Source organism: Berghia stephanieae, chromosome 1 (genome assembly GCF_034508935.2).
Source record: "Berghia stephanieae isolate SIO BIC M18660-M18661 chromosome 1, UCSD_Bste_1.3, whole genome shotgun sequence".
Lineage (NCBI taxonomy): Eukaryota > Metazoa > Mollusca > Gastropoda > Nudibranchia > Aeolidiidae > Berghia > Berghia stephanieae.
Window position 1 is genome coordinate 111,943,708 of NC_088360.1, and position 72,089 is coordinate 112,015,796.

The 72,089-nt window shown below is 33.9% G+C and overlaps 3 protein-coding genes across 4 annotated transcripts; 1 reads left to right on the forward strand and 2 right to left on the reverse strand.

Annotated features, from left to right (window-relative positions):
- Nucleotides 1-631: 631 nt before the first annotated feature.
- Nucleotides 632-7,870, reverse strand: LOC144965214 (U6 snRNA (guanine-N(2))-methyltransferase THUMPD2-like). Its single transcript, XM_078900315.1, has 10 exons — nt 7,616-7,870; nt 6,855-6,987; nt 6,032-6,366; nt 5,639-5,716; nt 4,857-4,909; nt 3,936-4,023; nt 3,480-3,551; nt 2,950-3,064; nt 1,536-1,656; nt 632-936 (listed from the first exon to the last, which is right to left on the reverse strand). Exons 1-10 carry the CDS (start codon nt 7,733-7,735, stop codon nt 672-674), a joined length of 1,380 nt encoding a protein of 459 aa, XP_078756441.1. The 5' UTR covers nt 7,736-7,870; the 3' UTR covers nt 632-671.
- A 286-nt stretch (nt 7,871-8,156) lies between these two features.
- Nucleotides 8,157-18,645, forward strand: LOC144962738 (large ribosomal subunit protein uL4m-like). The gene is made up of 10 exons (XM_078895946.1): nt 8,157-8,323; nt 10,679-10,775; nt 11,597-11,756; nt 12,146-12,197; nt 12,524-12,641; nt 13,947-14,053; nt 14,601-14,651; nt 16,907-16,965; nt 17,752-17,825; nt 18,342-18,645. Exons 1-10 carry the CDS (start codon nt 8,243-8,245, stop codon nt 18,551-18,553), a joined length of 1,011 nt encoding a protein of 336 aa, XP_078752072.1. The 5' UTR covers nt 8,157-8,242; the 3' UTR covers nt 18,554-18,645.
- A 2,574-nt stretch (nt 18,646-21,219) lies between these two features.
- On the reverse strand, nt 21,220-53,624 carry LOC144962737 (fatty-acid amide hydrolase 1-like). 2 transcript variants are annotated; one of them, XM_078895944.1, is made up of 18 exons: nt 53,512-53,624; nt 48,873-49,111; nt 46,059-46,160; nt 45,396-45,452; nt 44,425-44,514; nt 44,165-44,236; nt 43,575-43,636; nt 42,392-42,598; nt 41,196-41,236; nt 38,580-38,704; nt 37,760-37,885; nt 37,341-37,447; nt 35,348-35,447; nt 33,966-34,009; nt 33,069-33,108; nt 29,198-29,309; nt 27,708-27,856; nt 21,220-25,642 (listed from the first exon to the last, which is right to left on the reverse strand). In XM_078895944.1, exons 2-18 carry the CDS (start codon nt 49,092-49,094, stop codon nt 25,529-25,531), a joined length of 1,770 nt encoding a protein of 589 aa, XP_078752070.1. In that variant the 5' UTR covers nt 49,095-49,111; nt 53,512-53,624; the 3' UTR covers nt 21,220-25,528. The 2 variants fall into 2 exon arrangements, with proteins under 2 accessions (XP_078752070.1, XP_078752071.1); XM_078895945.1 differs by lacking the exons at nt 21,220-25,642; nt 27,708-27,856; nt 29,198-29,309 and adding an exon at nt 31,008-31,103.
- Between the last annotated feature and the right edge of the window lie 18,465 nt (nt 53,625-72,089).

Consider the following 72,089-nt stretch of genomic DNA (forward strand, 5'->3'; position numbering starts at 1 on the left):
TCTACTCAGGTGTAAAATGAGTACCAGGTCGTTAACAGCGCTGCCTGTTAAAAAAAAAAAGGTAATCTCACCTAAAAGGCGTCATGTCTCGTCTTACATGTTAATGTTGCTGTTGGGTAGAGACCTTTTAAAGCGCTTTGAGGATATTTAGCGGATAATGCGCTATATTAAAGCTCAAGTTACAATTGTTATTGAGCAGCCCCCAAAAAAAAAATCTAGTAGAGGTGATGAACATGAGATTTTTTTTGTATTCCATCAAAGTCTCAGCACTTTTAGCTCATAGGCGTCAAACCGAAAATTAGATCAAGAAGATTAGTTTTTAAGGAACGAATGGAAGTAGAACATTTAGTCAATCTACCTGTATGTCTGGCAGTTGGTTAATCCATATTTTACTTGTCACTTTTAGGAAGGGTCCATGCCGATGATAATTTACCTCAAGGGGTCGGCTTTTGACCAATAAGAGCATATTTAGCTTAAGACAGTTATTTCCTCCGAGAATAAATGAAGTCTTTTAAAATGGAAAACAACTGCAACAAATGCTCATAATGCACAGAGGCAAAGCTTCCCCTCAAAGGCAATTTAGAGATGCTTTACAACGAGTTTAGTACAATACTAAAGTAAAATCAACACAAACTAGGAAAACGGTTTATTTACCAAAATGCATACTCTTGTCATAATTTGACCATGACAATAATTTCACCATGAGACTCTCCGAGTTTCATGTAATGTTTTGAAACAAACTGAAATGTAAACTTATGACGAGCGTTGCAACCTACATCCAAATTTGATTTTTTGTCTGAAGCTATTTTTTCTGATGGTAAATCTTGCCCATTATCACATGTTGAATTGTCTTTGGACAGCAGGAGTAATGGAGTTATCATGCTACTGAATTCTTGACTGGTAAGAAGAACCAAACTCCCACCTTCACAGAGAATCCTGTTTGATACACAAACAAAAAATGAAAAGAACATAAATTCAACAAAACCGAATTAAAGTTCACAAAACCTTAAAAGTGCACTTCAGTCCAATTAGTTGATTACCAACCTCATAATAATAACATGAACCAAGTTCTACCCTACATTATTCAGTGGGTTTTTAAAAAAATATCCTCTATATCTACCCAGCAATGATGAGATTGCTGGAATTAAGATATGATATTGAAAAAAAAAAACGAAAAAAACCTCTGGGGCTGACTAGTATCCTATTCGGGATAAAGCAAACAAATATTACAGAATCAGAGACAAACTTAAACTCTGTTTGTGTGATGACGCAAAAAAAAAAACTACCTATAACAACCTTTTGGTCTATGAGGTAATAGTTTTTTATCTATTTTCTTTCGCATGGGGCAAGTTTGTTGCATTTTAAACAATGTTACTGATAAAATGCGCATGAAACTGGCAAGTTTTAGGATATGATACAAGTCTAAAACAACTTTCCTTCAATACTGATGCCGAAGCCATTTGATTCATTTTCATAAAATTGGAAGTTTTAAAGAGGGCAAGTACATGAGGGTGGCCCAGACATAGACAACTCACCTGTACATTTCTTCTAAGAAAGTAACATAGAAATCATCTGCTTTTGTTGATGTGAAATGTTTTTGATTGAATGGAGCATCGCATATAACCCTGTTGACACTCAATGGCTTAAAAGGTAAACCTGAAAACAAGAGACAAAAGCACATTCTTTTTGTGTTTTCACTTGAATGTCAGATAAAGAGGATAAGAGTAAAAGCTATATCGAATTGCCTTTGAATATAATAACAATTTTCTGAAATACGGCTCTAACCAACAATTTAACAAAATAATGATGACAATAATGGTAATGATAATAATGATAATAATAATTAATAATCATATTAGTAGTATTAATAATAATAATAATATATTATTATTATTATTATTATTATAATAATAATAATAATAATAATAAAAATAATAATAATAATAATAATAATAATTAATAATTATATTAATAATAGTAATAATAATCATAATAATAATAAATAATAATAATATTAATAATAATAATAATAATAATAATAATAATAATAATAATAATAATAATAATAATAATAATAATAATAACAGTAATTATAACAATAATCGTTATTAAGAGTTATTATGATGCCAGAGTTTCAAAACTATTTAACATTCAAGACTAAAGCCAAATTGTTATGGCTTTACATTTCAGTAACAATTTGTAATAAATGGAACATTGGGAAAATGTCAGTCATAAATAGCTAGTGTTTTGGTTGATTAGTTTTAGATGATATTTTTATTTACTTTTGTTTGAAACTCTCTTTCAATTTCTTAAAGAAAATGCATTAGTGAAGCTACCTTTAAGACAAACATTAAAACCTAATTTATTATAAAATATTTGATAGACTGAATAGGTTCTGAGAATCCTTTATTTATCTAAGTATGAGCGTCTCCGGTAACTTCTATTATTTGTATACACCTGCATTTATGACACTGTGATTGTTATGAAAAGGCGCCTAGAGCTGTTAATTTGAAGCAGGTGCAGTATAAATGATTTGCATTGTTATTGTTATTGTTACTTCTGTTATTGTCACTTCCATACTTGTTTTGCATTGGTCAGGACATTATTTTTTTCACATAAAAATATTTCAATTATAATAATCATCAAGCTAAATGAGTGATGGAGGGACATCACTCCAAACAATGGGGAAGAATCACAATAAGGGTGAGTATTTATACCGCAACTTGCACTCATAATCAAAGTGCTTAATATGCATTAAAAGAAATCTTTATTTAGAGTTGCTAGGGTTCCAATTTAGACATGCTCCCAATTTTAGAGTGGTATATCATTTGGATCTATACATTTGATAAATCTAAAAGGCAAACAAAAAAAACAACAACAAAAAAACGTCAAAGATGAGGCATGGCTGTGTCATACTAACTAAATAAACTCCAACATAAAATATATTACATAAGCCATCAGCATGGAACAAGTTGATATGTTTCTGGGAGCTCATTCCAAAAACATTCTGTTGGGCTACTTGTATTTGAGATAAGTCTTTGTCCACTCCTATGTAACAAGCATCCTATGTGGATAAAGAAAAGGGTGTAAAGAAAACCATTAAAGATAATAGGTATGCTCTGTGTATGCCTACGTGAATGAGTCAACTTTCAGTTTAGTCAAACTTTCTTTTGTCATTATCTTCCTTTCTAGTTCGCCTGTCCACTTGACAATGTCTATGTTCCGCCGATGGGAAGTAATGATGAGTTGAACCATTTCAATTATCACGTGCACCATGTACTTGATATTCATTAACATTCAAACAAGAAACGAAAATAAATTTAAAATTCTAAACTTTTGGACAAAATTTTCAATTTTTTAAAGTGGTTGTCTTCATTTCAGAGTTTGATCATGTAAACCATGAAAACAATTAATTAATTATATGTTCCATTACTTCTGATAAAGCAACAAAAAGCCCTGAAGCCTCAAATATCATCTACCTTCAGGTGAGAATATGCTTCTAAAAGCAGAGTCCCTTTGCCACACATTGGGTCGAGTATGACATCACCTGGCTAAAAAAAAAAAAAAAAAAAAAAGAAGAAATTGTATGCAAATGCTGGTAAAAGTATCAAGATTTTTTTTAAAAAACCGATTTAGGCATTTTTCTTTAAAGCTCTATTTCACACAAAAGTTTGTACTTCTGGCTGTTCAATTGACTAAAGACTTCATTACATAAGAGGGAAGGATAGTTAAGATCATCTCAATGTTTTAAAACTAGAAACATGAGTTCAATAGGCATTGCCATATATGATAACAATAATCAGGTCATACTGAGGGAGGAAAGGGTAGATTTTGATTGTCTGTTTTGAAAGAAAGACACAAAATTCCGTAACACTACAAAGAGGATATCAATGTAACACTGAGAGCTATATGATTGCCACAAGACACATATTTACTTTTATATCTGCAAGTTGAACCATAATCCAAGCAACAGGAGCTCTCAGACCCGGATCCATGATGAATGGTCGCCTTGATAAAGGTATACTGGTATAATAGATATAGGGAAGCGCAAACAAAAGAACTGCCATTCATACATCACAATAATGATAATGATGATAATGATGGTGATGATGATGATGATTATGATAATGGTGATGATGATGATGATGATGATGACGACGACGATGATGATGAGGATGATGTTGATGACAATGATGATGATGATCACGATAATAATGATAATGATAATACTAAAAAAAAAATATTTTAAAAAATAATAATAATAATATTAATAAAATAATAATAATAATAATAATAATAATAATAATAATAATAATAATAATAATAATAATAATAATAATAATAATAATAATAATAATAATATTAATAATGCATTGCCAAACTTTGTCATTCTAACCTGCTTGGGATTGTTTCACACAAGCACAACCTCGTGAATAATAAATATTTATCTGACATAAAATATTGTGACATTTGAGGTTATCAAGTATTTTATGGATTTATGACAGGACAAGTCATCATCCATATCATCTTATACACACTAGAGACAACAGCAAATCAACTAAACCGATCACATAGTTCCACAAGTAAAGTATTTTTTTTGCTAATGAATGCTAGATGGAATAAGACCATACATTATTTTTGCTAGGAAATTTGTAAGTGCGAGAAGGGATATCCTATAATAATTAGCAACTACTCGAATTATTCGTGAGCACAATAGTGCATGTTAAATATGAGAAAATTTGGTGTTTGACAGAAGCCATATAAAAGGAGAGAAAAAAATCAAAGAAATAAAAAAACTCATTTCCTGGGTTGACATTTTCTTATATTATTTTTTCTCTGCTTTATCCGTAATTTACCTTGTTAAAGGAATGCCAGCTGTAACATGGCAATCACTGATGTGAAGACAAATCTGAAAAAAAAAAATAAATTAAAAAGTTGTTAAATTCTTTTCATTATTAAATTGTTCTTCCATTCATGCAATTTACGATGAAAGAGATACTGAGGAGAATAAAATAACTGATCAATGAAATTTGATATAAAGAGCAATAAGATTAAATTCTAAAATCATACCTGCCATATAAAAAAGACATGAATTTTTAATTTAAAATTACATCAAAGGTGTTTGTATTTCTTATAAATACCCTACACCTAAAAAGATAGATGCAATTGAATCCTATTTAGCACTGTATAAGAAAAGAGGTCAAATGACAGCGAATATTTATTTTCTTCAGAGCCAACACCACCATGATGATGACAAATGCTATGCTCTGTTGACAATGCTCGCTAATCATATAATGAATTAATTATCGTTTGTTATTGATATATTATCATCTGACAGTTGCAAAATCTAGTGGTCTTTGGGGAAAAAAACAACATGTATATGAATGGTCAAGATCAAAGTTATATGTAAATGAATGTATGGTTGTTGTATCAAAATGTGCGGTTCTGTGCGATTGCTAATTCATTGTGTAAGATGAAATATATAAAATGGTGATAATAAACTTCAATACATCTGTAATCTTTATCCATAAAATGTCAACAAGTTATTTCAAAATAGTCAGTGTGTTACAAAGCTTGCTGAAAATGCAGTGTTATACGTTGCTTAATCAATTGACAGTTTATAAAAAGAAACAATTACTTCAAAGTCTGGACTTCTTAGATCCACAAGCCAATCGCACGTCCTTGAGACTCTCCTTGATAAATCTTTACTTAACTTCTGTTTGAAAAATATGAACAATATACAGCATTACTATAACACAGTATGGTATTCACTCTTCATTCGACAAGGTTTATCAAAGCAAAAAACGTAATGACAATTCAATGAAATTCATCACTTCTTGATTTCGACACTAGTTTTCTTTCAGTTTGGTTATTTTTTTCTCTTCATATTTGCAATGTTGACTAATGAAAAAAAAAAGCATTGTTAAGTATATGTCACTAAACAAAATAAATTGGTGAAAAAAATGGAAAATGCAGTCAAAACTGTGAACTAATCAGATATTGATTGTATTACAAATAAAAAATATCTTACTTTTATATCTATCCATCTTCTACTTTTACCAGTGCATTTCACAGACATTCTGAAAGTTTTAAAGACTTGTTTTTCATCGTCCAAAAGTTTGTCAGATTCTGGAGAGTTTTTTACTTCATCACAAGAGCTGTCTTCAGACAGTCTTATTTTTTTACTACAGGGCTCATCAGAACTGGCTGCTTTGTGTGACATAGTGCTGGAACTTGTGTTTATCTTCACTTTTTTGTTAATATTACTCAATACGAGACGCAACTGGTCCATGACTTTTTGTGCTGTATCAAAAGTCTGAGCAGCGGACATAGTTTGCATGAGGCGATCCAAAAATTCTCTCTTCCCTGAAAATAAATTAAAACATTTCAACAAACTTTGCATAATTTTTAAACCATTGAATATATATTCCAATATTCATCTCAAATATTCAATTTGAATGAAAATACTTCATTTATTTACAGGTGTCAGATACAGCGACGGTTACAGACTTATTAATCACAAAATGCACTCACACACACATATGTACACATGCACACACACACACACACACACACACACACACACAGACACACACTCAACAGAAGAAACGAACTAACATCCTCATGCAGACATAGAAACAAACACCTTTTATGTAATTACGAACCTCCATAAACACAAATCAAGAAAAATAAGAAAAACACAACAATCTACTTTCACTTCCACTTCCTGATTAGAGCTAACGCTTGAAACAATGTTGTAGAAGTTAAATAATCATAATTATACTTGAAATGAATATAGTATATATATATATATATATATATATATATATATATATTATAGGTATAATTTATACCTTTGGTATTGTTTTCATAATCTGTTATCTTAACAAAAGCTCTCTCTACACATTTCAAGCCCAACAATTTTTCAATATAATGCTCTGTATTTCCTGCAATTTCAAAGATAATTTTGCCGTCTCGGATCTGGCTCTGGGGAAGAGTAAAAGAAAAATAAAGACTTTAACCTTTTTATTGGGAGAATTGATTTCTCCTTCTTCTTCTTCTTCTTCTTCTTCTTCTTCTTCTTCTTCTTCTTCTTCTTCTTCTTCTTCTTCTTCTTCTTTCTTCTTCTATACTTTCTCATGGAAATGTCTTCACTGTCAAATATATTGCACATTGAAATAGTGGAGTATATAAATATATACGACTCCCGATTATTTCAATTTTGAATCAATTGAATACTTATGTATATCATATATCAATGTATATTTTATATTATAAAGTATATTATTCTTTAATAAATATCTATGTATTATAAATAGTCCATAACATTTGATGTATGATCATGGGTTTTCCCTGAGTGCCGCCTTTATTGAAGTTCTTCCCCTCCCAACATTGCTTGTCTGACCTGTAATCATCAGGAGATCCGAGTTTCAATCCTCGCTCGGGACAGGCTGACTTTTTTTTCTTGTATTTTCCCCCCTTGCTTCGTCTGGCTGTTTCATACACTCCTTTACTTCAATTTTTATCGTACATAGTGCATGGTCCCCCCCTCCTTTCATTATTAGGAGAAACAAGCAATACATTATACGAATAAATAAACAAAAGGCATTCTCACAACAAAATTTACAGGTGACATTGCAACTGCTGCTTTTTGAGAAAATTTTCTTCGGATTTCACAATTAGCAAAACTCTCTGTGCCCCTTCCAACAGTAACATAAAAGCTAAGAGACGTCATGACTTAATTATCGTGTTTCATTTCCTAAAACCGTCCCTATCAAATGCCGAAGGAAAAATGTAAGCAACTTAATTATATGTTATTATATCATTTGGACAAAACACGTATCTAAGTTTTGTTTATATTTGGTGAAGTAACTGAAATTTTGTCGAATTGTATTGTAGTACCAACGGTTTTAAGTGTATTCGTTAAATAATACTATCATAATCAATTATTTTCGACTTAATCTGTTTCCAAACCTTTTGACAAATTTGTGCTACTTTTGAACATCATAAAACTTTTAAATAATAGATAGATTAACGTTCTTTACGTCAATTCATTTGGATTGATCAAAGTTCATTCGTGGATTTTTAATGTAATGAGATTACCAAATACGAAACTGAAACATTTTTTCTACGACTTTTAACCCCTGACCTTTTTGACTTTCCTCCGCCTACCTTCATGGCTGCTGTGGATTTTCATGTGAATTGACCGTGATAATATTTTTTGGAGGAACGAAAATAACTCATGAAAACTGTAATGTCTGTATCAATCATTGTCAAGCATGCCATAAGAAGGCAATTTAACTCAACTTTTTGCAGAGTGCAGGTATACTGGTCTTTAATAATTCTTTCCCATTTTTCGCCACTTGGATTTGGCGTTGGCCTGCTTTCACTTTCCACTTTCACACATAGATACTCATACTCATACTATACACACTTACACTCCACACACCACTAGCCACTAGAGAGAAGTTTCTTATAAATGACAACCCTCATTTAGGCCACTTCGTTGGGAATTTGCCTTTACCTTAACTATTCATATCTTTTCATATGTGGCTCACCGTTTCATAAATTATTAGGCTGCAGCTATTCGGACTCCGAGTCTGAATAGTCGGTACTACCGCAAACTCGGGGACCCAAATAATTTTGGGGGGAGCCCTTCCATAAGCTACTACATCCCAAGTATTCTTGTTCTAGTTGGGGGTTTGGGAGGGGGGGGGAACTTTTTTTTTTTTTTTAAGTCTCCCCCCTCCCAAACCCCCTACACTAGAACTTCTAGTAGGGGATTTGGGAGGGGGGAGACTTTTTTTTTTTAAATTATTTGGGTCCCCGAGTTTGCGGTAGTACCGACTATTCAGACTCGGAGTCCGAATAGCTGCAGCCTAATATCGTTAGGGAGACCTTCCATAAGCTACTACATCCCAAGTATTCTTGTTCTAATAGGGGGTTTGGGAGGGGAGAAACTTTTTTTTTTTTAAAAGTCTCTCTCTCCCCTCCCAAACCCCGTACTAGACTTTTTTTTTTAAAGTTTCCCCCCCTCCTAAACCCCCAAAATTATTTGGGTCCCCGAGTTTGCGGTAGTACCGAATAGTCTCCCGTGGCTATTCGGACTCAAATTCCAATGTGCATGTACAATCAACCAGATTACTCGGACTCAGTCTGAATAGTCTTCTGTGGCAGTATAGTTTTTCCTTGTTTATTTGTTGTTTTTGTTTTTTAATATTTTAATTATTGATAAGTGCATAAAATTAATTCAAATCAAAATTACGATTGTAGTAACTATCATCAGGTAGTCTACACCCGCTTTATTTGACGAGAAAGACAAAATCATGAATCTATTGGAAGTTCAGATATAAATTAAAAAGAAAAGAGTTAAAACTCTTCAAAAGTAACAAAAGTCAGTCAAAGTAACTGTGGTATATATGAAAAATTTGCCTAACAACATGACACGATGTCCAAATAAAATCAGGACAAAAATAAATAATTATAAAATTACATATATTCTGATAGTGTGAGACAGGCAACAATCTTTCTACAGTCCAAAGTAGGGATATGAACTGTGTCAGTGTGATATGGGCAAGCTCTTTTTCTAGTTCTTTATCACTCCCATACCCTGCCTACTGCCCACATTGTGTCGTCCTACCCTCTGTATGCACACGAACATTAGAGTTTTGTCAGAATAGCCACGGGAGACGTTATTATTATGTCGGAATAAAGTGCTGAGAATTTTCTGTTCATTTTGTTGGAGAATAAACACAATTTTTAGTCGGAATTCATATCTCCTTGTCTTCAATTGGTCGAGCTGATACAATACGATGCTGTATCAAAGCAACAATTCTCTTTATAATGTAAATTGTATTCAGTACTTAGACCAATCACATATCTAACAAAATATGTATTCAGTGGGTTTCATTAATGAGGGAAATTTTTGTTTACTTTAATTGAGAGTTGATCAGATGATTAAGTTGGCATGATTTTGATTCTGTCAGCACTTGTATATTGAAAAAAAAAATGCAATAACTTTTTTTTTTCCCCTGAGCCTGCCCACCAGTCATTATAATCCTTTACTTTAAGGATATTTATTTAATCCTATTCGTAAAAGCTTCATTTTCAAGCACCTGTCTAAGCAAACAATTGTAAAAACATGGAATATTCTGATAAAAGTAAATATCAGTATATTAAATCCATGTCTATTCGCTTTGTTCTATCCATTTAGGACTGTATTTGTGCTTTCTTTATAATAAATTGCTGCGGATATGAATACAATGTAACCCCTGAATAACAACATCACTGAAACCGTGGAAAACCATGGTTGTCATTATTTCAGGGGTTTCCAAGATCACAGAAAATGGGAGTGTGATTAGACTTCAATGAGAATCACAGACCTCTGATTATAATCACAACCACGTTAGAAAGTTTTATACCCCTGATGTCAAAGGGCTTACACATACATGTTATGCTTTAACTAATCGTTTTATACTTTCACTGTTTTTATCATAATGAGTGCCTGAACGCCAATTTTCCCTCTGTAGTTTATCAGGGCTTGGAACCGGCATGAATACCTGTTGTATTATTATTGATCAAGTATGGCATCTCATTGGTCTGTATGTGGCTATTCAGAGTGTTGTTATCAAGAAGTTGCACTGTATAATAATTTCCTTTCATACTATTTTATTCCTAGGCATCCTTTTCAACGGGTCAACACCTTAGTCAAAGTGATGGGAGTACTGAACACAACCGTGATATAGATTCTGATTCACTCAAGCAAAATTCACATGGTATATTGATATCTGATGTCATTGTCACCATTTTCATTTATTATCACCATCACTATTATTATTATTATCATCATCATCATCATCGTCGTTGTTATTATTGTTATTATTATTATTATTATTATTATTATTATTATTATTATTATATTTTATATTATTATTATTATTATTATTATTATTATTATTATTATATTATTATATATTATTATTATTATTATTATTGCGGGTGGTTGGATGGGAGCATCACCCTTGAATCGTATACCTATGATGTTCGCATGGGTGTACGATCCGACAGTGATGTCGTTTCTTCTTCTCTTTACTAGCCTATCCTGCTTCTTTGGTTTGTGATTGTATTTTTGACAGGGGATTTTTTTTTTTCTGTAAATCTTCTGCCTGTTTGTTCTTGGTTATTTATAATTTAGCTTATGATATCTTTAGGTTATGATTTTGATTTTCATTTGTACTATTTTTGTTAGATTGCTTGTTTTTTTGTTTCAACTGTCTCTCATATAACCTCAATTGTGTTGGAAGAGACCTAAAGCAACAAACAAACAAACAAAATTATTATTATTATTTTATTATTATTATTATTATTATATTTTTATTATTATTATTATTATTATTATTATTATTATTATTATATTATTATTATTATTATTATTATTATTATTATCATCATTACTGTTGTTGTTTATATTGTAGAGTCGGGCTGTATAAAAGAATATTATTATTATTATTATTATTATTATTATTATTATTATTATTATTATTATTATTATTGTTATTATTATTATTATTATTGTTAAATTTTATTTAATCAATAGAATCAATTCAAGAAACCCCCATCATATTGTCAAGAACACTTCAGTTCCCTTGTGACCACACACACCCTAGGCTTGGATGGTTAGAGTCAATGAAAACTCTAGAACCAACAAAACTTGGCATTGTGGACCTTCATCCTGATGTCTTTGCAACATATCCACGGTATGGTTAAATGTTTTATTCCTCCAATACAGTTTTACATTCTTTATTAACATATATTGAAAACCAGTTTAATTGGAAATGACTTAACTGAATAAATTGATAGATTGAAACTAAGTGTTAACTAACTCCTTATCCAAAATCAGCAATGATAGAATATCAACTAATTGAAAATAATTGCTTCAAGTTTAACATTCTTGTGGTCAAAAGTTGATTTTAAAAATGTTTCAGATTCCTTGGCAATATACTATCAGCACACAATCTTAAAAAGTCACCGAACTTGTGACACAGATGATTTGAGAGAATTTAAGTATAAATTTAATTGAATTGCAATGTTTGTTTTGTCCAGTTTTGAGATGAAAAATGCTTGGTGTTTTGTTTTATTTTTTCAGAATTGACATGCTGCACAAGAATGTCCATTGGCAACAAATGTACAAACATATTGTGAGTTTATAACAATTATGGTGCACCATCATTTCTATTCTAGACCTGTGAAAAGTAATTTTGTGAATTCAAGTTCTTTTTTTCTTTCTTTTTTTTTTTTTTAATTTTTAATTTTATTTTTTTTTTTTTTTTGTAATGTGTATTTGTTTTTGTTTTTTGTTCATTTTGGTTTGTTTTTGGATTTTGTTGGGATTTTGTTTTGTTTTTAGTCATTAGTAATTTTTGTTTTCAAAATAATTTCAAATTTAATTTGGTTGCTACTTCAAGTTAAATAATGAAAACTGAAATGTGCCTATTTTTTAAAAGCTTCTTTTCTAACCAAACAGGATTATGGTTTCATGAAATCGAGGGGAGAGCTCAGTGGAGGTGGAAGAAAACCTTGGCCACAAAAAGGAACAGGTCGTGCTAGACATGGCAGTATAAGATCTCCTTTGTGGATTAGAGGTAAGTTTTATTTAACCCATGAAATGATTAAATGGTAATTCAGTCCCATTCTTTTAAAAGGTCATGTATATTGGTTGAATTCTTCTGACAAATGAGTTTATTCATATTTCAAGCTCAGAATAGGAAAATACCACAGCCAGAAATCTGAAATCAAAGTCTGATAATCACATTCTTGTGAAGCCAAAAATGACTTATAATTGGCGATGGTGCATTTGAATATTTGGCACCCCTTATCTTGAAATGAAAGTTTTCACGTTACTGTTAAGCACTTTGAGCTTGTTGAGATACGGGGTAAGGCACTATATAAAAGCCATATTATTATTATTATTATTATTATTATTATTATTATTATTATTATTATTATTATTATTATTATTATTATTATTATTATTATTATTATTATAAAATGTATTGGCTGCTTAAATCCTAAAATAGGAAAGATAAAAGTCATAAGGAAAAAAAAAACACCTTAACATATATGACAAGTAGCGTCCTAAATAAAACAGTTTTGGTACATGTCTGCATTAAATAATGGTGAATTCTTTGATGTCCTTCCCAGCTTGGGTAAGGGTTTACCAATTTTAAAAATTTTATTTCAATTTAGTGTTACTGGTGCTGAACTGACCTAGAAGTGTCACAAGCACTGTAAAACTCACTCTCACTCACTCAATCCCATGACCGGATGGTCGTCGGGGGGACTTGCGTGAAGCAACAGTTACAGTCTTCCTCCATGTCTGCCTGTTGCTAGCCCTATGTAGCAGCTCCGGAACCGACATCTCTGTCCATTCTTTTATATTGTCCAACCACATCTTCCTTTGACACCCTCTTCTGTGCTGGCCTTCGACTGTGCCCTGTAGGACTGTCCTGTTCATGCTATCATGTCGAGTATGGTGTCCAAACCGAGCCTAAAAACTAATGAACATATTAATTCATTGTTGAATTTCATATTCATAACATGTTGATTGAAATTTTTATTATTTAACCAATGGATAAAATATTACGTTATAATGACTAAATCAGGCTAAAACCCCTCTTCAGGCATTTCCTTTTTTACATTGTGCAAGGTCATTCAGTAATTGCCACTCTGCTGACTTTGAAAGCATGGGTGATTACCATAGACATTGTTTGATGTTTAAAAAAATTCATGTTTATCTCAAGGAAAGCAATTTTTTTTTTCATTAAAAAAATATGTACCTTATTATTTAAACAATTAGAATTCAGTATCAAATATTCTTTTCAAAGTTTGTTGCCATATCTAACATAACAGTATCTAAAATTGATTGATTTACTTTACATTTTTACTAGGTTCCAAGGCTCATGGCCCAAGGGGGCCCAAAAGCTATTTTTATATGCTTCCCACTCACGAAAGAGTCTTAGGTCTCAGAGTGGCTCTTTCTTGTAAATATGCACAGGTATGTCAAGTTCATGTTTTTTACCTGGAACTGGGTTGATCTCCAAAATGGTCATATTGCTAATTTAGATTCACTATTAAACTATATTTGTCTTTAAACTTTGTTTACTTTAATTTTCTTTCATATGCTTAACTGTTACACTGTTAAGGCAGGCCTAATCTCCATCGTGAAGTAGTTACGGAAGTAAAAACCTGCATGTAGAAATCGTCTATCACAATATACAAACCAAACAGGTTAATCAAAAACAAAACGAAACAAAATGTATGATGGCAAATAATTGATCATTCATAGTCCAAAAGATGAATTAAAGGATCTAAATTTAGCACACCTCCATAACTTTATTGTAAACCTCCGTTACCAGGAGAAAAATTTGTCTTTGAATTAAGTTATATAAAGTGATTTTAAAAATGCTGAACTGGAATGTATAAGTTTGCAATTTAATTTGGTTCTAAAATGATGTAATTTTTTTTAATGTTTAAAGGCATATTGTAAACATCTCTTCTATTTGCTCACTTTATTTTTTTCACACTTTTTATTCCAATTGCAGAATGATCTTGTAATTGTTGACTCTTTGGATATTCCTACATCTGATCCACAGGTGAGCAAAATTTCATTGTACTTTTTTTTTTCATAATGCTATTATTATTAAACATTAAACCACCAAATTTGGGTTGACGAAAAAGGCTCTATGACTTGTTAATGCTCATAGCGAAGTTGGCTGTGCATGGATGGGGATGCCTATAGTAATATTTCATTGTACTCCTGCTTTTCATATTTAAAAAAAAAAAATAATTAAACTTCAGATTGTTCTGTACAAGACTGTATATTGAACTTGAGCATTCATATAGTGCAATTTCCATGTAATGTGCTCAAAGCATTTTACAAGGGATCCAACAGCAGCACTTAACATGTAGGATGTGATTTGACGCCTGTTAGGCGATATTACAATTTTTCTTCCAACAGAGACAATGCTATTAATGGCCAGGTACTCATTTTACACCAGAGTACAGTGAGAAAATATGAAAAAAGAGCCTTTTCCAGGAATCAACTATGTGCCGCTCACAGTAGGTCTCAAACCCACCACCTTCTGATCCGAAGGCGAGTGTTATAGCACAAGACCGCATAGCTGTGTATGGCTTAGTTTGTTTACTTTTTTTTTCATTTTCTCATTGTCTCTATTGGTGGTGTTCAATGAATCATGCACTAAGAATAGTAGTGAGATGACCAGATGCCAGCAAATGGATCAAATCTCACTGCTGATTATTCTTGACCAAGCAATTAGTTCAGACCATATTGAGCAGGCTTGAATCCTGACTCTTTTTTTTTTCCTTTTCTCATTTCAGAGAAGTATATTCCATCATTTTCTCATTTAAATATTGGATACTGCTTTTTAAAAGTTTAATTGTAATTATAAACTACTGAATGCAAGATTTGTATTTGTATTTCAAATTAGCAATGACTATCCCGCCCAAATCTTTGGGCCTCTTTTTCGCTCACGAAGTGCCCAAATTCGCGACAAAATATGGGACGAAGCCGTTCCGTACATGCTATTTTTAAAAATTAATTACGAAGCTGTTTATGGATGAATATGACTGAAAGTTGGCACACAGTTAGAAAAGAGGTCATTTTAGATTATGTCAAGCGACAAAACTCGTACGATTACCAGAAGACCGTTAAAAATAGATTTTTACTCTTTAGAGTAAAATATTTCTAAAACTACCGGGCGTGTAGGTTTTGTCGCTGACATGGTAATACATGAACATTTCTTCTTTTTGTTTGTAAAATTTCATTGTATTATGATAAGTACTTTTTCCGTATTCTCACAAAACATCAACCCAATTTGCATTTCAATGAGTGAAAATATGGAGACGCCCATTTTGCTCCACCATCGCGCGACACGAAAATGACGTGAGCGAGGCCAGTCTGCCAGATGGCCAGACTTTAACCTGACCAAATTCGACTTCAAGAGTGGCTAAATAGAAAATCATATGGCTTTCACTATTAAGACTGGCCCACTTAAAATGAACTAAATTTTAACAAACAGAAAATTGAATAGACTAGGATAAATGTCACTGAGACAAAAATAGATGAATAAAATTTAATAAAAGAAGCAAAATTATATATTTGACCACACACGTGGCCATCTGGCACCTTGTTCGCAATGACTGACGACACAAATCCTCGCGCGCTTTTTTAAAATTAAGGCATTGTTTCATTGTTATGTCATAGGGATAATAGATTAACTCTCTCTCTCTCTCTCTCTCTCTCTCTCTCTCTCTCTCTCTCTCTCTCTCTCTCCTCTCTCTCTCTCTCTAATAAATACTAGAAATAACATAAGCCATGGTCTCACGGGACTGATTGATAATAATTTAGCAGGCATTTTCGTGTCATTTGTATGGGTTGTAGACACAAAATTACACTTTGGAAAAGTTCCAAATGATCAATATTATGTATAGTTTAAAACAAAATTATAGTTGACCCTAGCCATACAGCTCTAAAACTATACAAGTTAGAACATTTCTGATGTCTTCATTATATTTTCTGATAATTTTGCCATAAAATTGCCAAGTTTTGATATCTTATTCCACGTATTAAGCGAGATACAGCCACAAACCGGAATAAAACGCAGAAAAAGCATCCCATATTTTCCGTATTTTTTTCTCTTTGTGAGTCATCCAAATAAATGACACATTTGAAACTGCATAACTTTGTTATATATTAATGGATTTCCAAAATTCAAAAAGATTTTTACTCAGTGGAGATAGGGCTTTGATTTAAGAGTAGTATTTCCTACAAAAATAGAAAACAAAATTTTTCATAGTCATTGCTAATTTCAAATGTCCTCTTTTTCAGTATATCACAGACCTTGCAGATGTCCGATACTGGGGATATTCAGTGCTTTTTGTTGACGAGTGAGTTAATTTTGTATTAGTTACATCACAATTTTTCCTAAGCCCGTGTTCAGTTCATGTTGCCATTTCAAATGCTCACATTGTATTGTGATCAAGAGTTGACTTTATCCATTATCAATGGAGCACACGTAGATAATGAACAGAAAATTTGGGACCAACAAGAGGTGTTGACTTTAAGCTGATGTTGGCTTTATACAAATTTCACAGTAGTCCTTTACACTACATCTTAATGACTCAGCTTTCTATTTGCTCTCACTCTTGGCATTGGATGGATATCTCCTCATGTCAAAGAAATTATTTTTTTTAAATTTGAAACTCAAAGAAATTCATTCTTTGGTAAAAAAAAAAAAGGGGGAGGGCTGCCACACAAAACATTCTAATGTGTCGGATCCAGATCATTTGTATGTCAGTCAATGATCTTTTTACAGAACCTCCTAACCTTACCATTGTGAGGGCTTTTTCATACACATGCGATTTTACAATTATATAGTGGTTTTTATATTTTTAGATGTTTGTCAATCCTTGATGCTTAACTCATCTTAACCTCATCATTATTTACATTTTCTGAGACAAATTTTATGCATATTAAAACTACTCTCTTTGATTTTTACATATTTATAGTCATATAAATTTATGTACATTCCAATTTTCTTTTGAGTAACTGAGAATTTTTTTTTTCAATTTAGAAAAGTACCAAAAACCTCTTGATGAAGTGGACTGCACTGAGGTAGAGGGCCATAAGAATAAACTGTATGTAATTAGTTTTCTTTTATCATGTTGTTCCAGCACTGACTACATGCCAGAGAACATAGCCTTGTCTGTAAATCAAGTTCCAGGATTTAACTTGATGCCTGCATATGGTAAGTAATGAGGTTTGTGTTAAATATCTTCAGAACACACAGAATTTCCCACTGAGTCTGAGAAAAATACTAGTCCTGCAAAACCAAAATGCTCACAAAGTTTCTGTTGTGTGAAATGGACAGAGGGTCCAGAGTGGGGGAAATCACCATAAGGCAAGTTTACTAGAGGTTCATTTGATTTCAAGTTGATCGCTCTACAAATTGAGCGATGGTGTTTTTTGCCTGTGACAAGTGACAAATCCTTGATCCTATTCTACCACAATATACCGCCTCTTTCAAACTATACAAGCGGCATCTCTTTAATATTTAAGCAAATCATTTAATCATAAAAGTTAAGACTGATGTAACCTTCCATGTAATTCCTTCAATTCATCATATATGTCACCAGCATTAAACAAGATTCTTTCAAAAAGTATAAATGACCAGAATATCTCTTTAAGGTTTTGATAGCAAATCATTTAAACCAGCTGTGCAATGCTGTAATTGAACTTTTTCTTTTATCTGTTTTTTTTTCAGGATTGAATGTGTTTTCTATGCTAAAACATGAGACATTGGTGCTGACTCTACCAGCTTTAGAGAGGATTGAAAACAAATTGCTGGAACACATGCATGCCACAGAGAAAAACACCAAATTCGTGAATAAGAGATCTCCTGAGGATTATCGAACAAAGCCAAAGGATGATGATTCAAGGATGTTGAAAAAATTTAATGTACCTTTTTATGACTAATTATAGCAGCTAGTTTAAAAACCCAGTAGCGAATATTTCATGCCTATTTTTTTTTTTTTTTGCGATCAAGATGAAATAAAATAGGAAAATGATTTTTCTTCTTTTTTTTTCATTTGTATTCAACCAGAAGCAAAATGACCAGTCGATAAGGCATTTTACAGTAACTTCACTAACACAGATTCACTTTGCTTAAAAGCATTTTTTCCATTGAAAAGATTATAAAACAGTTGTAGTTATCTAGAGCTGACTGGTACTTGGAGCTTATTTTAGGTGTTCCTGTAGCATGAAATGGATAGCAATATTTTCTTGTTACTTTCTGCTTTGGAGCCACTATCATGCAAGGTGTGATACATCAGATCAAACAATAGATATAACTACCCAATTACTACACATTAAGCAGGAGGGTCAATGATGAAACGTTCCGACTCATTTGCAGAATCTTTTGCATTGGAGTTAATTGCTTTACCTGACTTTAATGAGCTACCAAGCGTCTTTATACAAAGCAACTTTACCACCAAATCTATATGCGGCTATGTGGTCTTGTGTTATGACACTCGCTTTCGGATTGGAAGGTCCTGGGTTTGATCCTCGCTTGGTGCATAGTTGAGTTCTTGGAAAAGGCTCTTTACTCACATTCTCTCACCTTACTCAGGTGTAAAATGAGTACCTGGCCGTTAACAGTGTTGTCTCTGTCCGAAAAAATTGTACTCTCGCCTAACAGGCCCATCCTACATGGTAAGTGTTGCTGTTGGCCAGAGATCTCTTGTAAAGCGCTTTGAGCACGTTTGTGGATATTGCGTTATATAAAAGCTCAATTTCAATTATTATTTTTTAATCAATCTTATAATTTTCATGAAATATATCATGAAATGGATATTCACTCAACTCTTTTCGCTGTTTGGTTTTCAAAGTACGAGAGGGCTTGCAACATTTGCTGTCTAAAGTTGCATCAGGACCTAAGAATAGGTGGAAAAGGATTGGGTTACAGGTTGCTAAAAGATAAAGAGAGACAAAATAAGTGATCTCAGCAACAATCTACCTTAGACCCAGTTTCAGGCAGGCTGCCCAAAGTCTCTCAAACAAAATACTTAGATGGTTTCTAGCCCTACAACTGTGGTCACCACCTCTTAGATGACATTGTTACAAAGTTATTAGTATTACCAGAATGTGTCATTAGGCAAGGACACAGAGATAGTGTAACTGTGACACTGAAAAATTGAAGTGGAAATTAAATGTAAAGTTTTTTTGACTATTAATTTCTTTAGATTCCCTTGTTTTGTTTCTAATATTGTGGGATAAAATCAACTTTTCTTTTGCTGTTTTCTGTAGGTTATTTAAAAATCTCTGACGGATGGGAATCATGGAATTAGACTAGGTCCCCTTCCCCAGACAAAGACTTTCCTATTTGACCATTTGATAACCAATATTGTTTAACACTGCATTGTTCACTCAAAAACAGACAGGAGACAATACATCTTATGAACAAAGGTGTGAAGCGTCTATTGTAAAGTTATTTGTATGTTTGTGTTAATCACACTTTGCAAGATAGATTTTATTTTTAACACTGAAAAATCTTGTCTGAACCAAATTTTGAATCCAATAATTTATATTACAAATCAAATCGATTTAAGTATTGTTACTCTTTTATGTACTTGAAGAAAAAATGCAAGTTGTCAATGAAGAGGGATTTTAGAAGGGTGTTTTTGATTGTAAAAAAAAAAAAAAAAAGAAAAACTTCAATACGCGCAGGTAAGATAAATTATGTATGAAACAGTACCAAAGCAGAAAAAATCAGCCTACCTAATGGAGGATTAAACCTCAGACCTGATCATTGGTGAGACGGCTACTATTACACCACAAAGGTTACCCCGATAGTTGGGATGATTTAATGTCTTTATTTTTCACAAGTGTATGTGTTTCCACTGTGAACCCTCGCTGCATCACAAACACAAACATTGAACACAAGATAGACCTGTAAATTATCAGTCAATTAACTGAAATCAGTCACCTCGTCAAATTCAATTTTTAAAAAAGGAAAGAAAGAAAGAAGTCACGAATCGTAGTGGAATGACCGTAAAGAAATTAGGAATGTTCCACAGCACTACACATAGCTCATGGGCCGTTTATATTAACGATGGATATATTGCCAAGGCTAAGCGATGCTTTTTAGAATTGCCGTGTCTGAACACTTCCCAGTGTATTTTCACACAGCTTTCGTGAAATTATTTTTTCTTTTTCCAAATCTGTCATGATCCCAATGGTAGCAAATTTTAACTGAGCTGCTGAGGGATATATTTCACTGTTTCGTCTAAGCCAAAATTGACCACATTTACCTGGTGGATAGTAAAAGTATGAAAAGTAAAAGTGCGTTATGTAGACACCTTCAAATCACAAGTTGTATGATTGCTACAAGCACATATTGCCTCACATTTAAGCAAACTAGTTAACCGTTTCTACACTGATTGGATACTTAATTATAAGGAACAATTGTAAGTAGCCTAATTAATTCCCGTGCAAATTAGTTAGCAAATTAGCCATTGGGACTCTACCCACTTCATGGAAATGAATTCCAGCCAAGGTTTGGGCAAAACCATCTGCACATGTAATATACACAATTCCAAGCTTTAAAATGACACTAAAGAAATAAATCACTGAAGGTGATTTCATTGGTGTTATACAAAAATCTTTATTTCATTTTTCTATCAAGAATACATCAACATAAAGCAAAAATAATTGGAAATAGGCTATATGAGTAAATTGTGATCAAAATATATAAAAAGTGAAAAGGTAAAAATTAAATCTTGAGCAATAACTCATTTGCATATTTGGACCATCATTCATTCACTGTGTTGGCGATCAAGGCCCTCAATTTCACTCGTTCCTGCATCTTCTGCACTTTGTCATTGACAGTGCATGGATGGGGTCTTTGTCCTCCCATATCTGTTTTCCAACTTGCTTTCTGTCTTTGTGTCTTGGAATGAGATTACTTGGTTTTGTCCACAATCTTGCTGGAGTCCCTCGGCTGAGAGGGAACCAGTCAAATGTATTGGTTATAGTTTTTAAGATGATATTTTTCGTAAATCATCGTTATGTGCAGTTATATTTTTGTTTTGAATGTATCTTTAAGTGTAAGCATTTGAGTGTATTCCTCATAGTCGTATCCTGTGTTTGTGCCTGGATGAGATTTAAGAGATCTCAAACTAAGTACACTGATAGTGGGCTTTTGGAATCTACATCATATGTTCGCTGATGACACTCGGCTGTACAGTTCAGTTAAACACCAAGAAACTGACTGTTTATTGAGAAAAATGGTGAAATGTATTGAAGAGGTGAGGATGTGGCTGACTTGCAATAAACTTAAAATGAATGAAGAGGAAACAAGGTTCTTTTTATAAACCTTAGAAATCTTATGCATGCAGCTAATTCAAACCATTGAATGCTCAACATAAAATTATTCTTTTTTCAGACAAAGCCCATTATCTAGGCATTTATTTTTATTGTAATCTGTCTAACGAAAAACATGTATCCTCTCTTTGCAAAATTCTTTATCTTGAATTAATAAAAACTGCCCAATTGTCAAACATTTTAAGCAAAAGTCCATTCTAACATTAGTCTCTTCTTTTATCTTTTCTAGATTTGACTATTGTAATTCATTACCTTTTAATCTGCTTGATAAGATTTTAAAGAAACTACAGCTTTTACAAAACCAAGCCGCACGAATTGTTTTAAAGACGAAAAAAAGAGAACACACAGCCACAATGTTTTATGAACTCCACTGGTTGCCTGTTAAGGCTAGAATTTTTGTTTTTCGTTTTTTTAAGGGTATTACAGCACTTGCAAAACATTAAGATCATATCAGCGCCAGTAAAAAGGAAGAAAATGGGATAGTGAAAAGTTCTAGAATTACAATTAAAGCACCCAAGAAAAAGTAAGACAAAGGGGAATGGTTCAAATAGAGAAAATATGTAAATTCCAAGAGCACACTGTCAGTGTACTTAGTTTGAGATCACCTAAGAGTCTCACCCAGACACCAGCACAAGATCCCACTGAGAGGAATACACTCAAATGTTTACAAATCATTTGTTAAGATGAAAAAACAACAGTACATAAAAGAGAGATGATTTACAAGGAAATAAATATCTCCTAAAACTATAACTATACATTCGACTGTTTCCCTCCCAGCCAAGGTCAGGACAAAACCAAGTAATCTCATTCCAAGACAAAGACAGAAAGCAATTAGAAAACAGACACATAGGGGTATTAGAAACAGCAAGGGCCTCTCTGTCCGCTATGGGAAGTCGGGAAAGGCTAGAATTGATAATAAAATTGCAATTCTATGTTTTAACTCTAAAATCCACTGCTCACCTTTTGTCAGAAAAATTTTATTAACGATTATAATTATATCCCATCTCATAATTTAAGATCGTGTGATCAGTATCTTTTGCGAACCACAAAAATGGGGAACACAAAATTAAAAGACAGAACCTTATATTGCGCAGCTCAAACTATGCCATTCAACCTGCACTCTAGCTTTACTGATTCTTAAGCAGTTTTTAAAAGAAAATGTAAAAGCCATCTCTTTCTGTTATAAGGGGATGTAGAAAGAACCAATAGAGCATTTTTTAAATTAAAAAATAACAAAATTAAAGTTGAAAAAGATTGAATAAGCAATCTTCATAATATACCACAGGTTTAATTACATTATTTTTGTAGTGTCACCTCATAGAACAGATTTACCATAATTTACATGTTTTAAAATAATTATGTATTCTCATCTTTTAAATGTGTAAATAATATGATAAAGAGTTGTTTTTTTAAAATAATATTTATTGCATGGCAGGTATATTGTGTGACTAAAGCTATATTGTATGGGACAGGCACTATATAAATAAATTACATTATTATTATTATAAAACCAGAAAGCAACATGGAAAACAGATATCAGGGGATGGAAGATAAAGAGTGACTTCCCTGCCCTCTATGGGAGGTCAAAAGACTCCATCCAGAAAAAAAAAATGATATCAACTCTTTCAGCGCCATTGGTCGCAATGTGCGGCCAGAGCAGAATCTGTTCTACTGGCCAATGACCACAAAATGCGGCTGGTCCTGAAAGGCAAAAATAATGATGTAATCCAATCCTGCTTTCTACAAAAGTACTATAAATTGAACCAAAGGTATCATTTCTTTCATCAAAACATTCAATTGGCCCAGAGGTGGGGGGCATTTTAATTTGAGATTTTGCGCCAAATTCGAAGGTCGCTTTGTCTTAGCTTGTCATTCTCATGCTGCCTCAATCAGATGTCAGCCATTTTGTGATGGAAATGCGAATATAGCCTAAGCGCTGAAAGAGTTAATCAAGTGAAATAAGTATAAATCACAACCCCGTAAATGTTGATCGAAAAAATACATGATAAAGATATAAATCACAAGAATGATATGGCACAGCTTTGAAAGTCAATAAAAAGAAAACACAGAGAAAGAGAGAGAAAAGAAGAAGAAAGTAAATCTACTCCTTTACCTGTAACTATTATTGGGGAAACAATTCTGGAAGAGAAAAGAAAAAAAAGAACAGAAGCAGAATATTTCGACTTTGCCGCTTGAATCTATTGGCACTGTACATTGGCAATACACCCTGATACGAATCTATGACTGCAACAACTCTATTAATGGAAGTCTACAAAAATTGTTATTCCTGACCTCAAAAACAGAAGTTTTTAATTAATGATATGATTCAAATCTTTACGCTTAAAACAAATACACTTGAATCTATTGGCACTGTTCATTGGCAATACACCCTGATATGAATCTATGACTACAACAACTCTATTAATGGAAGTCTACAAAAATTGTTATTCCTGACCTCAAAAACAGAAGTTTTTAATTAATGATATGATTCAAATCTTTACGCTTAAAACAAATACTATAAATTTATATGGAACCTATGTGATAGCTTTGGAAAAAGCCAAATATGGTACACCAATTAATTCATAAGTATTGAAACTAGGTCCCACCTGTTGATGCAATAAAATAAATATCAATTTGTGAGGAATGAAACAAAGTTGAGTAAAACAGCAATTTTGGTCTGCTTGAGTCAAATAGTGCTGTGATAATTCTTGAAAAATCATTTAGTAAAAATCAAATGGAGTAAGGTTGCATGTTGATATCAGCTGTAAGAAATAGTTATAGCACCATAAAATGGTTAAACATTAAAAGGAACGCAGTGAGAACGCCTTGGAGGTCAAAACATATCAACAAAGTAATGTGAAAAAGGTTGTGACTTGAACCACAATCTCCTTATTTAACAAAATAAAAAAAACATATTGACACATTGAAAATGAATATTTTTCTTCTAGAATAAATAGGCACAATGTTTCAGTACCGAAAATATCAAATAAATGAATATGTCTATTACTACTGATTACTACTAAGTGTCTACTACAAATCATTAACTATTTACCATATCAAGTAATAATGTCTGATTAAATAAATATTTCACAAGAAGAATGATTTCCATTTTGATCCTAAAGAGAAATAGTAAAAAAATCAGTTAGAGAAAGTTTTCACGTTAGAGTGTTTTAAGCTGGCATCAGCTGTGACACCATACAACCTTATGTGAAAAGAATTGACAAATCATATCTTTGGCAGGTCAAAAATTAACAACAAAGACTTGGACTGCAATCTTCCTATCTATCCAGGTTTGAAAAATTATGATGCACTGAAAATGAGTATTGAATTTCAAGAATAAATAGGCACAATATATCAGTACTAAAAACATCCTTTACACAAATATGTACTTCTGATATCTACAATTACAAATCAATTCTGGCCATTACAATAAAAATGTCTCATTAAATAATTATTTAACATGCCGACCAAATTCCACTTGATCCTGAACAGCAGTTGTTGAGTAAAGCCAGAGGCTGCCTCTCGCGGATGACTTATTATCAACTGCAGGGTTTGCATTGACTCCCAAGTTTAACTTTGCAACCCAGCTTCAACTTCTCTCATGACTCTCAGGCAAGTTTCCTCTCTGAATGGAAGGGCAACACATTGGATGCCAACTGGCAGTCCTTCCGAACCATCAACACTCTGAAATTTAAAAATGGAATGGGAGTAATATTCATACCTTCATAGCAAATTACAGTCACGATTTACATTATATGCAATATTTAATCCTTGTGGTGTGATGGCTGTTGGCTGATTGAACTTCGCACCGGACAAAAACACTGGCTATGAGGCTTAAGGTCTAGTAATCAAGGTGATGAAAAGTCAAACAGTAGAAAAATTAAGTAGTTGCAACCATGTAAAAAATACCCACTAAATAATTTGACTTAAAAGACAGAGAGGTAGAAAAACTATATCACACAAAAAAAAAAAAATCAAAAAAATAAGTTACACATTGTTCACATTGTTTTCTCTTTTCCTCCTTTTATTCCAATGTGTAATATAATTAATACCTTACTGATGTGCATATTGTCTCCCTCCAACGTGCACTTATTTGCTGGTGTGATAACCCAAAGTGTTATGGGCTCATTTTTCGTTATGAAAATTTAAATACTCTGAAACCAACACAAAATATTGTCCATTGTTCCATACTGATGCACAAAAGAAATGCACCATTGTAAACCTATCACCACAATCTTGATTTTTTTTTACATCTGTGTTTGAAAAGATATCATTACAGTTGAAAAATGATAAATAATTACAACAACATCAAAATTTGATTTTTAATCATGGAAACAAGACATGTGGCACGTGCAACTGGATTGGTGCTGTGAACTAAACAAAAATTTGCTGCTTAGTAGTGTTCACCATGGTTATAAAAAGCCAACAAACAGGAGACTCTTATTCATTCATATTCAACATATACAAGATGTCTAGATTAAATGAATAACAGCGTTTACCGGCCCTTGGCATGGTGTAGGCCAATATGTCTCAAAGAGAGATTGCAAGACGGCTAAATTGTTTTCACACTACAATAAGGCTCTTTTGTCGCTAAGAAATTGAGACCACCAGCGATAGGCAAAGAAGCAGTCGACCAAGGGAGACAACTCTACATCAAGATTGCTATATTGTAAGCTGCCATTTACTAAATTGATTTTTACTAAGCACAACAACCTGTAGAGAAGTCGCTAGGAAACAATGAACCATATCGTCTATGACTATTCAAGACCGTCTTTCAGAAGCTGGTTTGGTACTTAATTTGACTTAATTCACCTACAAACTTTCAAGAACTGGAACTGGAAGATTCTTTGCATCACAAATGGAAAAGTAAAAAGCACATAATGCTTCAAAGACTTGCCTTATCCATGAGCACACAATGTCAAGGCCTAATTCAAGCCCGCAGAGGTCATACACAGTACTGAAGGAAGTTGCAGCCAAGCACTGTTTCTCCTTGAATTTTGTGCATTTTTAAAACTGACCCTACCTGTACATTTCTGGGTACTGTAATTTCATTCATTCCTCCATCATTGTGAATTTGGATTCATCTTAAAGCAAAATGATTCATCTTTCAACATTGAAATAAAGTTTGACACCAGATTTCAATAAATATGTTGAATCTCCACTGAAAGAAGTGGTGCGTTACTTTTGTGCATCAGTATATTATGAAGCCTGTAAAATTGTACACCTCACCTGTTTCATATCGTCACCTCTTGATAATTACTAAAAGTGAACGTTTTTGGATGACTTTCTGTTTGATTTCGGTCTAACATAATTTTTTATCTTCCATTTTGTGACATGTACTATCATTTCCTCATTAACCTTGCCAATAAACATAATTTTGGTGAGATAAATCAGGTGATATGATGACTGCAAAATGACAAGAAACCAGTGATTGTCGTGATATGGTGGGTTGGATGAATCATTCATATTGATATGACTCAAGGCAATTTGAAATGTGGATTGATGAAAAAAGACAGATGTCTGTAGGGTACACGATTGGTGCAGTGAATAAAAAGATAATCCATTTATTGTTACGATAACCGATAATAACTTTTTCCTAAAACAACAGCAATCCCAATCTATTTTGGTGTTTCTCTTTGTCTTAATGTAATTTCTTGCCTTAAAAAAAATAAAGTGTAGGGTGTGTTTGAAATCGAGATTTAATCCCAGACAATAACACCAAGGAGAATTTCCTGAACACTTTCCTTACCTTCATAAGCAACTTTTCAATAATGAGTGATGGTTTGTGCACATTTGGATCCTTTGCCTTTTGAACATCTTCCTTGGTCACTTTGGTAATGGGTAAGACACCAGAGGGGTAATCCAAGCTGTTGTACAATTGACAATATATACCAGCCGCTAAGGAACAAAGGAATATAAATCAATATGATTAAAATGAACAAAACAAAAATCAAGCAATAGGACAAAAATGCATGCAATATTTTTTTAATTGGTTTATTTTCATCACATAACTTTTTACAGAATTCTTTTTTACCTTTTTATTCCTTTTTTGCATTTAAACATAGTGATGATATCAATCTTTTTTTTTAATAATATGCATTTGTCCACAAGATTTGTTAAATTATTGTCAGTGAACTAGCCACAATCAACTTAATCCCTAATTTCAGCTGTTTAGTCGAATTCTCCAACACTTCAGCCCAACAGTTCAAATTTCATTAAGCATAAGTATCTTTGATTGCATTAAATGCAGCAAAGACAAATGTTTTCGAATAACACATTCAGTCTTAACCAATGTATACACAATCAATCAGGCCAGTCACTTAAGTCTCCTCAAGATGACTAATTGATTTGCAAAATCGCAACATTCTTTCATTAGACTTTCCTTTACATTTTGACAATCTTCAGATCTGGTGAAATCAAAGCTGAATTATGTCCCTCCATAAGATCTACCAAACAATTTGTTATTGACTTCCCAAAAAGTATTAAACATGTCCCTATACCAACAAGAGGACATGCTTATTGAATGACGATTCCCACATCAAGATAAACACCCACCTCAATTCTTTCTACCCATTCTCTATTAGACTATGGAATCGTCTACCACCTGGGGCAGTGGAATCTGACAGCCTTGATCTTTTTCATAGTTTGGGCGGCACTTTGTACCCAATAACATCCTTAAGCACCAAAGCTCATTACATTATTTGTTCAACAACCTTTTAATTTCTTCTTTTTATTGCAAATTTCTTTTTAAATCAAATGTAGTTCATCGGTCAAACTTGACATTTCAGCATAACAGACAGACAGACAGACAGACAGAGAGAGAGAGAGAGAGAGAGAGAGAGAGAGAGAGAGAGAGAGAGAGAGAGAGATAGAGGGAGAGAGATGGAGACAGAGACAGAGACAGGGACATATAGAGAAAGAGAAGAGAAGAAGACAATAAAGAAGATCATCAGTTGCTTAGGGTTTGCTTATTGGCTAATGGAGGGAAAGTTTCACCGTTGACTAAAATCAATCTTTATATTCATTCGGTGAACTGGGTATGAAACGGTGTTTTACTGCTCTCAACAGGTTAATTAAATACTGGACAGAGTTCTGAAGTGCATTCCAATCAACACAGGAAATAATTTTAAACAATACCATTATCATCTGTGAAAAAGAGATGTCATAACAGATATTGGAAATAAAGAGTTCTTTTAACTATTCAGATCTAGAAATAACATGGACTCCAGGTCAACCCACCTGTAAGGAGGTGAAGGACATCTTTCCTTGGTGCCGTAGAGGGAAATACTGGACAAATAATGGCTTCCAGCTTCATGTCTAGCCAAGAATCCATGAACTTGTCTTGCCAATCCTGTAAGCAAATTCCAAAATCAAACGTGCGTCGTTATAGTTTTTTTTGTTTTGTTTTTCTTTTATGGGGAAGGAGAGAGGGGGTTGTTTGTTTTTTGTTTGTTTTTGGGGAGTTTTTTTGTTGGTTTTTTTTTTGGGGGGGGGGAGATGGGGTTTGTTTGTTTTTGATTTAATTTTTTCCTTTATTTTTTTGTTTTGTTTTTCTTTTGTTTTGTTTGTTTCTCTTTAAAATGACCTGAGTTAGAGACGATCTTTTATTGTGATCGTGGATAGCTCATACGTTACAGTCACACTCTCACTGGCAAGGAGGAGTTGTCGTACCAGTAAGGTCGCGGGTTCAAACCTCCATCACCGCCGCGAAAATTTTTTATTCTCTATTGTCTTCTGGCACTTTCCTACTCACTTCATCTCTTGTTGTTACCAACATAAGTGCCTGCTCCACTCACTTTACTGAATTAAAAATTCACCCCAAATACCGAGGCATACTCAATGTCTCAATTGTTTTTATGTTATATGTTTGTGTTGAGAATATTGGCTATTAAGCTTAATTGTTGGCCAACTAACTTTGCAGAGGTTGTGTGGGTTGGACCAGCGATCTCAAGTAGTTGGTGAGAGAGAGCTCTAATAATGACCTGAGTTAGAGACGATCTTTTATTGGGACCGTGGATAGCGCATACTGTAGAGTCACGCTCTCACCGGCAAGGCGGAGTTGTCATACCAGTAAGGTCGCGGGTTCAAACCCCCATCACCGCTGCAAAAAAAATTTAATTCTCTATTGTCTTCTGGCACTTTTCTACTCACTTCATCTCTTGTTTTTTAAATATTACAACAAGGAATTGTTTGCTTTTAGGAGCTTGGCAATGTTTTAAACACTCGAAGGCATATTAATATAGATTATACCATTAGTTGAAGAGAGAAAAAAAGTGGATCAAACCAAAGAAAAACGAAAAAATAAATATTGGCAGTGCCATTTTCAGCATAAAACATTAAGATCTCAACTCGCCAACTTGGGGGTCCTTTTCCAAACAAGGCGCCTATTATAAATGATGAACACATGACCATAATCCCTATTCACTGCAATGAGGATTTAGAACAATTCTACTAGGGACTAGACTTACTTTATAAATACTTAAATTACAATGCACTAGTCTAGCATGTTGTTGAGTCTGTTGTTAAGCCTATTTTATGCTACAAATCTGCACTCTGCACCAACAACCACAGATGTTTCACAAACAAACAACAACAACAAAACATTTGAACCAGCTCCCAGAATTAGAGGATGACATAAACCGGTGCATCAAATCAAAAGCAAAAACAAGCAATAATCACAAACTTCTTTCCCCTCATCCCACAACTACGGCATACTGCTGTTGTATGCTGCGGTTAAGATCTGAATGAGGCAGTGATGTCTGTCTAAGAATAGGTGTCATCTTACTTTTTTTCATGAGCTGAAGTAACTATAAACTGCTGAAAGCATTCCTCACTCATGAGCCAAAACAAGAGCCAGATAGATAATAAACTTATTAAACAACCGTTAGTCAAAATCTTAGTGGATTGAACTGTTTTGGGTATCATCAGGGGAGAATAGATCACTATTTCAAACTATCTTTTTACATCTCTGGAGATGTAATGTGAATACCCAAATATGAATGGCTTTACAGATACGAGATCTCTTTGCCAATTTCATTGCTTTTGTTGTTAACACTTACGATCTCATTCCAGCTGTTGTTCTCATTCTTCAACTATATCCAATAGCTTGCATTTCCTGTCAGGCTTTGATCATATTTTCAGTCGTCTGAAATTCCAACAAGGCTTAACTATTTCATAACACTTTGTAAATGAAGGCTCTATAGCAGACTTCTAACTGAAAATATTTTGTTTCACAACCCACCTCTTTAAAACTTCTAACAAGTGCTTGGTGATGCTTCTCTTTCCGTTCATGTTTTATGCTGATGGTTCCTAATGTGAACCATACTTCTACCAAACACATTTCTCTCATCTTAACTCTAAATTACACAAGGTCTTGCTTCCTTATTGTTGGAATACAAAATTAAGTCTAAATTGGCTTTTCTCACTTTTTTCATCAGAAACATTGCCTCCTTCCATTATAAACTCAATCTTGCTGGTCCATGCATCTGTCTCTATTTGTTGATAAACCATTTTGTTTGGTGAGAACCTTAACTACTTCAATACACTTTCAGGTATAACAGTCCAGTGCCAAAAGGCAATTCAAAGGAATTTCCGGTTTTGTTATTCCTCCCTTGATCATTTATAATTTGACCTCGCTTTGGTCAAAAGTTTAAAGAAAAAAATGATACCATCAGGAAAGTTCTCTCACACAAATCGATCCAAACAACATTTGACAAGTTTTATGGTTCTTTTTTTTAAGAACTTTTTCAAAGATTAATGAAGCTGACTTATGTGACTGCATTTTGTCGTCTCCAACTAAAAGTTATGATCTGGATAATTTGACCTCGCTTTGGTCAAAAGTTTAAAGAAAAAAATGATACCATCAGGAAAGTTCTCTCACACAAATCGATCCAAACAACATTTGACAAGTTTTATGGTTCTTTTTTTTAAGAACGTTTTCAAAGATCACTGAAGCTGACTTATGTGACTGCAGTTTGTTGTCTCCAACTAAAAGTTGTGATCTGGAACATCGCCCTGTTGTCTTGAAGAAAAATTTCAGTCGGCTTATAGGCAACATCAATCAAAGGTAACAGCATTTATTAGTGTTGTTATTGATCTTCTCTCTGTTATACACAATGGTTTGTGTTCTTTGCTGAATTTGCTTGGCCTATCTTCTGCAGCGTGGCTCAGCGGTATGGTCTTTGCTTCGTACATGAAAGGTACAAAGTTCAAATACCCACCGCGTTGTGTGGCCTTAAGCGAATCACCTGGCCTTAGCTCACTTTGTGGCGCTGCACTGCGGATGACGCCTGGGTTATTCCAGTCTTGCCTTGGAAACGACCCTAAAGAATAATTTCCCCTTAGGGATGAATAAAGGGAATTTATTTATTATTTTATTTTTAACACGGTCGATCACAAGCTTCTCCTCAAATGTCTTGAAATTACGTATGGCATTGTCTGGTGCAGCCCTTGATTGGTTTATGTAATTTTTGTTTAATCGTAAACAGATTATTACGGTAGGTGAATATAGGTCTGAGGAAATCATTCTTGATTGTGGGGTCCCCCAGGCTTCAGTACTTGGACCAGTTCTTTTTGTTCTGGACGTTGGCCCTGTCTAAAATCATGAGAAGTTGCATTCTGTCCTGCTATCAATATTCTGATGATACGCAGTTGTACTGCATCTCCAATACAAGAAATTTGCAAGGAGTATCAGAAATAAGTAAGATATGTATACAAAGTTTTAAAAATGGATGAATGAGAACATACTGAAACTGAATAATGATAAGACGGGGGTGCTGTATGTGGGGAACAGGATGTGGTAAAGGGAATCAGATTTGAAGCTGGGGGAAGCTTCCATTCCAATTGTTGACAAAGTGAAAAAACCTCAGCACATTCTTAGATTCTGGACTGTCGATGGAGCATAAGGTTAATAATTTGGTTAGATCTCTCTTTTTCCAACTAAAAAAGATTGCTTCCATTAGATGGTTCATATCTGGGGATGTGACCAGACACCTAATTGAAAAAAAAGCAATTTGAACAACAATCTATCATTACCTTTCTGAGCAGTAAAACCGCCTAAAAATCCAATATCACAAATGAAAAACATATTCAAATATCAGATTTTGCTCACCCTAAACGTTGCAATATGCTGTTCATACTCGGAAACTGATCTGTGGAGTGAATACACAACATCATTACAGCCATCATTAAGTTTTCTTCACTAAGCCATTCAATATAGCCAACAAACTGAATGTGTATGAGTTAAAATTCAAAGCCTCAAAATTTTAATGCGAGAGGCATATCATTACCACCCACTAAGTCCTTAACTACATCTCTGTATTGACTATTAAGATTAAAAGAGTTTGTAAATGTTTGTTGTTTGTTCATTGTTATAATTTTAATCCTTTAAATTCTACCTTATACTTGTAGTTCCATCGATCCAAGCGTCAAGAAGTTTTCATGTGCATTTGACTGAACAATCAACTACAACCTTAACCCAAACTCAAAACTCAAAATGCATTATCAATGGTCTCAACAAAATCACACTAACTTAATCATCTGATAAATTAGTTATACATCGATTATCAAAATAATTTCAAATAGCAAATTGTCAGGCTCTATTTATCAAAACAACTCAAAGCATTCTATAATTTAAAAAATTGCTATATTTCTAAAATATCATTTTACTTGCCCCTTGACAGATAGAATATAAAATCAGGGTAAAAGACATCAAAATTGAATTTAAAAATCCAAATGATCAAATTACAAATTCAAGATTTTGCAAGTTAAGAAACTGCATTCATTCTTATAAAGAAAATCATATTAATTCAAATTTGATTTCATAAATTAGAAATAAAACCCCTCAATTTTCAGCGTCTGTTTTGTTGCTATAAGTATCACATGTTTTGAAAATATTTCATGCAATTATTCAAAGTAAAATTGCCACGGTCAGTTTCTAGTCATCTTTTTTTAAAACTAAAACTGGTAAACAGAAGGGAATACAAATTAAAAAGCAAAATTCACTTACTTGAAAGCACCACTTGCGGCTACAATTTTAGCTGCATATTTATCCTGAGGAAAATTTAAATAACGATATACCTTTTAAAAATTATTTAATGGGAAAGATGGTTAATCAATCAGTAAATCGGTAAAAGAAACCCTAAAATTATCAATTTGATGGAGTTTCTTGAGCTTAACATATCTTTTGAGTCAGAAAGAGGAATATTAATGGCTGACCTTAAATTGAAGTGCATCGCACATTACAGACACCCATGCACAGAGGAGAATAGTGATGTGTGAATGGATGATGGAGAAAATTAAAAGTGACAAATCTTTTTTGAAGAACAGCTAGTTTCCAAATGAAGCCCTCTCTTATATAAATGGCTATATAAACGGTGAAAAAAAATGTATTGGGGGTCTCAAATACCCGATGAAATGATACACAGGGAAATGCATAACCAAAAAATAACTTAATATTGTGCATTTATTTTTCAATAAATGATAAGGCTTTTTTTACAGATGAAAACCAGAAGATGGTAACTTTGAGTGCTAAACGATATGTTGTCATATTGAATGAATTTTTAAATCTTGCACCAACATGTGAAGACCAATTGTAAAAGGATTCAATGATCACAAGATAGGGTGGCTCCCCATATGGCCAAGTTTGGCCAAGTTTACCGTGCAATCAATGGAGGAGCATTTTCTGGACAGGAATAATCAGTCTAAGAATGCAATATGAAGCAGCAAGTGACAGCCCAGATCAAGAATCCATGTGATTTTTAATTTTTGTGGCAATACTTGAAAGATTCATGAAACTTTCACAGATTTATCACAATGAGAATGAGGTTTCAAAGTAAGTTAAGAGAATCGAAGTGGATCAACACCAGAATGTGATAAGCAATTCTGTACACATATTTAAATATGTGAATTTTGAGGGGAAAAGAGATGCATCTAAACTGAGTGCTCTAAAATCTACAATTATTGCCATATATTCATGCCATTTTCACATAATCCGAATCAATTCTCTTTTAAATGGAACCCATTTCAATATTAAATCTTTCATAGTTTTGCTGATATTAGCTCTTCTTTGGGTTTACAATTTTATCGGTCACCTGGTAATTGCATATAGACATGTGTGATATGTATGACAAATGGTGTTGGATGTTGCTCTGTCTGATTTCGATAGAAAAAAATATTTTAAATAAACTTGAAGAAAAATGAGGTTTTGGTGTACTGAAATACCTGTGACTTTGTCCCTCATTAAGATATTTTGAAAATTTAAACTGTACTCAACTTCATAAATAATTCTCTTTATCACATAACATTTGCATTAACGTTCAGGAATTCAAATGTTTTCACCACTGGTACATTTTATCAGGCCGATTCATATACCCTGATATTTTGACTCACCTTGAGGGACACAAAAAAGCTTAATTTGGGACTCAACCAGGGCGGCAGCATAAATATAGAGCTCATAAATTTGACAGCTTTTTGATATTTTTCATAGGACCTGAAATAAATATGTTAAAGATCAGGATCTGTGAAACTAAGCTTTAATTATTTGTTTTTTATGTAATAAAAGTTGACAGCATGGTATTCTTTTCTTTTTGTTGTTAAAAAAGTAGTAATTACCAAAAGAAATGCTCACTAGCACATCTAATCATAAACAAAAAAAAAGAGAAAAAAAAAACACAGTAAAAACATTATTACATCCTTTCGTGGCATTGACTGTCATTATTATGACCACTTCAACGTTTGGACCTTTTTCGTGGTTTATTTTCAGTAGCACTGGACATAAATCTCTACAGTATAGCAATATGTAAATGAATAATATTTTAAATTAATATCAAATTGATTATCTTCTTCCAGTCAAATAATTCATAAAGAACAGCTTTTTCAAATCTTAACTTTAAAGAATAAAAGCTGCATGTTTTTTCTTGTTTTGTTTTTGTTTGTTTGTTTTTTTTTTTTGGGGGGGGGGGGTTGTTTTTGTTTTTTTGTTGTTTTTTTTTTTTGGGGTGGTTCTCTTTCCTGATAATGAATTCTACATTGACAGAGAATTATACTTAGTTCAAGTTCAGTTTTAACATGGCAAAGGAATTTGTCTGTAGAACAACACTAACAAAGAAATTGGAAGAATACTTCTGAGGCAGAATAGATATATGCAAAACATAAATGGCAGTAACAATGACCAAGCATCCCGAGGAAAACCTTTGCATGCCAAATTCGACATACAATGAGGCATCAAGATTTTGTCTTGATTGAATTAATTTGATTTACTGCTGTAATAAAACATTATCAAAAATAAGAACCTGTGAAGTTATGATAAATTTGAGCTAGGATAGCCACTCAGGAAAGACAGCCTAACTTTTCCCCCTCTCACTGCTTATACGCATTAACAGCTTTTGTATCATACCCCCAACATTTTCCCTCTCTCACTGATAATACGCACTAATATTTTATGTCATATCTCTTTCATACACTTCTCCGTTCCCCTGAATTGAACAATTATCACATCCAAACATACAAATGGGATGGTTTCAACAGCATCTTGGTGGTCATAAAGCATATTGACAGTGGTATTATTGTGAACTTTGATTGGGTGAGTGATGAGGGCATATTTGTTGAGGGTCTTATGATTGGAATTGATATTAGTAATCGAGTACATCTGTTTATAACCTAAGGTGACCAATTTCCCCTATCAATAGCTACCAACTTCAATTACTTGATCTAAACCAATCAGTGATCATTCTATCATTCAAACATGATTTACTTTATTGTCTATTACTCAACAGCATTTCTGCTCTAGCGTAAATGTTTGTCATCGTCATATCCTTTAGACAAAAAAAAAATTGAAAAAATCAAAAAAGTCAAGAGAGGGGCCAGAAAGAATCTTTATAGACCATAACTTATAATGGGAACAACCAAAGTTGGTCAAGAGGTCAACAGCAGTAGATTTTGCCTGTTCCTCCTTATCTTTAATTGTAAAGAAACTTTAGGAATAATGAGACATTATTAAGGTCGGCCATTTATAGTTGTGACTGATTTTCATTATACATCATTCAGACTTTCATCCCTCAATAGCATCCAAATCCTGTCTCAGACTAATGCAAAAAGACTGCCCAGATTTCATTCTGTTTTTGATAGACTCTGTCTTTCTTTTCAACTTTTGATCACTTTTCACATTGATCATATATAATAAACATTATAATCAAATTATTAGATATAAGTTATGCTGCACACCTGTATACACAAAAAAAATCCTTTTCTTATGATAAAAAGTTCTCTCTTGATATAACCGACTTTTATGCCTGGATTTTGGTCATAATTTCTATTTCGAATTATTATTTGTGTCAATACTCATTTTACATATTTAATTTCAAACAAAAACAAACCAACTCACAGCAATCGTCTGTAAAGTTCAAACCGGTCTGCTATCAACAATCTTCCACACATTTGAGCATTATCAAAGCCAGGTGGACTCATTTCAGGGATACTGACAGGGACCAACTGAGAGAAAATGGAGAAAAATAAATGAAATTACTTGATGACAACAGGAAGTGAAGAGTAAAACAAAAAAGAAGTGTGAGAAAATAGGAAGAATAGAAGGAATATGACGAAGAGGAAGAGAAAAATTATAAAAAGAGGAGAAAGAAGAAGGAGGTGTGAGAGGAAGAGTGGGAGAATAAACATGAGAAGGAGGAGGGTGAGAAGGATCATGAGAAGGAGGAGATAGGTGAGGAAGAGAAGGGTGGGATAGAACCAGGGGGTGGGGGAAGGAGGAGGAGGAGGAAATCTATTACAAAATCTTAAATTCATTACCGTGTGTCCCATCTTTTCCAGAGCAGCCTTTGCCTCCATAACAGCCCTGACTACGGCTGGGTGACATTGAATGCTGCCATCAAACACATAGTAACCAATTCGCATAGGACCAGACTTGTTGAGTTTCTAAATGCACAAAAATAACAGATAGTTTACTAATGAATACAGAAAAACGAATTCAAAATCAAGAATTATGATGATCAGTCATTATCAGTGACTCAGATATAACACTAAATTTAATGACTTTAATCTCCAGCAAAATATCTCAAACTGAAAATGTCATTGTGTGGCATTTCAAATTTAGGTGATTATTCTAAACTTAATTTACAAATTCTCAAACTTTTATCTAAAATAGCTAATTTTGATTGATTTCAAGGCATAATCATTTCTAGATTTAAAATGTCTTCTTAACCGCCAAGGTAAAATTCCATTCATGCACAATGTCTATACACATTTAGCATTAATTAAGAGTAAATATTTCACAAATGGATTAACAATCAAAAAGCCCCAAAGCAATCCAAGAAACAAATAAAGATGTACATGTTTTTAGAGTTAATCAGCACTTCTTTCAATTTTAGGCCATACAATCGCAAAAAGAAAAGGATTTAATAAATTTTTGAAAATAAAAGTTAATCAATAAAAGCAAATAGAAATAAATCATTATTTGTTTCTAAAATGTAACTATCAGTCTGAAATATGGGAAAACAATTTCAGCACCTAAAACTGGGGTTGTATATTTTCTAAATAAAAAAAAAAAACATGTTGTAAAAGGTTCCATTGTTGATCAAAGGTCCTCATCAATTGAAAAGAGCTTACAAACCTTATCATCAAATGGTACATAGGCTAGCTGAGGATCCATTTCGTACATGTCCTCAGACATCAACACCTTGCTTAGAAGTATGAGTGATTTCAAGTCTTTGGCAATGGGACTAATACTGGCCTGGACTGATGACATAATCAATTTTATAGGAAACTAATTAATGAATTACTCCTTTTCTTCATTTTAAAACTGTGCTCGACAAGATGGTCATCAAGTTTCCTGCCTATTTAAAAATCTATGCCTTTTTGTGAGCAATGAATGACATTTATTTTATACATAGACGTGGGAAGCAGGAGACATGCTTGCATTATGACACCGAAAGTAAAGTAACATTTCTTGTAGCTGCATTATTCATATTTACAGTGAAATCATGAAAACAAATAAAAACATACACTGTGAGGTAGGAAAAAATCTTAAATTCTTATATTTATCCTTTTGTTTTTTTGGGGGGGATTTTTTTTTGTTTTTGTTTTTGCTTTTTTAATCTTTTGAGTCAGCAAACAAAACAAAACAAAGTGACGTAATTGAGTGTGGAAAATAAAAAATTCTAACTGAAAACATGGCTTGATTATAAACATTACTAATTTTATTATCATAGGTGTTGGAGATAATGCAATGAACAATTAGAAAGCTGATGACAAATAAAATATTTTTCACTCAGATTCAACAAAAATAATAATTCTGTGAAATTAAAAATCCCCTTTTTTAAAAACTATTATTAACTATTTAGAAATGTAATGAGAACTGATCCCCAAGCTTCATTGTATCCAAAATCCATTAAATATTCTTAATCTTCTAATCTTTAACCTTAAAGTAAGTACCACAATAGACGTCATTTTTGTGGCAGAAAAATAAACCTTTAAATTTTGCATCACAAGTCGAGAAAGGACTATTTTTAAACTGGGTCGTTCAACCATTAATATTTCGGCCATTAAAAAACGTACAGAGCTAAATTTGGTATCATCTTAAAGAGGGAGGTTTCAGCTTTATTCCTATACACTTTAACAATAAAAAATGCTTTACAGCAGCGAAAATACTCAACATATTATTGATATAGAATAAAACCACATTTATTACCCAATTCTTTGTTGCAAAAATCCCTACTTTTAAAGACAGCACCAGTATTTAAAAGCAATGAAGTCTATCTTAGCATATATATTCAAAATCTAAAACTAAAATTATTCGTTGCATCAAAAGCCATTTAGCCCCAAAGTTTAGGAACAGTCAAAATGTTAAGCATTTGGATTCAATGGTTCTGCGATAACATGTCAAATAACACCAATGAGCTATGCTTTTGGCCTAGGTAAAATTTCCTTTGGTTTGAGATAAGACAAAAATATTGTAGGTCAAGTCTATTGTCAATTTAGACCAAAGAAATACTGAAATTAGTTTATGTAATATTATGTAATTGATGTTATTTTTATTCAAACATGAAAATGAAGATTTAGGTAAAGATAGATAGATAGTATCTCCGTTTCAGACTACTTTTGGCCTAAGTCTGATAATGAAAATGATAAAATGAACTGTAATGCTGCTGTCCTGCAAATCAAAATTGAATGCTTTGTTATGATAACCAACACTGCATTCAATTAACTGCTAACTATTCATTTAATTTGTTTTTCAAATACGATTGCTGTCGACACCACAAAGCTACGAGGCCAAGTGATATGCCACTCGCTTCAGATCGGAAGGTCCTGGATTCAAGTCCTGCCCTGAGTGGTGCATGGTTGAGTCCTTACTCACATTCTCTCACCATAATCAGGTGTAAAAAGAGTACCTGGCTGTTAATATCGTTTTGGAAAAGTTGTAATATCACCTAACAGGCGTCATATCTGATCTACGTGTTAAGTGTTGCTGTTAGCCCTTGTAAAGCACTTTGAGCTTGTTTTGTGCTATATAAAAGCTCAAGTTTATTTTTGTTTTTTTTCTTTTTCTTTATGAATGCGTAACTTATGCGCATTAGTTTCTTGCCCAACTCTTTCTTAAACACATTAAGACTTGCCAACTAATATAATTTTGTGTGAGTTCATGTCTCCACATTTTGTCTCATAAGTGAGCAAACTTTAAAACATTTTCAGAAAAAAAATTGTTTTAACTCTTTACTTCAAGAAGTGTAATAAAAGCAAAGCTAATTTATCAACATTTTTACGGCATGCTCAAGACCTGTCCTGTGACTAAAAATACATCATCCCTCATCCTTTGAATGAAAAAAGAACCAAACCTTCCAATGTATGATGCCACTTTGGCTCAATTTTATATTCTTGTAAATTTTCCCATATTTGCATATTTTGAAAAAATAAATATCATTAATAAATACGAAAATTTCATACTGGTTAGCGAGCTAACAGAACAAAATCATTCTTTTTTAAAATGGTTTGAATCAATGATAAATATGAAGAACATTCATTGGACAACGCAGGACATGCAAACCAAAAGCAGTCATCTTTACATGGGTGAGATGCATAAAAAATCTTTGCTTGCTAATGCCCATATACAGTTTGCAATCACTATGAGTCATGAGGAGGTCTGTCACAAAGTTACAAGACTATCAGTTGCTCAAATTACTGTTGTAATTGTATTCTGAGTTAATATGAATAGTAGTTATGAATTACTTACTTGACAGTCTGCCCCTTGCGATTTCAAAATTTCCTTTATAGCTGGGTATAAAAAAGGGGGGAAAATAATTCAAAAACTGGGAAAAAGAAAGAAACCCTTCAAGCCTTCAGAACTTCAGAATTTGTATGAATGTATAACAACGTATTGAACATTTTAGAAATGCATTCCAAATTTTGTATTATTTGAGAAGTCTCCAAACTGCAGGACTAATCTATAATAAGAACAAAGGTATGTTTTCACAACCAAATACTAAGTATTGTTTTAAAGAATTTATAGAGAGCGATGAATCTTAAATAAAACTGTAAAGTATATTTTAGCAACACATTGATGAAATTATATAAAAAGGTTATAGAACTTTTGTAACAAAGATAATCTTCACAAACTTCCTCGGAGACATTACTACTGTCAACTTAAGTTCTGTCAAATAGAAAAAAATTTGTTAATTTCTTTTGTTTAAATAAAATAAGAAACCGGATACAAACCTGCCCTAAAAATTTTGATACAATAAAATTGTGGACTAATGGCTCTCTATATTTAAGGGATAAACTTCATTACAATAAAGGTCTATATATATTTCACATACCCCCTTCCTTCCGTGCCCCCCCCCCCCTCTACCTCCCCTTCAGTAAGACTCCTGGACTGGAAAAAAATTACATTCACAGAAGTATGGCTATCATTAAATTTCTGGCTTTTACTGTTTTGATGTTTTCTTTTTCCAACTAGTCAAATTCATCTCAAAGATATTTGATGAGGTTGATGTCAGGACATCTTCAAAGACAGACCAGAATTTCAACGGAATTTTCATGAAATTACGAGACTTTCTTGCAACATAAAGTTGATCATTGTGTGAATTATAAGTGATTGAACATCATTGTATGGGAATATGTTGATGAATTCCTCATTATGTTTAACTTTTTAGAACATTGCTCGTTAAATCTTAAATTTTCTGGTCCAGATGTAACTAAATTTTGAATGGATTGATTGACAGTGCGAGTCATTACAGTAATTTGTCATTCAAGTATGACTGCTCTTTGACCTGTCTTTGTTTCCAGATAAGCAGTGCTATTCCAGTCACGTGATTCCCATTAATGCAGCTATCTCTAAGTACGTTTGTAGTTGTAGTCCTGAAAAACAAATAGGAAAAAAAATGACATGCCCCAAAACTGTACTAAACAAAATTCACATTAGTTACCTACCTCACTCTTCTGTTTGTTGGCTTCAAACCATAGCAGCCACAAAAGGCAGCAGGTATCCTGATGCTACCCCCAATATCAGAACCAATCCCCATGATGGAACCCCCACTTCCTATCAGAGCCCCTTCTCCACTAGATGAGCCTCCTGGTCCTCGCGCACAATCATGGGGGTTTGAAGTTTCTCCGTAGATATTATTTGATGAACAAAAACTGTAGATTGGTTCAATTAAAGTATTACTGGCATTGATATCAAATATCACAGCAAAGAAAAAAAAATGGTCTGTCAATTTTCTGGACTACTGTTGATTTTAGACTCATGATCATGATTAGACTTACTGGAATCTTTGCTATAGAAGAAGGGGGCTAATAACTAAATTGACAGAGCACTTAGGCCAAAAAAAAAAAACCCGGACATTTTTTAATCCAGGTTGAGTCACAATTTTGACTGACCATTCGGCCCGTTAAACACTACAACAGCCAGGATTGACTCTAGCTCCATGGACGAAAATATCTGCATATTTTACCTTTTTCTACTTTGAAAAATAAATAATGATGATTCAGAAGTTTTAAAGAAGATATAAAAATATGCAAGACACAGCTCGAGGAAATAATCAGATAATGAAATAAGAATAACAATGACACAGGCCCTCAGGGGAGCTAGGGAAGATTTGTTAAGACAAAACTATTGGATGGACACAAATCACAGCCATTAACAGGGTGGCTAGGAGACAACAAGAACTCATTAAAATATCTTAGCTTATAAATGTGTAGAGCACTCACGTGACAAAAAAGGGACTGGTGCCGTCAAAGTTTTTTTTTGTTTGTTTGTTTGTTTTTTTTTTTTTTTTTTTTTTTTTTTTTTTTTTTTTTTTTTTTTGGGGGGGGGGGGTTATGGCCCATCTGTCCTTCAGTGATTGGTCTGGCAAAAAGTACTTTGAAATAAACAAGCATCTTATCCAAAGTATAGCGAGGTTATTGTCTGTTTAACATACAGAAATAAAGATAAACTTTATGGGACTGAAGGCTTTAAAGGACTCCTTTATCTATTAGATGATAAGAGGAGTTGTAATTGTGTAATCTTGAACTTGACTGAGGCTCTCCAATATAGCAATGAATGTTGTCATAAACCTGAAAATAATCTGGTCTCCATATTAAAATCATTCCATAAAAATATCTCAGTACAAACCTCATCATTGTTTGTGGTACGTTTGTTCTGACAAAGGGGACAGCACCATGGCGTTTCAACACCTGAAATGATCAGATAATGTGCAGCAGGTTGATTTCAACAATGTCTGATTTTTTAAATAAACATATAAAATATATAAAAATCACAGAAAATATGTACGAGTAACAGATATTGGCGATGACATTAGACATATATCAAGAAATATTAAGAAAATGATGAATTTGACAGCACTTGGAGGAAAAAATCAAATAAAAAGAAATGTCTGAAAGTAATAGAGTCAGTCAAGCATCATGTGAAGAGAAACACTTAATGCAGTAGTGCAATCAATTTATCACTTTACTAGATCTGAGAAAGACTGAAACATCATATATTGGAATTGAGAAAAAAATGAAGTCCACTAACATTCAAACAGCTGGTGTATTTGTGGGTAAATTAAAATTAATCTGAAAGAACCAGAAATGCATCACACCGTTTTCATCATCATCATTGTCGTTGTTATCATCATCATCATCGTCATCATCATCATCATCATCATTAGTAGTAGTAGTAGTAGTAATATTCAGTGTAACTATATTGATATATGTACTTGCCTTCACAACAATGGAATCCTGGACAGCTAACTGGTTTAGGAAGCAGGCAATTCCACCAGTGGCGTCATAGCCCTGTTGATAAATGTCAATGCATGTGATGAAAAAAATAAAAACATGTGCCACCAAGTACAAATTACTAACAGCAAAATAACTCGGTGTATAAAATCTTGAGAGTTGATTTCGAAGATTGTTCCTCTTTTTATTATTGTTATAATTTAATTTTTCTTTATGTTAAAAAGGGAGACAAAACCCAAACTTACAGCAATCTTCACATTTTCTTTCAAACTAACTGGAAAACCGTGGAGCAGACCATCTCTAGAGGAAGCTTTGTCCAGTTGCTTAGCTTGCTCCTAAAGAAAAAGAAAAATGTGAAAGAATTGTCATAAGAGTAACCTAATAAACCAAAGAGAGAGGAACGTGAATCAAAATTTTACATGTCATGAGTCTTCTCAGTGATACTATACAGATTCAGCGCAGACCATTTATGCATAGAAAGGAGAATCATAGCAAATCTCCTTTCTTATAGCTTTTAATGATAACAAAGAATAACATTGTAAAAAGTTGGATCTAATAGCAAGGCAACATATCCATTGAAGAAGACAAAATTCAAATGACTTGATCACAGTAATTTTTTTTTTTTTTTTTTTTTTTGAAATATAATTCTTTTAACCTCAAATCATAATCAAGCTATTGACTAAGATGTATAAATCAATGTTATATTTATTAAATAATAAAAAATGGCCGTGAAAGAAGAAGAAATAGATAAACACCCTTGCAATGGAGGTCTCAATGGCTCAAATGTAAAGCGCTCACCTCAAAAGCAATGGGACCATTATTGGTCCCAAGTGCAGGTAAGATTCTTTCTGACCCCATTCAATCTGACAAAAAGTAATTTGCAATAGAATTGTGTCCTATTAAAAAGGTAGCAAGCGATTGTTACTATCACTGTCCAATAAACACTGCATGATATACCTGGCTTCATGGGCCTCAAAGTCAAAGATCTCAATCACTGATGAGTAGACATTGGCAGTGGGGTCGGGAAGGGGGGGGGGGGATGTCATAAAAAGAACCCATCTGAACCCAGGATCAATACCTGTCCTTTTGCTTGTGAGTCAAATGCTTAACGAACTGAATTATCAGGACCCCCACATTTCATTGAAACAGGAAAATGATTTTGTGAATTCATAATAGGACAAACGTTTCATAAGTCATCAAACTTCAAAATTCGTACCAGAGCTTCCACAATGGGCTCTGTGATCATGTTGAAATCCTCATCCACTTCTAAAGCCTTCAAAACAAAAGAACAACAAATTAGACGTTACTCAAGAAATAATTTTTTTTAAAAATAAAACCCGAGTTGTAAATCACAAGAAGTAAGATAAAAAAGAATTATTCTTGAGTTCAAAACAATAAAGATCAAAGTTAAAGTATATAAATATAAAACAAATACAGAACAATTTGTGAGACATTAATTCATCAATCTATCACTATTAACCTCTTAAACCAATATTGAGCATTCTAAAACAACATCATCTAGGCATTGTAATTAATCTGGTTCCTTCTATATCTTCGTTCATTTTTCTTTATTTCTGTCAATATCCCTACCACATTAATGACATGGGTGATAAAAAGTGGTCCTTGTTGGATAAAATTATTGGTAACATTTAAGGTAATCCAATCTGGTCCCTTCTATATCTTTGTTTGTTTTTCTTTATGTCTGTAAATATCCTATCCACATTAATATCTTGGGTGGATGGAATTATTGGTAACATTTAAGATGATTTAAAGGGAAACGTGTGGAAGTAAGGAAGAAGTGATTCCTATGAGCATGAAGATTTGTAGTTTTCAAAAATGGGGTAGGTTTATCGTGAGGGTTAAAGAATAAAAGACATGCCTTCTTTTGAAATGCCTTCAATATCTCCTCAGCGGTTAGTTTACCACTTTTTAAATCTTTCAGCAGATCCTCAATATCTCTCTCAAGAATACCCGAAGGATCCTGTTGAAAATAAAACATTTCACCAGAATATTATATGAGGACAACAAATCTCACATTAGTTGTCAAAACTTGAACAATTATTATTTGATTTTAGTGCATTAAGAATGGATTCAATGAGCACGGATCCAACAAGATCGGAAATTGAACAATAATGATCCCAGTTTCTCTATATTGTTTAAGATCAATTAATATTAGCACGGGCACCCTGACTCCAATAAAACCACACACACACACACACACACACACACACACACACACAATAATCTTCAGCCCTGTCAATCTTGCTGCATCAAAGTACTTCAAAAATACAGATCAAGTGATAGCCATTTTGCAATCACGCCGTTGTATCTACACTTTATAGATCTTAAGGCTCAACAACTTTCAAGTATGTATATGTTTATGGTCTTAAATGAAAACCTTGATAAAAATGCAATGCATAGCTCTCTAGATCCATCCTAATTACTCTTTGGAACTGATCCAATTATTCTTGTGTAATGAGAAAAACTTGAAGTCATGTTCTAGGAATACAATTGTGATAAATTTTTGTGTTTGAAAATTATGATTGTGGCATAATTGTGACTGAAAGTTACTTGGACTATAGCATATATTAGGGGTGATACTCCATGCATGATTTGGAAATTGATAGGATGCATTACGTTGCTTACTGTAAAAAATACTTCATATCAAAATCGTCACTAACTCATTACACGCTGCATTGTTGCAACCTGAGTGAAAGAAAATTAATTTTGAAGTCTGAAGTGTCAAATCACAAAACTTTATTAAATGTTATGACCGTGTGTAAGATTGAGTCTTTCTGAAAACAAATTTAGACATAAAAGATTATAAGGCATCATCTATTAAGCCAGACATTCCTCAAAGCATAACTGCAGCTAAAGCAAATAATAGACTATATCTGTTGTTTACTATCTAAGATATAGAAACAATGCTTAGCAAAGACACCACGGCCATGAAAAGGTATTTTGACAGATGGTATTTAAAAATGAATATGACAAAAACAGTTGCAACTGCATTTCATCTTAACAACAGGGAATCAAAACAAAAACTGATGATCAAGATTAATGACACAACACTACCAACTGATCAAAATCCAAATTACCTCGGAGTGACACTGGATAGACGGCTGACCTATAGAACCCATCTTGAGGGTACAGCAAGAAAGATAGGGAAACGAAATTGTCTACTCAGAAAACTGGCAGGAACAACATGGGGAGCATCGCAAACTCTTTTCAGAACATCAACCCTGGCCCTTTGCTACAGTGTGGCAGAATATTGTGCTCCTGTTTGGACAAGAAGTGCCCATACAAACCATGTTGATGCGAAACTATGAGACTCAATGCGAATAGTAACTGGATGCCTGAAATCAACTCCAACACAATGGCTGCCAGTCATGAGCGCTATAGCACCACCCCACTTGAGGAGAGAGGATACAACACGAAATGGATATCCAGAGCTGAAGAAGATAGTGGAACTCCTCTGCAAACCATATACAAAACTGCGCCCCCAACATCAAGACTAAAATCGCGTTCACCTTTCTACCTATCAAAGAAAGAAAACTACAACACGCAAGAAGCCTGGTGCGAGGAATGGAAAAGGAATAAACCAACAGGAGGGGAACTAATTGAAGATCCCTGTAAAAGTCTCCCAGGTCTACAGGATCAACCAAGAAAATACTGGGTAGCTGCAAATAGACTACGGTCAAAACATACAAGAACAGCTGCCAACATGCACAAAGAATCACCAACATGCCCAAAGTCCAACCAAGCACCACAAGATGCAAACCACCTCGTACTAGATTACCCAGAGACAAAACTTGAAGGGGGATTTGAAACCATCAACAAATGTGATGATGACTTCCGAACCTGGATTAATATCTTGAACATAGAAGTGTAGTCGAACGATATTACTACTACTACTACTACTACTACTACTACTACTACTACTATCTAAGATCTTTTGAGAGATAAATACTATGCAATAATATGCACTTGAAAAAATAACAATGAAATATTGAGGTACTTCAACCCAAACAGACAATTCTGTCAATGACTTTGTTCTAAAAAATTGTCCGGCCTTAGCTTGATAACGAAAAGCGTTGAAAAGCAGTTGTGGGGGGGGGGGGGGGGGGGGAAATGTCAATTCTTTTTATTGTTGCTTAAAACTTTTATATGAAAATCAAACAAATCAAAATCAAAATCATTATAATCTTCATCATCACCATCATCATCATCATCATCATCATCATCATTATCATCATCATCATCATCATTATCATCATCATCATCATCATCATTCTCAACAATATCTTCATCTTTTTAAAACTATTTCACGACAGTTGCTTTATTTATTTTTTTAATGTACCTTTGCTGTAGTTTTTTTAATTAATCATAATGCATTTTGAGACTGCTTGCTGTTGAGAGCTCATGGCTTTAAATAGAATGAATTTATATAAATCAAAATTACTCTGTTCTGTATTGAAAAAAAAAAACGCTTTGCTGAAATATGAAAAATAAATGTGAAGCATATAAACTTTTCATCCTATAAAGATCATGACCATTCAAATATCTAATTTTCAAAGTTGACAATCACATCCTCCTAAGCAAAAATAAGCATTTAGTTCTGTCCTAATGATAAAGACAAATCAGCTTGATTAGACAGAAATAAGGAAATGTTTTTTATTATTTAGTAACTTACAACATCTGCACATTGCTCCCTGACAACTCTTTTCCTTTCATTTGCTTTGTTTCTCCTTTCCACAATATCCTGTTGAGTTCTCCAATATTTGTACGCATTCCATAAAACATACCTCAAGAAAGCACAGCTGACCAAGGACAGAAATCCAAACCTGAAACGTGGATGACCATGGGCAACTTTTAAAACTCCTAAGATAGCTTGTGGAGATGCCAGTGGAAACATGTTGGTAGATACTGAATCTGTAAACAAGAATCAATGTAAGACAACTTTTGAGAGGAAAAATAAATATTGAATTACTGACTGAATTTATTTAAGAAGTAACATCAAACCATGAAACTAAATCTGCGAAATTGACTGTTTGGGTGGGGGGAGAGGGAATTTGAAACGATTGATCTTGACTTAATTTTAAAACTTTTAAAACAAAGTTGATTCTAGGTTCTCTCTTCTCTTTCGCTGGTGATAGCAAAAGATTGAGATGATGCTATTTTCAAAGCATTTAACACAATTCTTCATTTCGAAAACGATTGTGACTGCTTTACTATACGTTATTGAAAATCCACTTTGTTCTTACATTTTAGTGATGTTTTCAGATAGCCAAATTAATATCAATTTCACTAATTTTCTTCGTCTATTTTTTCCTGGCACTTCACTACATCCCTATCTCACAAAATATACAGTGCAGTGTTAAATTTCATTGTAATCAACATCCCCCAGTATTCATTGTTTTCTACAATTATCATTATCTTATATGAGAAAATTGAAAATATCATCCTTCCCTGCCCACACAAATTAAAAGAAAAGTTTAAATTAATACCTCCGAAAAGACAATGACAGCACGCAGTTAGTTAAACAATAAATATAAACAGGAGAGAAAACAATTTAAGATTTTGTACTCTGACATTTTCAGCAACAAACATGTGTCATTCTCCTCCATAATGTATGTCTAAGTCCATAATCAACAATATCATCTTATACAACTATTAAAATTTAAGTAAACCACAACCACATATTTTAGGGTGTAATTGACATATACTTTGAAATAAAGAGCAGCAACTGGAAAATAACTCGGAATTAAATTAAAATATGGAAAAACTTACTAGAAACAAAATTTTATGTTGACATCTTATTTCTCATCCTCCTCCTTGCTGTTGCTGCTACTCATTTCACCTCACTTCAATTTCTTGACCGAGTCGATTGTAGAGGAGACATGAAAGCCAATCCCGCTATTATTTGGCACCAATCATCTGTTTTCTGCTTTGCAGATGAGAGTGGGAATGTCCATCCTTGTGAATTCTTTAATGTTATCGACCCTGTTCTTCTTTCATCAATTCTTTTTCTCCCTCTTTATAGTGTGCCCTGTAACGGCCATGGAATTGTGTCACATTATGAACAAACCATGAGATATTTCTCCTTTTGATAATGGCAAGTTGGGGTCCTTGTGGGCCTGACAGTGGTCATTTCATCGAACACATATCTAATTGTCTTGAGGTCTTCCCAGGAGTTTTCTGTAACATCTATTCTCAAAGATCTGTAGTCTCTTAATAGATTTTTCTGACAAAACTGTCAAAAGAATTATGAATTTGAATAGCTTCAATTCGTTGATATTCATGTTCTTCAAAATTTGATTGAGATGAGCCAGTGCTGAAGTTGCCATTGCTATTCCTATTCTTATTTCTGATGTTGATTTTCCATCTTTAGTAAGGCTAGCACCCGGATATTTGAAGGAGCTGACCTCTTCTAGTTGTTCTCCATCATGAAAATCTGAGCAGTGACATTTGAAGTGTTGTTGCCAAGTATTTTACTTTCTTCTGTGCTGACCTATATCCCATAAGTTTTTGCATTTTTGCCATGTAAATCAATCAGTTCTTGGAACTTTTGGTTACTTTCTCTAATACTAATAATGTTGTATCATCGGCAAAGTGGATTATCCAGATTGATCGCCAACATCCTTATTGGTCATCGACCTATAGATGTTGTAAAGTAAAAACTGTGAAGTATTTATCTCATGACATTTTCCAGAAAAAAGTTGAATAAAACTGGTGAAAGAGACACCCCTGTCTTATACCTATTATGGTCCTAAAATATTCTTCAATCTGATTATTGAGAAGGACAGCACTGTTGGATGATTTGTAGAGCATCTAATTGTTAAAGCAAGTCCTTCCTTAATCCCAAAGTTCTAAGGACCTGCCAAAGACTGTCATGCCACACTCAGTCAAATACCTTTTTGAAATCTATAAAATTACGGAATTTATCTTTTTGGTTTTGAAGAGGTTTTTCTATTAGTATTCGAGAGTTAATATATCTGTTCGAACAGAACTTCTTTTGGCTTTAAACTATAAACCCAGCTTGCTCTTCAGCTAGGTGGTATTCGGCTTCTCTTTCAGCACTAATTTGCTTGCATGACTAATAAGGCTGATAGTGCAATAGTTTTGGCACTGTCCTGGATTTCCTTTTTTTAGGAGTGGGATGATGAGGGATTGAGGCAGTTCTGTAAGCCATTGTTCTTTCCCCAAATTTGTTGACAGATTGATGTCAGGAATTTGATCAGTTCTTCACCACCATGTTTTATCAGCCCTCCAGGTATGTCATCAGCTCCTGGAGATTGGTAGTTTGCGGATGGCTTCTTCTACTTAAGTATGGGTAATGATGAAGTAACTCCTTTCCTTTCAATAATATTTCTTTCTGGCTGGATAGTGCTGATACCACTAGTGTTATAAACTACTATTCGACAGGCTTCCCAATGAGCAAAGTAATGATTTGCTATCCTATACATGAAGCAATTTTCTCAGCTCATGTCTGCTTACATGGGCATAAGATTATTTCACAATGATGTTTTGGAGCAAATGAAGGCACTTATTTTTCATAGACAAATCCATCAGTCGTTCAGAATCGTGGAAAAGTTTGATGATCTGTCATAAATTGAAATTTAACGAGGATTTCACATCTGGATTATAGTTTTAAAGTTGGTCCAATGCCTCTCTAGACCTGCAATTGACTAAAGCGGGCCATACAGTCAGAGGCCACCATAATGCAGTTATATCCCTGCCTGATTTTGCCCACACATGCTCCATCCATCAACCTCGTCATGTCACAGTGCCCCACATTCTCTGTACAAAAGACTAGCATTATTATATCGGTGCAATTGTTCTTCCGCAGTATAATTGTTGGATGATAGTAATAGTCTTTCCTTAACTGCTCTTCACTTTTCAAAGCACTTTTGTGTAGTATGTATCTTTGAAATCTAAGGTGTTTTGTTTTTTTTCCAGAATGCCAAGAAATTGCAGAAAAGTAAAGATATTATTGGAAAGCACAAAATATTCAGAGGGGTCCCAATAACTCAGTAGGTAGAGCACTTGGAGATAAAGATAAAGGGAGTAAATCTGACTCATGAACGAACAACACAAAACAACGACGTTTCGGCCCTTAGCCTTTATCAAGTAAACACAGAATATATATATATATTATATATATATATATATATATATATATATATATATTTATATTAGATTGTCATAATAATATAGGCGAAAATTTGTAAATGTGTGTGTGCGTGTGTGTGTGGGTGTGTGTGAGTGAGTGTGTGTGTGTGTAATGGAAGAGAGAGAGAGAGAAAGAGAGATGAAAAACTATATATATTTCAAGAATTAGGTAGGGGGATGGGGGAGGGGGGGGGGATGAAGAATACTAGACAGCAATAGTGTTATTAGTTGTCCCCTACCTCCGCTGTTAAGATATTGGGGAAAAAAGGAGAGAGAGAGAGAGAGAAAGAGAGAGAGAGAGAGAGAGAGAGAGAGAGAGAGAGAGAGAGAGAGAGAGAGAGAGAGTCTAATATAAATATATATATATGTATTCTGTGTTTACTTGACAAAGGCCAAGGGCTGAAACGTCGTTTGTTTTGTGTTGTTCGTTCATGAGTCAGATTTACTCCCTTTACCTTTATCTCCATTATACTGACTCATTTAGGCACCTCTATTTATTTGGTAGAGCACTTGGTTCACAAGCAAAAGGACCAGAATCGATCTGTAGGGCAGTAGAGATTTTTTTCTGAACCTACTGTCCACCCAACAGTGATTGGGTAGCTGATTCTGTTAGATCTGGTGGAAAGTATTTTGCAATGGACTAGCATCCTATCCAAAGGATAGCAAACAATTCACACTATAGAAACTGTGATAAATTCCAGCTCCATGGGCCTAATGGCTTTGAAGAATAACTACAAAATATTCAATGGATGTGGAAAAACGAAAATTTTAATGGTTGGTGGACTATGAACAGATTTGATGATTGACAAGTTTCTTGCTGGTTGAAAAAAAAAGGGCAAATTGCCAGTACATTGCCTGTACATAAAAAAAATATATCTATTGTTTCAATATCATTGTTACTTTATATTTGTCAACCTAGACTAGATCTATTTAATCTTTTCTGGGTTTTTTTCATCAGTCTAATACAAAACAATACATTATCACCACACTTCCACAAAAGTGGATTCAACAACATATTATCCGAATCATAGATGAAAATAACTATCAAAACAAGGAAGCAAAGCTGGTGGAAAATTATCTAGCTCATATATGAATTTATATCTGTGGATTTTTGGGCTTTTAAATTCCTACTTATAAAAAAAAAATATCTAAATTCTTACTCTGGCCCTGTTTCTTCTGTTTACTCTTCACAACACTGGACCACTGGACCGAAGTTGACCCATGAACCCAAAGAGCAGTGTCAAATAAAAAAGGTCATATTATGTAATGCCAAGTTCACTTCCTCTGAACAAGTAAGAAGTGTCTCTACACCACCAGTGCGTGTTTTCCCTCCTCCAGTGTAACCATACCTAAAGCCCCCCATAGACGCCGACATCCGCTGAACCCGGTACGGATGACCTCGTCGCTGTGACCCGATCCCTGCGTTTATCGCAGATGATTTTTGCCCACACATGGAGAGATATTTTTTTGAGGCGATCGGCGATCGGGAGCACGGCATTATAAAAAAGTGGACAATTTTTTTCGGATTTTCGCTGTTTTCACGTCGGATTCGTGATCAGCGTCAAATTTACAATAGGGTTGATACTAAGAACTGTGTGTTTACTCCAAAAATTGGTGATATTAGAAATAAATTTTAATTAATAGTGAGGCCGACAGAACCGATCCCAGTTACTGTCTGTTATTCTATCTTTCGTCTTGCTCACAATAGTGATTACTTCTCACTAAATTATATCAATTAGATATCAATTAGACTGTTGAAGGAACGAAATTGACATCATTCCACTCTTTGTTATTGTATTAAGGCAGTCATTTTGGTAATTAGTTCTTACTAAATTATATCAATCAGACTTTTAACGTTCAAGGTTACTCGTAGTTTTGTGTGACGGTACGTTATTTCCGACTGGTGGATGTTGTGAGCATTTTACCTAAACTCATAGCATCAATAACCGTCCAAGATATTCGCATCATATGTAGCAATAGCTATAAGAGAGAGAGAGAGAGAGAGAGAGAGAGAGAGAGAGAGAGAGAGAGAGAGAGAGAAAGAGAGAAAAATTTACTTGCGCTATATATACCGCTATATTCAATAAAGGTGCTCAAATCACTTTATAAGGGTCTTTGGCCAACATAAAAACATGTTAGACGAGACATGACTGTTGAGCGATATTGCAATTGTATCCCGACAGAGACGACGCTGTAAACAGCGAGGTACTCATTTTGACAGTGAACAAGGTGAGAGAATGCGAGTAAAGAGCCTTTTCCAAGGACTCAATTATGCGCCACTCAGAGCGGGACTCGAATCCAGTACCGTCCGATCCAAAGGCGAGTGTCATTTCACAAGATCACATGCATAGCCGCACAAAAAAGTGATGAGAGAATAGATTCAAATGTATTGAAGGAGGAGAGAGCGGATGGAGTGAGTAAAGTTCTTGGATATTTATAGAGAGAGGGAACCAAATTGACGTCACTCATCTCATTGTTATTGTTTTTAGACACCCATTTTTATGATTAGTTCTCATTAAAATATATCAGACTATAACGTTCAAGGTTCCGTGTAGATTTTTGGGCTGGAGTGATATTTCTGGCTTGCGGACTTTGTGAGTATTTGAATTTAACACAGAGCATCAATAGAAGGAATGCATTTGACGTTAGTCAACCCGTTGTTATTGCTTTTAGACAGCATTTTATAATTAACTTATCACTAAGTTATATCAATCGGACAATGAACGTTCGAGTTTGCAGTTTTGTTTGTTAATATGTTATATCCCGATGGAGATGTCGTAAGTATTTTCCCAATACGCATAACATCAATACATTTGCAATCCGATTTAAGTTTAAAAGCAACGTAGACCACGGAAATTTTTCCATTGTGTGGACAATAAAGATTTGTTATTTATCGTCATTATTATTATTATTATTATTATTATTATTATTATTATTATTATTATTATTATTATTATTATTATTATTATTATTATTATTATTATTATTATTATTATTATTATTATTATTATTATTATTATTATTATTATTTATAAAACAAATCGACAGTGTTCCCGTGGCAGGTTAAACGGGTACTCCTCGGGACTACTCGCATTCGCACCCCCCCCCCCCCCCCCACCACCACCAACACCACCATACACACGCACCCAGTTCTTTTTTATTTTTTATTATTTTTTTTTTTTTTTTTTGGGGGGGGGGCGTTGTTTGTAGATTATAATTCAAGGTTACAATGCCCACCCCTGTCATCACGTAGTCAAGGCTTTTTGGCATCTGCCAATCCCAAATGTCTGTGTCAAGGTCGACCGTCATGTCGCGTCAACGGGTGAGGAGGAAAAAAAAAAAAAAAGAACTGGCATATTATTATATCATTACATTGAAAATTATGAAAACTATTTTTTATTTTGTATGAAATCCTTTATAAATTTTACGATGATCAAGAACGAAACTTTTGCCATCTACCTCGTCCTGGCGCAACATTTATACAAAATTTTTTTTTTTTTAAATAATAACACAGCATTTATTTGGCGCAATATTCACGTGCTCAAAGCGCTTTACAAGGGGTCCCAAGGTAACAGCAATATTAAACTTGAAAGACGAGACATGACGCCTGCCAGGCGATGTGACATTTTTTCCCAACAAAGACAACGAACGGCCATGTACTCATTTTACACCTGAGTACGGTGAGAAAATGTGAGTAAAGAGCATTTTCCAAGGACTCAACTCTGCGCCACCTAGAGCGGGTCTCGAAACCTGAACCTTCCGATCTGGAAGCGAGAGTCATACCACAAAACAGGGAGGGGCACTGTTCTGTCGGCCACATAGCCTCAATATTAATTAAATTTTATTTCTAATTTCATCAATTTTTGGAGTAAAAACATAGTTCTTGGTATCAAACCTATTGTAAATTCGACGCTGATCACGAATCTGACGTCAAAACAGCGAAAATCCGAAAAAAAAATTGTCCAATTTTTTATACTGCCACGCCCCCGATCGCCGATCGCCTCGAAAAATATCAAGCAAAGCGGGCTTTGCGAGCGATCGACCGTACCTAGGTTTATCGGCCAGGTATTTGGCCACACACATTGCGTTTTCACCCCAGTTTGCCTGATCGGGGTTTGAACCAGGATCATATCCGGGCGTGTATGGAGCCTTTAATGTATGTTTTCCCAACACCATTGTAGAAAATACACACCGAGTGTATTCCCTATTGCCTATGGCAAGGACCTCTAGCTATATAGAAGGCCTTGCCTATGGTCGTACCAAGTTTACCCGCTGTGAAATGACTGACTTCACGGTCGGTAACTCAAGAAGGGTAACGACTTTGAACTCGGGGGAAATAGTTCCATCTGACTTATCTCTAGTATAAAGATGAGAAAATTTATTTCCTTTTTTTTAATTGGTTGCATCTTTTAATGATTTTAGTAACTTGGTCGTAGGATAAACATATTAAAAAATACAACAAAAAACAAACTAATAAATAAAAAAGCTTTTAAAAATCTATGAACTGCAGATAGAAATAACACACAATGAAAAAGATGGATGTATAGATGGATACGCACATAGGGTAAAGACAGACAAAAAGACAAACGGATAGATATATAGAGACAGACAGATAGATAGATAGATAGATAGATAGATAGATAATGAGAACTTGAGCTTTTATATTGCGCAATATCCACTAAGCGTACTCAAAGTGCTTTATAAGGGGTCCCTAGCCAACAGCAGCACTTAATATGTAGGACGAGACATGACGCCTGTTAGGCGATATCACAATTTTTTTTTTCAGACAGAGACAACGCTGTTAACGGCCAGGCACTCATTTTACACCTGAGTACAGTGAGAGAATGTGAGTGAATAGCCTTTTCCAATGACTCAACTATGCGCCGCTCGGGACTAGAACCCAGGACCTTCCGATCCGAAGTCGAGTGTCATACAACTAGACCACATAGCCGCACATAATATCAAAATTGTTTATTTCAGGAAATATACATGATAATGTAACAAGGGTAACATATTCATTGACATAATACCATTTCCTAAAATAATGTAAAATGTATAGAGCTGGAGTATTAATTTGGACAGTGAAGTTTCAGACTCTGCCACAGAATGTCCCAGAGGTAATAATGATATTAGTAGTATATACGGGTGTAAATAGTTAGAAACCGTTTTTTGACGGAGGATGAGGATGATTGTTTTTTTACCTGTTAATCGATATGTTGAGTTCGATGATGTATTGAATGGTATTGTTTTGAGTTCGATGATGTATTGATTGGTATTTTGTTTTGAGTTCGATGATGTATTGATTGGTATTTTGAGTTCGTTGTTGTATAGAGTGGTTTGTTTGTTTTTGAGTTCGATGTTGTATTGATTGGTATTTTGAGTTCGATTTTGTATTGCAAGGTCATGTGACCTACCTGAGCGTGTGTTTATTGAGTGTTCGATTTGCCATCGATTATGTATCGAATGTTTAATTGCGTAATAATAGGGCTATACAGCTGATTAAAAAGGATCCTATCCCGGTGTTATTAGGTTCCGACTGGTTCAACCGCGCCGCAGCGCCGCAGCGCAAATTGAGGTTACGCAGTACAGTCCAAGGACTCTAACGCTGAGCCGCGTTGTTCTTTTAAATGTGTTTCTTACTCCTGAGTCTAATGACTTATTAATTTAATCAATTAAAAGTCCATTGATTCCCTCAAAGGTCAAAGGGCAAATAGCTCAGGCGTCAGCCGCACAGCAGCGCCGCAAAAAAAAAATAGGTCAAGGTCATTCAGAGCAGCCGGTAGTCTAAATCATTTTGATTGGTTCTTTCAAATTCTCCGAAATTGAGGTCACGCAGTACAGTCCAAGGACTATAACGCTGAGCCGCGTTGTTCTTTTAAATTGGTTTCTTGCTCCTGAGTCTAATGATTTATTAATTTAATCAATTAAAAGTCCATTGATTCCCTCAAAGGTCAAAGGGCAAATAGCTCAGGCGTCAGCCGCACAGCAGCGCGGCAAAAAAATAGGTCAAGGTCATTCAGAGCAGCTGAGTCTAATGACTTATAGTTATTGATTAAATATAGAATATCCCTTTCTTAATTCCCAATGGGAAATGTGTCTTTAGTGTCTAGTCCAAATGAAGACTGACATAACCAAGGCATCAGCCGCAGCTCAGCGCCGTAAAAATGAGGTAAAACAAGGTAAAATTGTTAAATACCACGCAGCGTAACGGGTAGTCGAACTTGAAACCTTTAAGATACGAAGCAAAGACCACGCCGCTGGACCACGCTATCGTATAAGGAGTGTTTATTCAATTCCCAGGTCTGACTCCTGGACTTAGAACTATTTTTTTTTAAAGAGAATTATTATAAACTTTCCCATGACAAATATCTACAAATCTCATTAGCTTTTGAGCGTGTTTCCACACCCACATCTGGAACACATTTACCCTCCCTGCTTGAGAGTTCACAGGCTTTATCGCCCTCTCGTGTTTATATTTAGATAAACCCGTTTTCAAACAACCTCGAAGATTAAATATCGTGAGAAACAGTCTTGGTATTCGTTTTCTTTCTTACAACTGCACCTGGTGGTTTATTTTACGTTAAAAGTCAAAACCCTACGTTCTGACTGCTTTTTAAAATTATTATTGTTTTTGTTCTTTTTTTAGATGTTCTCTCGTTTAAATACTGGTTTGTAATACAGTTACATTATTATCACCAGTCTTCTGATCGATAGGATAAAAGTGCGCTACCTAACCTCTAGAAGGGAACATCAATTGGTAGAGCTCTCGCTTTACACACAAAAGGAGTGGGTTCGAGTTTGTTTGTTTTGTTTTGTTGTTTTTATTCCCCTATCCATACAACAAAATGATAAGGTAGCTAGGTCTGTTGGATCAAGCTGAAAGTACTTTTCGATAGTACATCTTTATTCCGTTCGTGTTATCACCCAATTGACAACGATGATTAGTTAACAGCGATCATCTCCAAGTGTAACCCCCCTCCTTCTTCATATTTTACAGTCTAATTCAATAAATGGAATACAGCTGCTCTAAATAATTAGTTCGAGTTATTTAGTCATTCATCACAAGACTTCGCGAAAACGTTATAGAAAAAAAAAAACTATACTATCAACTTAAGTAACTGTGACTGTAATTTTGATTATCTCGCCTCATTGGACACTACATTCTAAATATCTCATTTTATTTTGTGTCACCTCGCCATTACCATCGCATCATGAATTTAAAATTTCTAGCATCAAAAAAAAAAAAAAAAATTCCATTATTTAACTAAAAAAGATCCTGATATATACACATCTTCATTAAAAAAATAATTATCACGCGTGTCCAATGATGCGACCGTAAAGATAATTTACCCACCAAACGAAGAAGAGATAAATCAAAGATAGTGCAGGGTGTAACAAATACTAGTACATTCGTTTCGTTTCAAGAAGTGAACTCAACACTGAAATTATGATGAACACTTTTATTCGATTCAGATTATTGTTAATAGAAAAACAGATTAAAGTAGATACCATGTCAGTCAAATCCCCTTTCTTCGTATTCCCCTCTCTCTTTGAAAACGGATTTTAGAATCGATGATACCAAACGACTATTTTTCGAATTAACAAATTATGATCTGGACTTAATAAACCGTAATCACAGACACGTTAGTAGTTGCATTGTCCTGATTTGGTGATGTCTGTGATCTTAAATACGAAAATGTCCGAAATAACACGATGTCACGCACAATTTTACTCGCGGTAATCAATGTTGATATATTTTTTTAATAATCATAGGTTCAAACTGACTTAAAATAGGTGTAATATCTCTATACAGATTTAATCATGAGAAGTTTTGTTTAATAGTTAAACGCCTTACCACTTATCAACGAAAGGGATCACCATATGAAATCGACACATGGTTAATTGGTGAATTTAGAAACAAAGTGTCTGTTTGCTGTCACCCTTGTCGTCTCAAACAATCAATTTTAAAGAATTATGTAGTTTTTCCAGTGATTTACTGTACTGGGATGGAAGAATTATCATGTATGGTTGTGTTGTTTTTTTTTTGTTTTTTTTTCTTGGGTCATTTTTCTAAAGCGGGTCTTGTAGTTTGTAATTTCCGTCTTAAATGCCATTTGCTTTATTTTTTTAATAAGACGACGGAGAATTTTATTTAATGCAATTAAAGTAGGTCTCGTTCTTGTCTAGGTCTGGTAAAATAAATGAGATGACGTCATACACTTAATACAATCCCCGTAGACAATGTTGATATTGTAGAAACCTCCGGTATAGAGATTAGAACATGAATTCGAAATCAAGACGTTTTGGTATGGTAGTTAAACAATCTATCCATCGACCAATTAAAGCCTCTTTACTATGTGAATACGACTTGTAGATGGGTGCAATAGGAGGTGAATGTTTTCATTGAAATTTCACGTAGGATCAATTAAATAGAAATACGACCGATAAGCAATGTCCATGTGTCCACACGAGTTAAACCCAATATCATGTTTTACAGTCATATTCTCTTTACCCAATATCATTTTTGGAAACATTTTGATTGGGTTAATGTAAAATTTACATCTGAATCAAAACTAAAAAGAATTGGTGACAAAAGCTTTTGTAAAACTCCAACTTTTAACAAACGGACTTATTTAACTTGGCTGCTTTTTAATAAAAAATATTCTTGTCTGATATAATACTTGTACCCGTCATTTTCAACATGCGGCGGGTTTCGTGTTTTGTATCATGGACTTGAATTTTTTTTCGCAGCAAGAAATAAATAAATGAAACACAACAATCATTACAATACACAATATTGATTGATCAATTACTTGATACAATTACATGTCCTTGCCAAGTTACTCACTTCGTGAAATAGATTTTGATGAAAAAAAATGAAAAGACAATTCCATCACTTCATGTCCTATATTATGGTTATCATACCAAGACATAACCTAATTGAAAATGTAACAAAAATTTTGTGTAGGAATAGTAAATTTTATAAACCAGGTATACATTATCTCTATTTATGACATTAAACCATGAATGTTTTTAACGCACATTTTCAGGGTTTGACACTATATTTACTGTACTTCTCCAGTAACATTGTCGAAGTTTTTAGATATTTGATACCACAACACTTTTAGATAACAGCTGGTGTTTTTTCCTCAAATTTTATCGATCTGAGCAGATAATATATTTTATCCCAGTGAAACGCTGTCCTAACAGCTGCTATATTTTTTTAAGATGATAACCCAAATGATCAGTAACACCCAATGTGTAAGACGTAGACGTGCAGTCTTTTAGTCGGTAGTGTAATAGCATACAAAAACATCTGTCAAATGCGTAGTAATACCTAATGGCGATTTACAAGACGGTCAAAATTTATAAAATAAAAGTTTTCAGGACAGAATATATCAATTGAACCTAAGAAATTAATTTTTTTCAAAGCCAAAATGTGTGTGATGTAATTGATTTTTTAAGCTAAAATTTATGAAATATAAACTCGATAGCAAAAATTTATCTAACCAAAACATTTGAAGTAAAACATTGTTGGCTAAAAATGTGAAGTTAAAGTTTTCTTACCAACATTTGGGAAGTAATCATTTTCAGGTCAAAGTTTATGAAATACAAACTGTATGACAAAAATGTATGAAACTAAAGTTGTTTTTTTTTAATCGAAATAGTGTCTGGTGAAAAAAAAAATAAAAATTAAAAGTTTTGTGGTCAAAATGAGTGAAGTAAAAGATTTTTCGACCAAGATTTATAAAATAAAAGTATGCGTGTAAAAATGTATGAAATGAATACTTTCTATTCAAAATCTATGCAATGAAATGTTTTTAGACCAAAATGTTTGTAGTAGTAGTATCTTGATAAAGTTTATGAATAAAGTATTATTTCTAACAAAAATATGTGAAGCAATAATTTTCCGACCAAATTGTCTGAAATGGACGTTTTCCAATCAAAATGTGAAAAGTAATAATGTTCTGACCCAATTATGAAATGAAAATTTTCTGTCAAAAATTGTATGAAATTAAATTTTTCTGGTCGAAATGTGTAAAGTAAAAGTTTTTCTGACCAAAATATAATAATATTATGACCAACGGTTATGAGATCAGAATACATATTCTCTCCAAATTGTCATTCTATCAAAAAATTGTATGAAATTTAATTTTCTAATCAAAATGTGTGAAGTAAAAGTTTTCTGGTTAAAAATTGTATGAACGTTTGCCAGCAAAAATGTATGAATGTTTTCTGGCCAAATATATGAAGTAAACAATTTTTAGGGGGTCAAAAATTATATATTTAGAATATTCTTTTGACAAAATTGTAGGAACGTCAAAACCACTGAAATAAAAGTTTTCAGGATAAATTGTATTAACGAAAATTTCCAGGCAAAATTTTGCGAAGTAACATTTGTCTGACCAAAAGATGTAAAGTATACTTTTTCTGACCAAAATGTGAGAAAATAAAATGTTTTCTACTAGAACTTCATAAGGTAAATGAAACTTTTTTTTTGACAAAACGTGTGTAGTAATAGTTTTTCTGTAAATGTATTGTATCATAAATTATTGAAACCGTTACAAAATAAAAGACTTTTCCATGTCTTTCGCTTTTTGAGGCCTTCTCGAGGATTTGACAAAGGCAGAAAGTTTTGAATTTTCAAAGTGCTGACTACTTACCCTGCAGAATTACCATCGACAGAGTAGAGACATAGCAGATATGACTGGTGATCCTATATTATTACAGACAGAAGCAGAGATGTCCTACAATTGTTGTAGAGGTGCGATGTCGGATACGACACCCAAAGTTTTGCCATAATTTTCAATTTTATTTTGTTACCATTAAAGTATAACGTTTTCAGTCGTCCTTCTAAAATTATCAATGACATGATTAATGTCGATCCCACAAAGGTTATGAGTAAACCTTTGTTCTTCTCCCCGGCAGGGGCCAAATAACCTCAACTACATGCGTGCGGGCTATCCTTGAACAAGACAGTTCAAACCCTAGTTCAACCTATTTCAAAAAAAAAAATACTCCTTACAAAACCTAAATGGTTTCGGAAGAGTTTATTCAAAACCTGCAGTTGAAGTTCAATCCTCTCTGTTTCACTCTTTTAGCTCCGAAAGTCGATGGAATCACTTCGTAGTTTAGTAAACCAAAACCAAAATCAAAACCAAAACCAAGGTCAATGTCACCCAAAAGATAAGATAAGGGATATGAAATAGAAATCTCACCAAAACGTGTAAGATTCGAACTATTTCCAATGAAAAAACAGTTTACCAAACCTGCATTTGAATTGCAACCCTCTCTTTTACACTGTTATAGCTCCAAAGGTCGCTTGAATTACTTAGTAGTTTAGTAAACCAAAAGATAAAATTAGGGTAATAAAGTGCTAGACGTCGACCCAAAATGAGTGGAGTAAAAATTTTCTCGCAAAATACAGCAATAAAATTTATCATGAAAACTTTCATTTCAATCATTTTGTTCAGAATATTTTTTCTCATACATTTTAGCGTGTACAGTCTTCATTTCATTAATTCTTTTTCATTATAAAACTAAATTTCATAGATTTTGAACAGAACAGTCTTATTTCATAAATTTTGACCAGAAAACTTAAACTCTAACTTTACAATTTTCTTGTCACGAAAATTTTACTTCACACGTAATTGGTTAGAAAACTTCCATTTTGGTATTTTTGTCAGATCACTTTTGTTTCCTGTATTTTGCGAGAAAATTTTTACTCCACTCATTTTGGGTCGACGTCTAGCACTTTATTACCCTAATTTTATCTTTTGGTTTACTAAACTACTAAGTAATTCAAGCGACCTTTGGAGCTATAACAGTGTAAAAGAGAGGGTTGCAATTCAAATGCAGGTTTGGTAAACTGTTTTTTCATTGGAAATAGTTCGAATCTTACACGTTTTGGTGAGATTTCTATTTCATATCCCTTATCTTATCTTTTGGGTGACATTGACCTTGGTTTTGGTTTTGATTTTGGTTTTGGTTTACTAAACTACGAAGTGATTCCATCGACTTTCGGAGCTAAAAGAGTGAAACAGAGAGGATTGAACTTCAACTGCAGGTTTTGAATAAACTCTTCCGAAACTGATTACGGTTTATTAAGTCCAGATCATAATTTGTTAATTCGAAAAATAGTCGTTTGGTATCATCGATTCTAAAATCCGTTTTCAAAGAGAGGAGGGGAATACGAAGAAAGGGGATTTGACTGACATGGTATCTACTTTAATCTGTTTTTCTATTAACAATAATCTGAATCGAATAAAAGTGTTCATCATAATTTCAGTGTTGAGTTCACTTCTTGAAACGAAACGAATGTACTAGTATTTGTTACACCCTGCACTATCTTTGATTTATCTCTTCTTCGTTTGGTGGGTAAATTATCTTTACGGTCGCATCATTGGACACGCGTGATAATTATTTTTTAATGAAGATGTGTATATATCAAGATCTTTTTTAGTTAAATAATGGAATATTTTTTTATTTTTTTTTATGCTAGAAATTTTAAATTCATGATGCGATGGTAATGGCGAGGTGACACAAAATAAAATGAGATATTTAGAATGTAGTGTCCAATGAGGGGAGATAATCAAAATTACAGTCACAGTTACTTAAGTTGATAGTATAGTTGTTTTTTTTCTATAACGTTTTCGCGAAGTCTTGTGATGAATGACTAAATAACTCGAACTAATTATTTAGAGCAGCTGTATTCCATTTATTGAATTAGACTGTAAAATATGAAGAAGGAGGGGGGTTACACTTGGAGATGATCGCTGTTAACTAATCATCGTTGTCAATTGGGTGATAACACGAACGGAATAAAGATGTACTATCGAAAAGTACTTTCAGCTTGATCCAACAGACCTAGCTACCTTATCATTGTGTTGTATGGATAGGGGAATAAAACAACAAAACAAAACAAACAAACTCGAACCCACTCCCTTTGTGTGTAAAGCGAGAGCTCTACCAATTGATGTTCCCTTCTAGAGGTTAGGTAGCGCACTTTTATCCTATCGATCAGAAGACTGGTGATAATAATGTAACTGTATTACAAACCAGTATTTAAACGAGAGAACATCTAAAAAAAAAAAAAAACAATAATAATTTTAAAAAGCAGTCAGAACGTAGGGTTTTGACTTTTAACGTAAAATAAACCACCAGGTGCAGTTGTAAGAAAGAAAACGAATACCAAGACTGTTTCTCACGATATTTAATCTTCGAGGTTGTTTGAAAACGGGTTTATCTAAATATAAACACGAGAGGGCGATAAAGCCTGTGAACTCTCAAGCAGGGAGGGTAAATGTGTTCCAGATGTGGGTGTGGAAACACGCTCAAAAGCTAATGAGATTTGTAGATATTTGTCATGGGAAAGTTTATAATATTCTCTTTAAAAAAAAATAGTTCTAAGTCCAGGAGTCAGACCTGGGAATTGAATAAACACTCCTTATACGATAGCGTGGTCCAGCGGCGTGGTCTTTGCTTCGTATCTTAAAGGTTTCAAGTTCGACTACCCGTTACGCTGCGTGGTATTTAACAATTTTACCTTGTTTTACCTCATTTTTACGGCGCTGAGCTGCGGCTGATGCCTTGGTTATGTCAGTCTTCATTTGGACTAGACACTAAAGACACATTTCCCATTGGGAATTAAGAAAGGGATATTCTATATTTAATCAATAACTATAAGTCCTTAGACTCAGCTGCTCTGAATGACCTTGACCTATTTTTTTGCCGCGCTGCTGTGCGGCTGACGCCTGAGCTATTTGCCCTTTGACCTTTGAGGGAATCAATGGACTTTTAATTGATTAAATTAATAAGTCATTAGACTCAGGAGCAAGAAACCAATTTAAAAGAACAACGCGGCTCAGCGTTATAGTCCTTGGACTGTACTGCGTGACCTCAATTTCGGAGAATTTGAAAGAACCAATCAAAATGATTTAGACTACCGGCTGCTCTGAATGACCTTGACCTATTTTTTTTTGCGGCGCTGCTGTGCGGCTGACGCCTGAGCTATTTGCCCTTTGACCTTTGAGGGAATCAATGGACTTTTAATTGATTAAATTAATAAGTCATTAGACTCAGGAGTAAGAAACACATTTAAAAGAACAACGCGGCTCAGCGTTAGAGTCCTTGGACTGTACTGCGTAACCTCAATTTGCGCTGCGGCGCTGCGGCGCGGTTGAACCAGTCGGAACCTAATAACACCGGGATAGGATCCTTTTTAATCAGCTGTATAGCCCTATTATTACGCAATTAAACATTCGATACATAATCGATGGCAAATCGAACACTCAATAAACACACGCTCAGGTAGGTCACATGACCTTGCAATACAAAATCGAACTCAAAATACCAATCAATACAACATCGAACTCAAAACAAAAAAAAACCACTCTATACAACAACGAACTCAAAATACAATCAATACATCATCGAACTCAAAACAAAATACCAATCAATACATCATCGAACTCAAAACAATACCATTCAATACATCATCGAACTCAACATATCGATTAACAGGTAAAAAACCAATCATCCTCATCCTCCGTCAAAAAACGGTTTCTAACTATTTACAACCGTATATACTACTGATATTAGTGTTGATGACGATGATAATCATCATCATATCTTGTCGCGCCAGTGAGTCAGCCAGTCCCGGGCAGTCTGGTTGCATTCCCTCAGGTCAGCATTGGTGCAGTGAGGTCCCAGCGAGCATTCGGACAGGATGTGGTCCATGGTCTGTCTGGGGTGACCGCATGGGCATTCAGTGCCCGGTGAGATTTTCCATTTAAAGAGGTTGGTGGCGGTGTTTCCCACCTTTGCTCTAGCTCTGTTCAACGCCACCCAGTCTTTTCTCTTGAGGTCTGTGCCTGCTGGGAGCTTTTCTGTTGGGGGCTGGAGGCAGCGACATCTATATTAATTATGAAGTCCTAGGCTGGAGGGCATCGTTTGCTGTCTGGTCCCATTCTACCCATTTGTCCAGGCGGAAGAATGCTGAGTGGTCTGGGTGAAGGCTCTCTACTGTGAGGAAGCTTTTCCTTGATTTGAGCCTGCTTTTGGGGCAATTGTGGTCATGAAGGGGGTGTCTCTGGTCCATTTCCTGTTTGTATTTTTGTATTTGGGCATGCGTTTCCCTCCGGATGTGTGGTGGGGCTATTCCTGCTGCACGGTAGACCAGTGGTAATGGTGTTGCTCTCAGCTGGCCCGTTACGATCCGGCAGGCGTTGTTGAGCTCGGGGTCTAGCTTGGAGGCATGGCATGATGATAATGATAATGATGACGATGATAACGATGATGAAGATGATGATGATGATGATGATGATGATGATGATGATGATGATGATGATGATGATGATGATGAAGAAGAAGAAGAAGACGATGATGATGATGACAATGGCGATGATGACAATAACAGTGATGGCTATGGAGGTGATGGAGACGACGAAGATGAGAGTAATAACGGTAGCAATGATATTAATAATAACAATAACAATAATAATAATAATAAAACAATAATAATAATAATAATAATAATTAATCACTATAATAATAATAATAATAATATATAATATATAATAATAATAATAATAATAATAAAATAATAATAATAATAATAATAATAATAATAATAATAATATAATGATAATAATAATAAGTTAATAATTAATAATAAGTAATAATGGAAATATAATAATATATAATAATAATATAATAATAATATAATAATAATAATAATAATATAATAATAATAATAATAATAATAATAATAATATAATAATAATAATAATAATAATAATAATAATATATACATACATACATACATACATAATACATAATACATACATACAATACATACATAATACATACATACATAATACATACATACATACATAACATACATACATACATATACAATACATACATACATACATACATACATACATACATACATACATACATACATACATACATACATACATACATACATATACATACATACATACATACATACATACATACATACATACATACATACATACATATACATACATACATACATACTAACATACATACACATACATACATACTACATACATACATACATCATACATACATACATACATACATACATTACATACATACATACATACATACATACATACATACATACATACATACTACATACATATACATACATACATACATACATACATACATACATACATACATACATACATACATACATACATACATACATACATATACATACATACATACATACATACATACATACATACATACATACATACATACATACATACATACATACATACATACATACATACATACATACATACATACATACATACATACATACATACATACATACATACATACATACATACATACATACATACATACATACATACATACATACATACATACATACATACATACATACGGACGGACGGACGGACGGACGGACGGACGGACATACATACATACATACATACATACATACATACATACATACATACATACATACATACATACATACATACATACATACATACATACATACATACATACATACATACATACATACATACATAAATACATACATACATTCATACATACATACATACATACATACATACATACATACATACTGGGCGTACATTTAAACTGGTCAGTGATTAACTGCTCATAACTAAATAAATGTTGGTCATAAGTAATACACCATTAAAAAGTTAAAGAATTCCAGCTATGATACTCGAATTTGAGTATGATACATACTTGTTTACCCAAATGGAGTGTAGGTTTAAAAAACATCCAAAATTTCGGGGATTGCAAAAGTAAGCCTAAATGGACAAAGTTGAGGAACGCGTAAATGTTCTTACTGTCTTTGTGTTGTGTTTTCCCTCTTTGCTTTTTGTTTCTTGGTTCAGATTTATTATTTGAAAATGTCAATGAACAAGAATATTATGTTTTGAAAATTCTTGTTGTATTAATTCAATAAGAACTAACAATTTTATTGCTAACTAAATAAAACAACGAGACACTAACGAAAACATGTTTGATAACAAGATTGAGTCGTGATACACGTGTGCAGTTATGAAGCCCTCATTGACGACAAGCTCTGAAAGATGGTTTAGCTCTTATATCGGTCCATACTCCATACTATAACGGATCCAAGGCCACAGCTTAATACCTCTTTCACTCGTTTTGTAGTGTATTGTTATCACCGTTCCGACACCATACTCTTTACCGTTCATCAGCAAACAAAAAAAAAAAAAAAAGAAAGGAAAGTTTGACGCCTCTTTTGTCAGAAAAAAAAAAAAGAACACTGTTGGGCAGCATGCAACGTTGTGAGCAATATGCCAGTGAAACCCTTTAAGCCTATGGTGTTCCTTGGGCACAATTAATGACGGATGGTCGTCAGCCAATACGTAACTATAGTACTTGTCGGGCATGTCGTCAGCACTTCAATCTTACCTCTCTGGGTCTTCTTCTCACATTTGAAATGAAATCTGGAATTCATTCGCAGTACCTCCGCCTAATGAAACGGGCTGTCATCGTGATGTTGGTCTAATTGTCTATCATCGTCAAGTCCTTTTCTTCCCAAGGCCTGGAAGGTTAGAGACAGTACGTACTGTGCTCGTAATATTTGCTTTAATGATACTGGATTTGAAACAATGATAGAGCATTGCAATCTCTCTTGATGGAATACCAGCAGTTTTTTCCTGTATTGTCGTTATGCTTTCCCGCATTGCGTCACTTTTCTTCCCAATAGAGACGTACAGTGCGCAATGGAATGCACGCAACAACCGACGCCTTTACGACCCAAGCAATGTAAAATTTTCATTCATTTTGAGCTGTCGATTTATTTTGCTAGTTTGTAGTTTTGATAAAAGTACGAAAGAGTTTGTAAATCTTGTATATCCTGAGACAAAGAGTGTAGAATTTAATTGGCTTTCACCTTAGTGTCGCAATTTTAAGTGTGGTACTTTGTTTGTGATGCTATAGGAGGTTAAGCAGCAGTGTATGTAATATCCTATCAATAGTTTGTTTTATATCACTGTAAAGCGCTTAGAGACTGTGACAACGGGGTAAAGCGCTATATACATGCCATTTATTATTATTATTATCATTATTATTATTATTATTATTATTATTATTATTATTATTATTATTATTATTATTATTATTATTATTATTATTATTATTATTAATAATAATAATAATAATAGACAAGATGCGCCACGCGACGATTACGGCAACGAACGATTGGGCGAGTGGTCATTAGGCTTTTAACGTAATCGGGCCGAACGAGACTCCGAACGCCGAACCCGAACGGATATAGCCTTCTCACGTGACCATGAACGAGATCTGGATAGTGAAGACTCTCAAGCGGTATGCAGCATCGGATCTAAGGTCACGTGATAGAGGATAGCTTGGGTTGCTGTTGGCTTGTGTTAGGGGAGGGGCAAGGTCAGTGTCATTCAATAGTATATAATTGTGCATGTGGCGCTCTATACAGAGAGAAAATTATAAATTGATTACGGGGGAAGGTGGGGGAAGGGGGGGGGTTGACCCACAAACGATCGAGGTGTTGGGCTTCGGGTAGACCATGATACGAAATCAAAGAGAAAAGGCCGCTGGTACTTGGATGGTGAAAATGGTTGGGGGGTGTGTGGGGGGGGGGGGGGGGGGGTAGTGACAATCAGCATGGGATGTATATATTAACATTAATAATATAGGCAATAGATGACCAGGGATGTGTATTGTTTGTGTATTGTTTGTATATGTTTGTGTGTGTGTGTGTGTGTGAAAGGGATTACACAAAAACACCTTTCTCTGTAGCTTCCAAATGATTACGTATACGATAAATTTGAAAACCACATAGTTTGAATCAGCTTCTTCTTCTTCTTCTTCTTCTTCTTCTTCTTCTTCTTCTTCTTCTTCTTCTTCTTCTTCTTCTTCTTCTTCTTCTTCTTCGTCTTGTGGAAACCTCCAATATTGTCGAGGATCACTCCACAGTGATTTACATTTTAAACTTGCTAAAACTCTGCACATAATACTAATTAAAACAAAACAAAAAACAAAAAAAAAACCAAAAAAAAAAACATAGATTAAAAAGTCACGTTGTGAACTCTAGCAATCGCGTGAAGGCATGTTGGCAACCGTTTTCAGCCACTTCAGCTGGGAGGCTATTCCATAGTCGGGCAGTGGAAGGGAAAAACGAATACATGTGGCCGTCTGTTTTTGATGTTGGGATGGTTACTCTTGCTGTGTGTCCCCTCGTATTTCTTGTGCCGATATCTTTGATGTCGTTTGGAAGTTTAAGGCACGAATTTTTGTAGTAGATCTTGTGGAACAATTTAAGTTTATCTATCTTTCTTCTCTTTTCCAGAGGTTCAAGGCCAATCCGTTGTGATATTTCAGACGCACTTGAGAAAGGATCGAATGTGTTTGTGATGCGTCTTGCTGTTTTTCTGTGGATATTTTCTAAGGTGTCGATGTTTTTCTTTGTATATGGGTCCCAAATTGAGCTGCCATACTCCAAAATTGGTCTAACAATAGTTTTAAAAGCAAGGGTTTGAGTTGTGATTGGGCATCTTTTTAAATTGCGGGTGATGTAAGCGCTTGTTTGATTTGCCTTTGAAGCCAGGTGACATATGTGGTCATTCCATTTGAGGTTTTTATCAAACTCAATGCCAAGGTATTTTGCTGT

What these genes read in the sequence shown, in the direction of transcription:
- LOC144962737 (XM_078895944.1), bottom strand. Translation starts at nt 49,094, where the DNA reads ATGTTTCCACTGGCATCTCCACAAGCTATCTTAGGAGTTTTAAAAGTT. An exon ending in TGAAGGCATTTCAAAAGAAG is followed by an intron (nt 45,453 to 46,058) that starts GCATGTCTTTTA and finishes TTTGTTTTGAAG; the next exon opens with GCTTTAGAAGTGGATGAGGA. An exon ending in GCCGCAAGTGGTGCTTTCAA is followed by an intron (nt 33,109 to 33,965) that starts GTAAGTGAATTT and finishes TTCACTCCACAG; the next exon opens with ATCAGTTTCCGAGTATGAAC.
- LOC144962738 (XM_078895946.1), top strand. Translation starts at nt 8,243, where the DNA reads ATGAAAACTGTAATGTCTGTATCAATCATTGTCAAGCATGCCATAAGA. An exon ending in GTCTTTGCAACATATCCACG is followed by an intron (nt 11,757 to 12,145) that starts GTATGGTTAAAT and finishes TTATTTTTTCAG; the next exon opens with AATTGACATGCTGCACAAGA. An exon ending in ATCTCCTTTGTGGATTAGAG is followed by an intron (nt 12,642 to 13,946) that starts GTAAGTTTTATT and finishes CATTTTTACTAG; the next exon opens with GTTCCAAGGCTCATGGCCCA.
- LOC144965214 (XM_078900315.1), bottom strand. Translation starts at nt 7,735, where the DNA reads ATGACGTCTCTTAGCTTTTATGTTACTGTTGGAAGGGGCACAGAGAGT. An exon ending in GCTGGCATTCCTTTAACAAG is followed by an intron (nt 4,024 to 4,856) that starts GTAAATTACGGA and finishes CTATTATACCAG; the next exon opens with TATACCTTTATCAAGGCGAC. An exon ending in TTCTTAGAAGAAATGTACAG is followed by an intron (nt 937 to 1,535) that starts GTGAGTTGTCTA and finishes TGTATCAAACAG; the next exon opens with GATTCTCTGTGAAGGTGGGA.